Source organism: Haliotis rubra, unplaced genomic scaffold (assembly GCF_003918875.1).
Source record: "Haliotis rubra isolate DU_JTF1 unplaced genomic scaffold, ASM391887v1 Scf337, whole genome shotgun sequence".
Classification (NCBI taxonomy): Eukaryota; Metazoa; Mollusca; class Gastropoda; order Lepetellida; family Haliotidae; genus Haliotis; species Haliotis rubra.
The window spans coordinates 1,066,165-1,138,253 of NW_025767010.1; the positions used below are offsets into that span (position 1 = coordinate 1,066,165).

The 72,089-nt window shown below is 39.6% G+C and overlaps 3 protein-coding genes across 4 annotated transcripts in view; 1 reads left to right on the plus strand and 2 right to left on the minus strand.

The window, feature by feature from the left end:
- The first annotated feature begins 951 nt into the window (after positions 1 to 951).
- LOC124284464 (L-asparaginase-like) lies at positions 952 to 36,598 on the plus strand. Of its 2 annotated transcripts, XM_046720545.1 has the most exons (16): positions 952 to 1,210; positions 2,595 to 2,715; positions 3,181 to 3,228; positions 11,644 to 11,755; positions 13,115 to 13,240; positions 13,647 to 13,730; positions 14,526 to 14,667; positions 15,441 to 15,553; positions 25,571 to 25,756; positions 26,854 to 26,967; positions 27,627 to 27,743; positions 31,299 to 31,394; positions 32,335 to 32,582; positions 32,927 to 33,026; positions 35,230 to 36,373; positions 36,479 to 36,598. In XM_046720545.1, exons 1-15 carry the CDS (start codon positions 1,039 to 1,041, stop codon positions 35,398 to 35,400), a joined length of 1,950 nt encoding a protein of 649 aa, XP_046576501.1. In that variant the 5' UTR covers positions 952 to 1,038; the 3' UTR covers positions 35,401 to 36,373; positions 36,479 to 36,598. The 2 variants fall into 2 exon arrangements, with proteins under 2 accessions (XP_046576501.1, XP_046576503.1); XM_046720547.1 differs by lacking the exon at positions 3,181 to 3,228.
- Positions 36,599 to 43,780: 7,182 nt separating this feature from the next.
- LOC124284473 (uncharacterized protein PB18E9.04c-like) lies at positions 43,781 to 48,223 on the minus strand. The gene is made up of 6 exons (XM_046720555.1): positions 48,212 to 48,223; positions 47,503 to 47,668; positions 46,597 to 46,988; positions 44,591 to 46,564; positions 44,091 to 44,204; positions 43,781 to 43,858 (listed from the first exon to the last, which is right to left on the minus strand). Exons 1-6 carry the CDS (start codon positions 48,221 to 48,223, stop codon positions 43,781 to 43,783), a joined length of 2,736 nt encoding a protein of 911 aa, XP_046576511.1.
- A 19,526-nt stretch (positions 48,224 to 67,749) lies between these two features.
- Positions 67,750 to 72,089, minus strand: part of LOC124284465 (actin-1-like) — a 14,740-nt gene continuing 10,400 nt past the window's right edge. Inside the window, exons 8-12 of the mRNA XM_046720548.1 lie at positions 70,620 to 70,733; positions 70,377 to 70,484; positions 70,042 to 70,233; positions 69,225 to 69,344; positions 67,750 to 68,330 (exon numbers count right to left, since the gene is read on the minus strand). Coding sequence (XP_046576504.1) covers positions 68,128 to 68,330; positions 69,225 to 69,344; positions 70,042 to 70,233; positions 70,377 to 70,484; positions 70,620 to 70,733 — 737 coding nt within the window. The 3' untranslated portion in view covers positions 67,750 to 68,127. The remainder of the gene's footprint in view (positions 68,331 to 69,224; positions 69,345 to 70,041; positions 70,234 to 70,376; positions 70,485 to 70,619; positions 70,734 to 72,089) is intronic.

A 72,089-nucleotide genomic window follows, 5' to 3' on the forward strand; every position in this document is an offset into this window, starting at 1 on the left:
AATGAAACATGATGGTTGCGTTCTACCCAATCAATGTTTTTCAATAATTTTATTAGTTAGAACGCTTATTTGGGATTGCAACAACAATTACACCTGTGTACTTTCTTTTGCTCGTCAGTTTATATATAGGCCTAGAAATTTAGCACCTTTACTGTAGGACAAAATAATTATATGATGAAAAGTGGATTGATCAACGTTATCAAACGTTACAAGGCTGAAACACTACAAACTTTAGGGTTGCAAGCACACCCGCGTTAACCGTATGACATATACCACCACTGAATAACCATGTCTTGTGAGTGAGTTCAGTTTTACGCCGCTTTTAGCAATATACCACCAATATCACGGCGGGGGACACCAGAAATGGGCTTCACACATTATACCCATGTAGGGAATCGGACCCAGGCCTTCGGCGCGACGAACGAAACCACTAGGCTACCCCGTCGCCCCTTAACCACTATCAAACATGGGTGTATACTTTCTCCAACCGGCAGTGTGTTTGGGGCTGCGAGTTTGGGTTAGGTATTGCAGGTGTAAATCGTGTATAGAACATTTATAGTATATTCTTAGCATCAGAAGTAGTCACGTAAAATAGATTTCATATATCAAATTGGCAAATATTTTAGCTACATGTATGTACATATTAGTGGCCAGTGAGTTTCAGAAAGGGAACCCAAGTAGTACCAGCGGAGTATCTACAGTTATGATTTGCAGCTAGGAAAGAATACCCCTCGAATCCCATTGCTAAAATAAATCACCATTTTGATGATTTTTACGAATAAGTGTTTTCATGGGAAAGTAACTTGAATACGATGAACAAAACACAATTTACATTTTAAAAGGGTGTACGTATTTAGGGATTTAGTCAGTTATGAAAAAGAAAATAAGGCACAACCTTGGTAGCCAAAGGGAGATAATAAAGGAAATCTTCTAAGAAAAGAGGACCAAAAAGTACCCTGTTCCGGTTTGGTAGAACTGCTTGACGTTCGTGACGTTTTCTGTCATTACTAAATAACGAAACAAGTGTGACTTAATTCAATGGCACACAATGCTGATCAATGTGAAACCGAACTAGTAAGATCGAAATCAGTGGATGAGAAAGTCGCGGAACTTGAACTGAAGACCCGAGCGCTACACGATGCAGAACCGCTGGCGAGGATCCTCGTGCTGTACACAGGGGGGACGATTGGAATGGTTACCAAAAATGGAGGTTGTGCTGTTTTCTGAAAACGATTTATGTTAAAGCACATATCATTTTGTGTTGGAGTAGCGTCTTATCATAAACGGACTGTTGTCAAGGAAACAGACGTTCAGTTTTTGAAACTGCGACGGAATTGTTGAGACACCTTTAGGTCGTCAATCTTTGATCTTGATTCTCCTTCATGGTCCAGTTGACTTATACGCAATTAATCTTTACGCCACATTAATCAACGCCATGGTTAGGTCATACTATTTAAAACGTTTCATTGAAAAGATACAAGCCAATAATTATTTATTTGGGAGACTTGTACTATTATTGTAAAAAGTATGCACACTATCGGTCTATGAACAGGAACATTTAAGTGACCCAGATATAAGTTTAGTGTACCTGTGAAGGTAGGTAATGTGATGGTCATATGATATTTTTATACAAACTGCCAATCATTGCAGGAAATTGCCAAAATCAAAATACCATGTGACTCTTCTTCTAAGTCATTGTAATATTTCTTTACTGTGCATTTGACATATTTGGATGAGTTAGTTATAGGCCACTTTTAGCAATATTCCAGCAATATGACAGTGCGAGACGCTAGGAAGGGGTTTCACACATTGTACCCATGTGGGGAATTGAACCTGTGTCCTTGGCTTGATGGGCAAACGCTTTAACAACTAGGATACACTAGGTATACATTGTTGAAATAATGTGAGCGCTGATGTACTACTTCGTCATTAAAAGGATTACAACTTCTGTTTATTGTGTGGTCAAGCAAACTACAAACAATGTTCAGTAGAGCAATTTCAAGTGTAAATATGGTCATGTCACTTCTACAATTATATTCTGTGAAATAACTGGTAGTTGTTTGAAATTGTGTACACATTCCTTGATGTATTAAATATGGAACTGAAAAATCATCAGAACTGACATTCACTTTGTGTGTATCATTAGAGCAAGAATCTTCAGTGAGTGAAGGCCAAGCTGTATGAATGTCAGTGACAGTCTTTCTTAATTAAATGTGTAATGTGTAATTAAAGGTGACTGATCAAACAGCATACAATGTAACACAGTATTTTGACTGGCAATTTCCAACAAGGCTTAAAACTCCTTTATATTGAAATGTCTATTTGATATGTATTATAATGGATAACGATTAAATGACAAACTGGAAATAAGAGCATAGGTCACTATGACCTTTCAATGAGAACCATGACAAATATATATCGAAATAGTTTTGACAGTAACGTAACACAGATCATGGTCTTTAATTTTCCACTGTAATATTGACTGACAGTTAAATATTCCTATGGATTCAATATTCAGATTTGTATTGAAACACTTATTATTCATTAAATATAACCGACCATTTACTGTTATTCTAAATGTCTTTGTGATACAGTGTATGAGCCGGAGCCTGACTGCATGGTGCAGAAACTGAGAGCTCTTCCCATCTTCCATGATGCTGAATACGGAGATGCTCATTTTTGTGCTGAAACAGAGGCGAATCATCTCGCTTTGCCGTAAGTATGTCCATTACATTGTGTTATACAACAAAGTTAGGAATAAGGTAATATCAGTGTGAAAAATATACTGGAATATGACGATTACAAGTGTGTCAGACATGACAGATCAGATGTTTGTTACTTGCTATAGATATCAAACATTAATTTGAAACATTCACCAGCACTCATCATTTGGGAAAGTGTTAATTGAGGTTCAAACATTGTTAAAGAAGTCCTTTATCTTCCTACTGAGTAATTTTGACTTAAAATTCAAAGAAACACTGAAAACAGCATGGTTGTTACATGAAATGTAGTTTTATATTCACTTGGAATTTGAAAAATAGATTCTGTGGTTCATATTTCATTTTTATAAGGTAATTACCATGGTTACAGTATTTTCACTCACCACGATGCCATATGATGAGGGTAATAGACCTGATATGTTTCTTATGTGACTATATGTGTATGTATGGTGTAATGCAGGCTGCTCAAATCGAAGCTGAAAACAGATGGCCAACATTCTCCAAATGGGTAACACTAACAATCACTTTGCTTGCCTACTGACTCACTTTACTCATTGTTCATATTGTTTGTATGGGCTGTATGTGGGTGTACTGATGTCATGGATGACGGAGACGACTCTCACTTTGACGTCACTCACCTCTGTTCCTCTAGTAGGACTGAGGGCAGACGACTCTCACTTTGAAGTCACTCGCCTCTGTTCCTCTAGTAGGACTGAGGGAGACGACTCTCACTTTGATCTCACTTTGAGGCAGACGACTCTCACTTTAATTCACTCGCCTCTGTTCCTCTAGTAGGACTGAGGGAGATGACTCTCACTTTGAAGTCACTCACCTCTGTTCCTCTTGTAGAAGGATGTAGAAGGACTAATTGATTAATACTACTACTGGTGTATGGTAGATGAATCCTAGGTAATGTAGATGGTGTCATTTAGACTTGATAGTATTTACAAGATTTCTGAATCATATAGTCTTTAATTTAGACTTATTTCCTTGTCTTCTTTCAGCATGTTTCTAAGTCTGTATTTAATATTTGAAAATAATTTTAAAAATTAACAATTCTGTGTTTGGTTGGTTTGGCATTGAAACTTGAATTTGATTTTGTATCAGTCCCTTTGTGTATTGAAAAAAAAAATCTGTTAAATATAAAAAACTTGCCTGACCTTTCTTATGAATAATTGTATGAATCCTTCAGAGATAAGGAAAACTATTAGACAGGAAAAATCAGAGGGTGTGAAAAACAGTTATTTCTATTTTGTGTGCAGTAGCATGATTACCATTATTCATTTTTATTTGTTGGATCACAGTTATATTTGGGTCGAAGTCAACAGTCGTGGAGGAGGTGACATCACTTTTTTAGAATTAATACTGGATCACAGAATGTTTTCCTCTAATATTACCCATCGGAAATATACATGCATAAGATCAAAATATATTACTCTCTCAAGCATCATCGTGTCAAAGTCAAAGACAAGGGACATAACTCAAGATTTATTGTGCAATGAATTTTGTTATGATTAGCCTCATCAACTGAACGACTTGGCAAAATGATCATGTCAAATTGAAAATCCTACATTTACAAATCAATTTTTTTAAAGCTTGGAATAATTGCAAAATATACAAACTGGTTGTTAACACGATAAACTTGGATATTATATTTCTCCAGTTTTGAAATAAACCACATGAATGCAAGACCAGTGATCCATCAAATTAAAAAATCCTGAAACTCTTTGTGTTGATATATCCATCCTTGGGCTTGAACCAAATGTTTCAGTGGGCCTGTTTCATTGTTGTGGATTTAAGAAATACAGTTCGCTCTACCACCATGAATAGTGTAAAAAAGCGCACTTTCGCCCTGAACTATTATAGTTAAAGCACGAGGATGCTTGCGTCCGAGTGCTTTAACGTTATAATAGTTCAGGGCGAAAGTGTGCTTTATTACACTATACATGGTGGTAGAGCTAACTGTATTTCTTTTCTAACGTGACAAATTTAATACTTTCTAAGGATAATTACAATTAATTTAAGCAGAAAACAAACGACTGTGTCAGTGACCTAAATTAAGAATCCTCGCACAGGGCTAACTGGCGCGCTGTTCTATTGATGTGTCTGTCCCCCTATGTTAAAACGAACGTTACCAGAAAAAAACAAATGATAACAGTTTCATGGCGGTTTACGTACGGATTAAATACCTTCTCTAAATTATTGTAATTACATCTATGATTAACGTAAACCATATGGGGCAATATGAACATCGCATTTCTACTACCAACGTAATTTTAGATCAGTACATCCAGATGAAGCTGAGTAGTCAAGCGACATTCCACGATTGCATTGTGGGAATGTAAACATTGTGAACATTACCGTGTCGCTGAAAACTTGTGAGTTGAATTGAGACATTTTAACCGTTCGGAAAACATAAACGTAATGATTCCACCAGTGATGTTAGCTGCGTGAAACAACTGCAAACCAAGAAACGGGATGCAAAGGAGTAGTTTACTGTAGGAGGCTGTACGAGGCGATGACAACTGACATGCATCGTGATGTTGCTTACATTGTGACTTAACGCAAATTTGCTTGATTATGAGGGGGCAGACAAGAATGGCGCGGTAACGCCAATACATTGTGACGTAATGCAAAAAGTGCACATCTGATAAAGTACTGTCGGCGCCTCTGATCTTTCACCGAAGCATCTTAGAATAAGATATAATATAGTTGGGATCATGATGGATATGGTCATATCCTACCTCCAGGTCATATGTCACTACAGTGGGTCTTTGTTACTGGGAACAGTATCATTGCCAGTGAAAAAGTCCAGGAAACTAATGTTCAGAGAGTTGAGTTAAAGGATTGGAGTATTGTCTCTGGTATACCACTCACAAGACCAGTAGTGTTTTTAGCGCTTTTGGGGTATTAAAATGGACTCCGTCCGTCGCGTCCGATTTGTCATGTCTTTAGCAGAACTCTAAAACCGTTCAATATTTCTTCACCAAACTTGGCACATAGATAGATCTGGTGGTGTACTGATGCCTTTTGGTAGTTTTGGAATTCTGGTTAAAATATTTTTGGCATTTCCGTGGCAACAAGTTTTGACTTAGCCTGAAATTGGTGATAGTGCTATTTTCTGGAGCAGAACTTTAAAAACCTTTCAATGCTCTCTTTCCACTTTTCTATATACACACCTAAATATTTGACATAATCATAACTCGTAGACATAATCATGAAGAGTATTTTGCCATTGCGGGGGATATTGATGACTTTGTCTTCTTGTTCATATTACAATGGTTAATTTGTCATGTTTTAGATATAACTGTACAGTTATTGAAGTATTGACATGACAGACTAACTATAGTAATATGAAACTATTGGGTTTTCTCTATCTTCTTTAACTTTATATGAAATAATGAAATGTCAGCCATTAATCTGTACATGACAAATCACGCATATCAATGCAGATGAGGGTAGCTTGATTCTGTGTGTTAGAAGTAAGGTTATGTTCTCTTCTCAATGCTGATTTTCATCAGGAGAGCTCTGTCACATATTTGAAGTCCATCTGCCTCTAAGATTTTGTTCAGAATTTTAATTTGAAACTCTGGATTTGGTTTTGGTTTTGTGTGATATTATGTAGAGATCTTTAGAAAGTTGATTGGGTCCATTGTCTACCATCCTGGATTAGCCAATGTAATGTATTTTTCTTTAACATTAACAGGGCTGCAGATAAAGGCCGTATCGTGGTATGTACGGATACAAAATAAGCACGATACGACAGGAAATAATTTAGGAAACGTTGCAGATACGCACCATAGCAATGGTGTATGGTCTTAGAATAATTTACAGACATATTTATCTGAAAAATTATTGTTTTATTGTATATTGACCTGTTTACACAAGAGTAGCAATGTTGTGGTGCATATATGAAACGAAACACAAGATTACTGATACACCATTAAATTCCATTCAGTACTCTAAATGTACTATTAAGTTTTTCCAGTACTCATGTATTGAAAAATTAAGGAGTACGTACTCCTGATGTTGAAATCTTATCTGGAGCCCTGCATTAAAAAAAGTAATCATTACCCTTGCCCCATTGTCATCATATATTAATGTCAAAAGAATGCAGATATAATACACTTGATAAATGAGGATTTTCTTGTACGTGTTCAAATAAATCTTGAAAAATACTTGATAAGAGTTTTGATACCTATGCAAAATGACAAAGGTGTAATTGTAAACATCTGACAGTTACTTTTGCCATTACTTATCAACCTCATCTACTACATGTGTACTTAAGTTTGTTAACTGGCAGTGAAACTGTGGATACTGTTGCTGGTGCTATGAATGATACTCAGTGTTGAAGCCCATTTCTGTGTATATCATCTGCTATGAATAGTTGTAGTTAGTTGTTAAGCAAGTATGTGAGTCCTATGAATATTAGATCATGATCTAAATACATGTATTCCGATTGTGGTAACTGATTCCTTTCGCACAACCAGAATCTTTGTAGCCTGTATATCATCTGGAAAATAATAGGATGTGAGAAACATATTTTATTGCAGTTGCATTTCAAGTACATTTATTGTCAATATTTGTGAAACCCTGTTTTATGTGACTTTTAGAAACACCAGTATGAAGGCTGATTTGCTCAATAAATATTATTATAATAAAGTACAGGTGTGGTACTGAAACACTTACTGTCACACTTATGTGTTAAGTTTGAAGCGAGGTGAGATCCAGGAACCAAGTCATAGGAAATATATGATGATACAATTGTCATTCACTGGCTATTAAGAATAAATCTGTTTGTCCTTAAAGTTGCTGAAATTGACTAAGTTGCAATGAAAAGTCATCACTTGCAGCAAGTTGCTGTGTTTCTACATTGGTGACTGGCTGTGCTGTGATGTTGCTAAAATATTGCTAAACATGCTAAAAGCAGTGTCAGATTAAGTTCACCACTTCTTGGTGTCTGGAAGAAAACTGATGGGACAAACACATTTGGATATAAATATCTGCAGCTTATGTCTGTCAGCTATATGTTTGTCATCGTTTGAACCTCCAGAGTCTGCAAGATGATTGCAATACTATTTTGAATATATAGTGTAGTTTGAAGACATCTGGTTATGTGTTGTTGAAGATGGATTTGTATTTCTAACTTTCTGCCTTTATACCTACTAGGGGTGGGTATTGCAGAGAATTTTCATGTTGCGATATATTGCGATGCGAAAGCATGTATTGCAATATATTGCATGAAGTATTTTTAAACAAAAAAACACTTATAATCAAGTTACTTCTTGATTTATAGAGCAAAAACACAACAAAATCACTAGGCTTGATTAAGCTTTAATAACAACTTTTAATCATGATAAAATAAAAATGTGAATAATATTTGGCACAAATGAAACAAGGAGATATCCGAACATTTCTGCGAGTGTTACAAAGTTTTCCGAATGCAAGTCAAAATACCAGTTTTCGATCAGAGTATCGCAATATGTATCGTTTTCATGTCTGAACAGGTAAATACCAGTAAACCGGTTATATTGCGCAGCCCTAATACCTACCCTTCGATCTGCGGAGGCGGATCCAGAACTATGAAATAGTTGCAGCACATATCGATACCAGAGTGTCTTGACTGAGAGTGCAGGTGTAAAGTGTCTCAAAAAAAAGGTCGGCATGTCTGGATCTGCCAGCGAACCACCATCCCTATCCTCCCATTTGTGAATTTGGTGTCAAAACCTAATACTTAGTGCTGCTTTCCATTTCATGTTTGTTTGTTATTTTCTATCTTGTCAATTGTTATCAGGAAGGTTATGGAGAAGGTGTTACTTTCTGGAAATATGTCTGAACTTACAGTAAACATAAGAAATCATGACTGTGTACTTTATGGAATTGTGATATATTTCAATATCGTGGCAGGTATTGGTATATTTGTTAGCTGAGGCCTCACCCCCGATTTCAGACAGCTGATGGAATCTGTCTGTCTATATATTATAGCCTTCCCTAATTTGGTAATGAACTTCCTGTGAAAAGAGATTTGCTGGTACTGTAACCTGTGTGGTAGGTAATTACAAATCACTGATTTCAGAAATTATCCTAAATACACACACTGTTGTCTGTTTCCTTCATCAACTAAGAATAAATCTGTTTTGATAAATGACAAAGCCCATTTATAAAAATATATTGCAACCCAACTCACTGATGTTTGACATTTACTCTTGACCTGAAATGTCAATTTTAGTCATGTTTTTTTATGAGAAAGTTTCATCAAGAATTCTGCCGAGCAGGTGAAAATCGTGGAGGTGAATGTATCTGAAATACAGGAATTATGATGGTGGTGAAAATCTTTCACATCATTTCATCGACCATGCCATCCTGATGTTCATTTTGCACATAAACACCTTGTCAGCATGGTGAATGGAGCTTTCAGTGGAGAACAGTACGTTTATATGGAGTCTTCATGAATGGTTAATGGAATGTGCTATTTGTTGTGATTGTACAATGTCCAAGTTGGTCTGAAATTAATATTATATGAATTTTATATGCATGGACATTTTATATTTTCAAACCTCTTGAAGTCTAATAGGTACAAATCCTTCAGTTTATTTAGGATTCCAAACCAAGTGGGCGACAGTTTGGATAGAGATGGTTATTTAGCATGTCTGTATTCCTGAATTCAAAAGTATGTTAACAAAATTCTTCAAATTCTTTACCGTATTTGACTATACTAAGTACCCTGGTCCAACAAGCCACTTGACCAACGCGTAGACCTGCATGGGCATATATAACTTAAAGTAACATTTGTTGAAAATGTCAACAACAAAAAATATTGTTGAACAAAGTTTGTTGGCTGTTGGTTAACTACTGACAAAACAAACTTGTGTGTAGCGCGCCTGCTATTAATTTTCAGTACTTTCAGTAATTGCAGTCATATAATGAGTTTGGAACATTATACATGTTAAAGACCCTTTCTATATGTTGGTCCTGCTATCACAACAGTATCAGTAAAATATAATAGCCATAACATTAGTTGTATGTATAATAGCATGCAATGTGAAGATTGTATTTTAGGAATTTTAAGTCACATTAGCTGCCGAGTTGTGGCTGAATATGGGCTGAATATTCTTAACACTCTATATACAAGAAGAAGAGTAACATGCAAATATGATATGCATATTCAGAGGATATAACAGTCTAGTTGATAAAGCTACCATGCATGTAATTCACTGTATTGGATGTGAGCTGAATTTAAATACTCTTCTTGTTTCTCACAGCTTGTCATGTCTATGTTGTGTTGGAGTAATTGTCATGTCAGATGTTTTGGTTTATTGGTTTATCAACTTGACAAACATCCCTTCTATCCTCTCATCAGGGTGCTGACATGCTACGCTGATGTGCAAGGGTTGTATAGCTAAGCTAATTAAATATTTACTAAATATATTTATAACATTTATTTATAACATATATTTATAACATTTATTTATAATATATATATATATAATATATAATTAATATCAATCCAGGATCTGCTATATTTTCATATCTTTCACTTTCCCATCTAATTTTGTACAAGGAGAACCTAGGACAGAATGGATCCTTGTACATCATGAGTGAGTGAGTGAGTTGGATTTTACGCTGCTTTTAGCAATATTCCAGCAATATCACGGCAGGGGACACCAGAAATGGGTGTAACACATTGTACCCATGTCGGGAATCGAACCCAGCTCTTCAGTGTGACGAGCGAACGCCTTACTAGGCTACCCCACCGCCCCGTACATCATGATGGTCAAAAGAGTGGTATGTTGATCATGACATCAATCATTTGTTTCCAGGTTCAGATCTGTGTATAAAGGGCCACTGGGGTGTACAGTATCAGGGGTATCATTGTATATCATGATATTGATGTACCAGAAAAACATGTTAATCTTGATGTATAGAATCAAATTTTATCAATATTGATACTGAATTACTGAATCACTGCTGCAGAAACCATAACATTTGATAGAAACAGTGGTTAAGATTGATGATGAATGACAGGAGATTCAGTGTCAAACATCAAATGGATCAGCTACGTTCATTGTTAGCAATAAATCAATTAATTTCAGGTCTACTTTGGTAATTTATAACCATACACTAACAGAACAGTTGTATTTATTATTATCAATTATTATTTATATATATTAGGGTAATTTTGTATCCAGATATCAATTTTGAAAACTTTGCAGAAACGTGTCAAATATTTCAGCAATCTCTTTAAGATCAGATCACTGTGCTCTCAGCATGAGTACTGTAGTGTAGACAGATTGTAACAAGGACTATGTAAGGACTTACTATCATGATAACAGTTGTGTATGGCTGAGGAGCCATTGTGTTATTGTGTTACACGTACTAATGAATGGCAGAAAAGGGAATAGTCATTGACAAGAGCATTTATATGCATGACATTTCTTATATACCCACAGACTGGCAATATAGAGACAAACAACAGACTCATATATTTCCAGGGGTGGAAATAACCCATTGCCCGACATCCGAGTCCAGTGTTTTTTCTGTCGGGCAAGCAATTTTGTATATCATGCTGTACCGGTGTCCAGTTGACTTTCCAATATTAATAATGTTGTTTATTTAAAAAATCAACGAGAAAACGGCCGGTATAGTGGAAAAATGATGGGGCAAGTGATTTTGCATGTGCCACTGTACCGGAGTACACTAGCAATTTTAAAGTTATTTCCACCCCTGATTTCTCTCATTGAATATCATAAGCAGTATTAATAGTGAGGAGTTAACACTAATCGATAGATGGCTTTGTTTCAGTTTATTCCAACAGTATTTTATCATGGGCCCCCCCCCAGTATTGATTCTGATTTGATTGATACACTTGATGATTTTGTTTATCGAAGGTAAGTTGTGTCTATAGGTTTTTGCTTTGTGGCAGGCTTACAAAGGAGGAGGTCCGAGTGCTGTTCACAGTGGAGGAGTTTGAACCTCTCCTAGACTCGTCCAACATGAACATGCAGGACTGGGCCACCATTGCCCACAGGATACAGGTAGTTATCTCCCTTTAACAGTTGGATGATGTGAAGAGAGACTGTGTGTTTTGGAAATTATGTTCAGAAATGTTCAGTGTCACTCATAGGGATAGAATGATCCTGTTTAACAACTTACACATATTAGCATCATAGTGATGTTATTATGCTGATTGGTTAGCAGTTTGATGGTGCTGCAATACTTCATTGTTTAGAGAAATATGATGTCACCCATCAGGGCTCCAGATAAGGGCCGTATCGTCGTATGTATGGATAAAACATATGCACGATACGGTAGGAAATAATTTAGAAAACATAGAAGATACGCACCACGGCAATGGTGTACGGTCTTAGAACCATTTACAGACGTATTTTTCTGAAAAAGCATTGTTTTAGTGTTTATTGACCTGTTTACACAAGAGTAGCAATGTTGTGGTGCATATATGAAATGAAACAAGATTACTGATATTCCATAAATTCCACTCAGTACTCTAAATGTACTCTTAAGGTTTTCCAGTACTCTTGTATTGAAAAAATAAGGAGTACATACTCCTGATGTTGAAAAATTATCTGGAGCCCTGACCCATTGTTCATGATGTCACACGTCACAATGTGGCTGAAATACTGCTGGGGTGACACTAAGTTATAACTCACCCATGGCATCACAAATTTGTTTCATTCCGCCATCTGACCAGTAGGGTGCCTTGGGTGAATTTGGTCTGCAGAGATATTTTTATTTTCACTTTCTGTCATATGATATGAAATGAGGCATAAGTTCTTCACAAGATACTTTGGATTGATACATGTCCTTCACTATGGAGAGATCATCCATAATTCCCAGGAGCTTGTGAGTTATTATCTGAATATTTTCTATGGTTAACCCTACCCGAAAGGTAATACCTACTAACTTAGCCTCTTTATGTATGTGGTTAATTATCATCAGCATTCTGTTATCATCAGCACTCATTTTGTGCATGTTATTATTGGGTATATATTTGTGAAATTTGTATATATTCATTTCGAGGCCGTTTTAGATGCAAAAAGAATTTCCTCCGGGATAATAAAGTTTCATCTTATCTTATCTTATCATCATCATCTTACCCGTGAAGGCCCGGGTTAGAATATTGATCTTCAGTAACCCATGCTTGTCGTATGAGGCGACTAATAGGATCGGGTGGTCAGGCTCGCTGACTTGGTTGACACATGTCATCGATTTCCAATTGTGTTGATCGATGCTCATGCTGTTGATCACTGGATTGTCTGGTCCAGACTTGATTATTGACAGACTGCCGCCATATAGCTGGAATATTGCTGAGTAAAACTAAACTCACTCACTCTGGTTAACCCTGTGGACTGATGGCATGTTATGTTAATTTGCAGGACAACTATGACCGGTTTGATGGTTTTGTTGTTCTGCATGGCACCGACACAATGGCGTACACTGCATCAGCACTCTCCTTTATGTGTGAACACCTGGGCAAGCCAATCATACTCACAGGTTCACAGGTAGGTGGGGAATATACATACAACCATTATCAACTAAACATGAATGCTATAAACAACGAATGCCAAGGACTGCTAAGTTAAATTGTGTTAACATATTTGTCATATACATTTCGACTATAATATTAAGCAAGTGTCTGGGACCAATATACAGTTTGTTATATCCATCAGTTTGTTATTCCCGTGTTCATTATAAAGAGTTCACTGGATTATTTTATTTATAGGGATGAAATTAAAATTGAAAAAAAATGATAAATTACAGAGAATTACAGAAATTGGGAGAATGTAGGTGAAAGTGTGGAACCAAATGGCATTTAATTTATTGGTAACACGTTTACTTTTACTTTTTGTTGAGATGTGTATTTTTGTTCTGATTGTGTTTTACATTGATCACTTATGTCTATGGCAGATCCCTATCTATGAAGTGAGGAGCGATGGACGAGACAACTTTCTGTCCTCTCTCATCATAGCTGGGAACTACTGCATCCCTGAGGTGAGCTGCTACGCCTGATGTAACTGTACCTAATGGGGATTCTGGGTTAGATTAGTTTTTGTTGTTTAATGTAGCACTCATTAATATTCCATCTATATGGCAGCGTTCTGCATATAACTGAGCCTGGACTAGATAATCCAGTTATCAACAGCATTGATCTATGCAATTGGGATACGAGGATATGTCAGCCAAGTCAGCAAGCCTAACCAGCCGATCCTGTTAGTCACCTCTTATGACAAGCATGGGTTAGTGAAGACAGGTTCACGCATTGGGTTAGATTAGTGCCCAGCAACCTACCCATGTCATACGGGACATGTAAGTTGATCTGGGGTTCAGGCTGTTGAGGGATTTGCCTGCTTCGTTAGGAGAGACACTGACTGCTGCACTGATTAATTGCAGTACATTCTGTCCAGTAACAATAATTATCTGTTGCTGTATACCTCTCAAGGAGAAGTAAATGAAAATGTATTTTCAGAGGATGAAAACAATCTGCAAAAATTAAAGCTTAACTAAAAAATTAAAATTAGAAAAATTATTTTCTTACAAAATGCATAATGATGGTAATATTCATAGTATTTTTTATTCATATCAATACAACCACTAAGTATTGCAGCTTGTGCCCAGGTGAGGAATCAAACCCAGGCTTTCAGTTTGATAACAGAATGCTGTAACCACCAGGCTACTTCACGTCGATGTGCATCCAACTCTTGCTCATTTCATTTTGCCTGGCCAAAAAGGTTGTATCTGCTTTATTGCTTGGAGGGTATGGTGATCTCTGGTATTTTAATGTTCCAGGTGCTTGTATGTTTCAACGAGAAGGTGTTCCGAGGTAACCGCACCATCAAGAACCATGGCATTGAGACCGACGCCACAAGCTTCAGTGCTTTCAAATCCCCCAACATGGCCCCCATTGTTACCCTGGAGATTGATATTTCAGGTAGTGACGCGTACAGTCTGTGACATACTGTCTTCATAAACACAACTTACAGCCTTGTACAGTCATCTGTTGAGTTGTATTATTTATCATATTTGAAAACAGTTTCAATTTGTAGTGACTAATTTGGTATGTTGTCATAAATATTTCTCGAAGGTTTAGTGCATGTGTGCAGTTTGGTCTGACAAACAGATTGCAGACATTGCCAAATATTTCTGCAGTGTTTGTCTGTTTCTATTGTATTTCTTTCAGTTGTACTTAATGCCCCAAATTATCGTTATCTTGTTTGAACTGTCTATTTGAACAAGACCCGTGAAGGCGTAAAACTCAACTCACTCACTCACTATTGGAACAATCCCAGCACCGTTTTACTTCACCATTTTGTGGTGTTTCATCGGCTAACCAACACCTTTTTGGGCTTATGTTTCATGAACCAAAATCAATGTAGGGTAGGCCATGCTCACAAACAGATAACTGTTTTCCTATTGGCTGATAATATTGGGGGGGCGGGGCTTGTGATGCATTATTGTGCTGAACGATGTCACTGAACTGGAACTGTTGTCAACAGTTTTGTGTGAGGTAATGATTGAATAAGCAGTCTTATGGTTTATATCTAGACAAGAATTGACATTCAATATGTTTTTGTGGAGTTATGAATGTAGACAGGCACACTTGCATGATGCTGATCTGCATCCAGTTTCCATGATTGCAAACAATATTCTTAACTGAAAACAAATGTTTCTCGATACCATCTACTGTCCTGATTATCTTTGCAGTGGACTGGGCGGAAGTGTTCCGCAGTGGGACCACGGAGAAGTTCAGTGTGGCGACCAACTTCTGCCCCAATGTGGGACTGTTGAGGATCTTTCCTGGCATAACTGCCCAAACAGTGAGTGCAACATGGCTGCAGTATTGCCGAGAGCAACACAAGACTACAAGTAAACTAATAACCAGTGTAATTCCAGACAACATGGCTGAAATCTCATGAAAATACTTTCATGAATTCTACTACTGTATTCAGATCTTAGTGCCTGTTAAGGTCCATGTGTGAAACTGAAGACAGACTTTAGCTATCGAGGACTTTCTGATGCTTATGGTACTGGTTTCAAACTTGTGACCCATTCCAGACATCTCTTTGAAAATATTTTTACAAAGTGTTCGATTAAAAGTTTGGAAAGTGGTCAAAAGCAACTTCGTGAATGTGAAATGGCCAAGATTGTATGTCAGGAGTTCCACTGGTCTTTTCCATGTTTCTCTGTATATAGAATTATGATTTGGGTTACTCTGTCATACTGCCCTTTTCAAGGTTGTGTGTTTGAAAACACTTCTAACTGTCCACCAATCGGGTCAGCGTTGCTGTGATTGGATGGATGAAAGCTAGTTCCTTTTATGGATTGTCCTCAGATCTGATTTTAGAATTGGGTTACTAAATGTATAGTCTGTAAAATGGTTCACTGCACAAAACTCTTATTTTTCCTTATCCTGACTCATGCTCTTTTTGCTTGTCTTCTTCTTCTTGTGAACATAGTGGAACACTTGTATCTCCCTAATTGAAGCTCCCTTCAATGTAAAATCACTAATTAGTACTCACCACGAGTTACCTCCCTTCCACAAGCGCGGGAACGAGAGCGCCACCTCCACCCATGTGCCTCACTCTCTCCTTCTTCGCCCAGTGAGCTGGACGTGAGAGCGCCTGTGTCTCCCGACACACTATATCCTTTGATTATATTTAGTTAGTTACCCTGTTATAGACATCTATAGAGGTTTAGCTAGTATCCTTCAACAATTATATATGGATATTTAGTCGTGTTTCTACTGTTTATTCACGGGGACGTGTTTGTTTCAGTGGATTACGTTGATGAAAATTCTGTACTGTTGCAGATTACGCTTTTATTCTGCTGCTGATCCGCATTTAATATGCCCTAGTTGTACTCGCGCCATGTTCATTTTATTCACGTTGCAGTTGGCGGTACTAATTTATCCAATTCTGCCTTTATAAATATTTACTTTGGCGCTTTTGAGACGCGCAGCAGATAGGTCGGCGTATGCAGAGTCTAGCATGACTGATACACCTGAACCCCTCGCCAGTCTACTGCTGTTGGTCGACCCCCCTCCCGTGGGGTGTTCCGCTAGAGTGGTGGAGAGGCGTGGGACGTAGTCCGCCGCCTCAAAGAAGCGTCCTGCTTCCCCAGACATCCCATCGTCGCAGCCGAAGACTAGAGGGTTTCTACTGCATCTCAACGCAGACTTCGCACCCCCAGGGCAGCATCGACCTCTGAGGGGAAATCAACGAAGTCTACTAGAACTTTCTCAGCCGAGATTGTTCCCATCGCAGATTTGGGCCTGTATACCTGATGTACATCAAAAGAATGACCGATGTCGGCAACAGTGATGTCAGCGCAGATCAACATGCAGCCTGATGTACCAACGCTGATATTCGATGATCTTCCTGAAGGTCCCGTCGCTACCAACACTCAACGCAAACTTCGCACCCCCAGGGCAGCGTCGACCTCTGAGGGGAAATCAACGAAGTCTACTAGGACTTTCTCAACCGAGATTGTTCCAGCCGCTGAACTGGGCCTCTACGATGATCAGCCGATCATCATCCCGACGCACGCCACAAGAAGCGACCGGTGACAGCTACAATGACATCAGCAGAGATCGCCATGCAGCCTGATGTCTCTACCCTGATGTCAGACGACTTCCCTGAGGGCCCCACCGCTAACATCGCAGAGAGGGCACCGACTACTTCGTCGCAGACCATCCCAGATAAACTGTTGCGGCAAATCATGATCATGATGGAGGGCCACTACAGACGGGAGAAGCAGCCAGCCCAGGGCCTGAGCCTTCGCAAAGGTTCCAACGCAGACGACACCCCAGAGGCACCCCCCGTCAGCGTAGCAGCCACGACGAAGCCACCTTCGCGCAAAGGAAGTCGCGAGACCCACTTCGTGAAGGACCCAGATGTACAGCCAGCCAGCGAAGCGGGATAGATCATCACCTTCCTCGGCTACATCCTTAGATGCAGACTCAGACCACCAGACCACACGGAAGCCTTCGCGAAGGTCAAGTCGCCGTTCCCCAGGACCGGACGCAGAGGAAGCTTCGCGAAGGCCTTCGCGAAGGACACCTGACCACAGATCGTCATCGTCCAGAAGGACTTCGAGGGACTACACAAGAGCTTCGCGAAGCTATCAACATTCTCCTCACAGGTCTCCGAGAAGGTCAACCCATAGACGCAGATCACCAAGACGATCGCCTCGCCGTTCACCGCGCCGATCTCCTCGTACATCACCACGTCGATCGCCTCACAGGTCACCACACAAGTCTGCACACAAGTCTACAGTCAGGTCTCCCCGAGCGTCACCCAACATAGAGATAGAAACACACAGTCCACCATCAGAAGAGCAGCAACCTCTCATCAGCTTATGCTGCTGGATAGAAGATGATAGAGGCATCATTTTCTCAGACGCTGAGATACGATATTGGATGGTAAACAACCTAGATCTCTCTTCACCTTCCAAGAGTGGCAACTCGGCGCAGACATACCTGATGAAGGAAGACGATGCAGATACCATCACCTTACCTCCGATCGACCCGATTGCTGCGGTGCCACAGAATGAGGACACAGCCTACCATAAAGCCATGAAAGTTCAAACGCCAGAGGCGTATGTTCTTGGCCTTAATAGATCTAGAACGATCAATAAGATTCTTATCACCAGATTTCGCGGACGCGACTTCTGAAGATGATAGGATGATCTACTCGGCTCTACTTATGCAGAACCAGCAAGAACCACACACCCTGTATGAAGCTAACGCTCATATATTGTTCGGACTATAAACACTTCGCTAAGGAAGTCCCAGGCGCCTCGCCAAGGAGCTAGAGCCTCACCAGTTACAAGGACGCCGCTGAGGAGAAGCTTCACCGACCCCACATCCTGTTAAACACAGAGGCCGTCAGCGAAGCAAGCATATATATATATATATACTAATCAGGCTTTGACTCGATACCTTCGCCTGAAGGCGAAGGCTAAGTGGCTCCAAGTCTACTTCACCCAGAAGATCTAGAAGGATACTTCCGAGAGCTTCGCGAAGTCTCCGGCGCTCACCGAGGAAGTCTCCTCCAAGGTCTCCATATACTAGCCACTGCGTCATATATAGCTACCGTCAGTCCGTTCAAGACATCGCATAAGTTGTCTATCAACTGTATGCCAGATGCCGATCTATAAGCCTACGCGAAGACAATTGCACAGGCTATTTACAACACAGAACGCCGCTGTATTAATTAGTCAACGACGCTTCATAGATCTTCACAGAAATCAACTGTTCCGTGATAGATTGCTAGAATATGCAATCCTGGACGATTTGATACGATTATCTACATGCGTGACCATTACGCATATCTGCAGACAAATCAATATTGAAATTGAACAGCAGCCTTGTTACACAGTATAACTCATAATCGCTAACGCTTCTGAGAAGAAATATGTACAACAAGTTCAGCTTTAATTCTACAATTATGACGATACATTCATGTATACAGTCTACAAGCTGACAACTTGCAAGTTTATTGTACCTTTATATAAGGAAGTCGGAATTATATTCAAAACTGAAGTTACTTTCACGACAGCCAGGAAAATAACCTACCCAGCATTAATATTACAGAGCGAGGTATTTCGCGCCGGAGGTTTCGCGCGTTTACCATTAACCTTCGAAACACGTGGTCACTCGGGTAACTTCGGGAAGCTACGGTGAAGACCGACGATTATGCTAATATCAACGACGGCAAGATTTTATACAAGGTTTTTTCCTGCTACACCGGTGACATCACAGCGCGGGTATTCTACAGAATCAAAATGCCTTGTTAGTTCACAGTTCAAGACTTACGTTACAAGTGACAACTATATATCAGTGAACGAGCAAGCCTCCTTACAGTCCAGTTAATCTGAACCTTCATGATTGGGCTGCTTTCTTCAGGTTAGAGACCTCCCCTGTCAAGTTAGGACGAGGGCACGGCAGTCGAGCGATTTTACATAAAGTTCAACGAGGACAGACACACCTGGTTGTGCACCTACATCGTCAAGGACTTCACAGCGAATTACCTAGGACGACGGGATACAAGTGGATCTAAATCCACAGCGCCTCAGACTACAGCTGAATTTCATCATCAAGCTACTAACACAACTAGATGGTTAGTAAACCTACTTAAGCTTTCTGATTGGAGAATTAAAACGAAGTTTCACGCTCCAACTTGGGGATCTGAATATAGTGTTCCAACACCTCACAAGTGAGGTTTATGAACACGCTTGGATGACATACTTGGACTCCATGATACGATGATTCTATCACGATGGCCAGCAAGAGCACTGTAAATTTATCTCCACTGAACCAAACAGGAAGGAAAAATGCAACAGATTATTTCCTCTATCATCAACTTACGCATGAGAATGAAGTCTCACGTACTATATCTCCGTTTGGATCAGAACTGTCATACCACGCGTGCATACAAGACGGATGGACCCAATCCGACCCTCCATGAGCTTTTAATACTCATGATATTAGAGCGCTAACTTCTACAATTGATCTACACAAATGTTTTGAAATAATGGAGGGTTTATTTCTGGAGATCCGATATGGTGGTTGCCAACCATTATCTGAGAGATATCACCACCGAGGACGTCTCAGGTATCCACCAATTCGATCCCATGGTCCTCGCACAACAGTTGACAGTTCCTCGGAGAAGATAAGTCAATCTTACAGATTTCTACTTATCTTATAACAGTACTAAATAGCTACATGCTATATATAATTTGCTTAAGTTCCTTTTATCATCACAGTACTATGATTATTACATCATACAATATATAAGTTAAAGAACCACTAAACTTTGTTTTTTGTTACTCTTTTAACCATTACATATGAAAGATTTGTAGTTAGTCTTATGCGGAACACCAAATTTATTCTTTAAAAACTTGTGGTTAATTAATACCGAGCGATTAAAAGTGGCCAAAAAGTCGCCTGCTTCCCTCTCGCCCGCCAGCGAAACCACAGACAGGTTACGTAACTCTGTCGCCAGAGCACTGCCGTGACGTCATATGAGGAACGATTTTCAGTTAGTTGTATAGAAAGTGTGTAGCACGCTCATCATTTTGATGATTTCTCGACATCAACGGCGACATTATGCGAATTGTTGCTTTGTCGTCAATTGCCCCTAGGGTCGGGCAATGGTGTCACCATGCACAGATTTCCACAGGACCCTGCAGTTCGTGCTAAATGGGTTATGTTTGTGAGTGCGGCTGGTGGCGTTGTTGAAGCCTGAAACGATATCTTACTTGTGTTCAGATCGCTTCACGGAAGTTACAGAATCAAAACTACCTACTAGTTGTAGTAAAATATGTATATGATTGATGACCATAAAGATTTTCCATGACACAACTTGTAACATAACGATTTCTGCCTCAGAAGCGAGGTTGTGGTCGCAGTAACAATAATATTGTAAGTAGTATTATATTGACACCCACCTCGCTTCCACGAGAAATTGTTATGTTATACTATATGTCATGCAAAATCCTATTGGCCATCAATAAAATACATATTTTACTACCAGTAGAAAGTAGTTTTGATTTTGTAACTCGGTGAAAACAAACCTAAATAGCATTTATCCTCAGACTGGCGGATGTTCCCGACAGGGCACCGCCATTTTTGAAAATCGTAAAGTCTGTTAGAATTAATGAGATTATAGTTTGTTTTCATCAAGTTAGAAAATCAAAACTACTTTCTACTCAGAAGTTAAATATGTATTGGAATCATAACCAAACGGATTTTGCATGACACAACTTATAACATAACGATTTCTTCCACGGAAGCGAGGTGGGGGTCAAGTCACAATACTGCCGATAAATTTCTTGCTACGCTCACATGGTTAATGTCCACTCACCAGTATGTAGATACTAGTCAATAATGCGCCTTTACATTTGGTCTTATAATCCTAATTAGTTTATTATCATACTTGTATGCATTTTGAAACTAAACAAAAGCAGACGATCTGCTGATACTTATAGTGAATTTATAACAGAACTGTAATATCTAGACATTTTATAGTTTGCCAATGTGAATCATAATTCGCACACACACACCCTAGTGTTGTCTGTCTCATTACACTTCACGGCTAAAAACAATGATTCTGTTGAATGCTACGACAAATGAATAAAAACAAATTGCAAATATTAAAATTAAAACAGATTAAAGTTATAGGAACAATATCAGGCCATTACCTTGTTCGAGGAAAGTATCCATCAATATCCACAAAACTGTTCCAAATGATGTGTATTTTAACAGTTTAATATACGAAAAAGTGATAAATCTTTTCAGGTATTGGTGTATAGTCTCATTGGTCACCCAAGATAGCACACCTGGCAACTAATTGCATAATGTCCGCCTTTCTTTAAAAACAGTAATTTAGTTAGCCAATAATGGGCAATCAATCAAAGTATTGCCGGTTAATCCTTTGAAAGAAGGACGTTGTTTTTACGCAAACACCGACACGACAGAGTGTATTCAGTATAGATTAGTAAATCTACATACCCGGTACATAAACACTACCTTTTGACAATTCCGCTGTGTAAGATAAAAGTAATTAATCAATCAGCGTGTTATCGGTTAATCCTTTGATCGATGTTTATAATGTTGAATATTTACTCCAGACACAAGAAATGCCAAATGGGAACCTTTGTCGGGTAATCTAAGTGTGTTACCACTAATTATACCTGTTATAAATTCATTAACTGACCATCAAGTGAATGATGACAAATAACATGTGTAGGTTTATACCACCTAACACGGGTTACAACAAGGGAGTATTAATTGCTGTATTGCATGTGAAAACTTATGGGCGACACTGTTTTGAGAATACAAACAGATTTTTTACATGACATGATTAAATATCGAGGTAAAAACACAGAAATGGGATCAATTTGGATCAGTCATTATACAAATAGGGCCTAACGACTTCAATCGATTTTGACAGAATCGCCTATGAAAACAAGTTTTAACTCGGAAACTAGGCAAAGCAGGAGACAAAATTAAATGACAGTAGATTGTGAGAACATATAGCTTTCATTTTCCACAACAATTGTCACGATTTCAGGTTTATACAAGCCTGTAAACAAGATAATTTACCCCCTAAAATGTAGATGAATTCTGCATCGGCCCTCAAAGCTATTCCTCATATGACGTCACAGAGACGCGCCGCTCTGATTGGTTGAAATTTCGTTCGCGGGTGAGAATTGTGCACTGTTGTCAAAAAGGTCGATTTAAGTCAATTAAAGGTCGAAATGAGTAGTTTTAATGACGGGGTTTCATTTATAACGATGCCAGTTAGTGATTTATGTATTTGTACCCCCTAGGGTTTATGTGATCTTTAACAACTCTACAGAGTCTGTTATTATATATTTACCTTAAGTTAATCATATCTTAAGAGTAGTACTATGGTTACATGATAAATGCATTAGCTAAACAAACTCTACAGAGTTTTTGGCTATTATATACGTAGCTTAAGTTAATTATATCTTAAGCATAGTACTATACTCATATTGTATAAATATATTAGCTAACAAACTCTACGGAGTTTTGCTATTATATAGGTAGCTTAAGCTTATTCATATCTTAAGCTCAGTACTATGTTTATATCATATAAGTATATTAGCTAACAAACTCTAAAGAGTTTTTTGCTATTTGGCTTAAGTGTCATCATATCTTAAGCAATATGGTTACATTATAACATGTATTAGCTAACAAACTCTCCACGGAGTTTTGCTATTATATATGTAACTTAAGCTTATTCATATCTTAAGCGCCAGTACTATGTTTATATCATATAGGTATATTAGCTATCAAAAATCTAAAAGAGGTTTTTGCTATTATATATTTGGCTTAAGTTTCATCATATTTTAAGCTTTATGGTTACATTATAACATGTATTAGCTAACAAACTCTACAGAGTTTTTGCTATTATATATGTAGCTTAAGGTTTCCTTCATAAGCTCAATACTAGGATTATATCATATAAGTATTTTAGCTAACAAACTCTAAAGGGTTTTTTGCTATTATACAATTAGCTTAAGTTTCATCATATCTTAAGCAGTATGGTTACATTATAAAATGTATTAGCTAATAAAACTCTATGGAGTTTTGCTATTATATACATAGCTTAAGTTTAATCATATCTTAAGCTCAGTACTATGTTTATAACATAAAAGTATATTAGTTAATAAACTCTAAGGAGTTTTTGCTATATACATTTAGCTTAAGTCTAATCTTATCTTAAGCTTAGTACTATGGTTACATTATAAATCTATTAGCTAATAAACTCTACAGAGTTTTTGGCTATTGTATATGTAGTTTAAGTTAATTATATCTTAAGCACAGTACTATACTCATATTGTAAAATATATTAGCTAACAAACTCTACAGAGTTTTGCTATTATATATGTAGCTAAAGCTTATTCATATCTTAAGCTCAGCATTATATCTATATCATATAAGTATATTAACTAACAAACTCTAAAAAGTTTTGCTATTATATAATTAGCTTAAGTTTAATCATATCTTAAGCTTAGTACTATGTTTATATCTTAAAGTATTTTAGCTAACAAACTCTAAGGAGTTTATACTAGCATATTAACAAGCTTAAGTCTATTAGTCTTAAGCATTGTATTAATGTTATATATACTTTATCATAATAAGTACATTGTAATAACCTTTATATGGCAGCTGATAAGTTAGCAGCAGGAATTCAGTGCCTTTATGAAGTTCCCATAGGGTTATTACAATCATCACAGTTCAAATCACTAATTATTAAAATCCAAAGTATTATATATTCCCACCTCCTTTTCCGTCGGATTCTACAAGCAAAAAGAGCATGAGTCAGGATAAGGAAAAATATGTAATTTTTAGAGTAAAATTGATATTTTATAGTTATCCTGACTCATGAGGTAAGCCCTCCCATCCTCCCCAGATTACACTTTGGATTTCCCTGTAAATTCAAATGTTGGGCTCAGTATATGAGGAGAGAGTGAGGCACATGGGTGGAGGTGGCGCCCTCGTTCCCGCGCTTGTGGAAGGGAGGTAACTCGTGGTGAGTACTAATTAGTGATTTTACATTGAAGGGAGCTTCAATTAGGGAGATACAAGTGTTCCACTATGTTCGCAAGAAGAAGAAGACAAGCAAAAAGAGCATGAGTCAGGATAAGTATAAAATATCAATTTTACTCTAAAAATTACATTTTGTACCCCGCCGCAACGCGGAACGGGGGACTATGTATTCAGCAGCGTCCGTACCGATTCTTGTTAATGCAATATCTCATGAACTGTTGTACCTAATGTCTTCACATTTGGTGACAGCCTACACTGGGGGATTACGCAGACAACTGTCGATTTTGGTGACCTTGACCTCATTTTCAAGGTCACCACGCCACTTTGACAACTTTTCAAACTCTTGTTATCGGATATGTCATAAAACATTGCACCCAATGTCTTCAATTATGTCGACAGCCTACATTGGGTACATACAGACACCACTCATTTCAGGCATCTTTTATCTGAGAAAAATATAAAAAGTAGTAAATATGTTATAAATATTTCGTTCTTCTTTAGCGTCAGGGGACATTGCCATATAAGTGGCAAACACTTGTTATATTTAAATGCTGATGTAGGGACAACATGTGTATTTTTTATCATCTAGACTGGTTTTGATGTAATTCAATACACTTATTCCTTGGTCGTGGTGCAGGACTGTAGAGGCTGTATTCATGGAAATGGTGGTGTCACTATACTTGGAGTGTAATGTGGAGGTGACATTGTCCAGTACAAGTTCATGGACTGTCATGTGAGTCTGTGTGTTCTGCAGGTGCGAGCGTTCATGCAGCCACCGATGCAGGGAGTAGTTCTTCAGACATATGGTGCCGGCAATGCCCCTGACAATCGAGACGACCTGCTGCAACTGTTCCGAGAAGCCACCAACTGGGGCATCATCATCATCAACATCACCCAGTGTACTCACGGCAGAGTTTCCACATCCTATGCAACAGGGAAGGTAAGGAAATACACACACACAACAGACATACATACAATAAAAGGCTTGTGGAGTATTGGAAGTCAAGTCCTTAGACCTTCAGAACTTTCAGCTTGCCTCACAAATTATAACTGATATGATGAAAATCATGGTCAATGTGTAAAACCAAATCAAATCACCAACACCAGATGACCCACTTCCATACATCATACAACATCTCTTGTGAGGATTCAGACTATAGTCTGTTTGCAGTGAAAATGTACCGATGAATTTCACTTTAAAAAAAAAGTAAATCAAATAAAGTGAAATTAAGACTGTGAATCCTCATAATTTTGCCTTGCCAACTGAACATTTAAATCTCAGAATTTTATTCATTGTAGGACAAAAGTTGTTTAACAAATGATCATACATTCAAATCGCTATTATTGGTTTGTATTACAAGGGGGCAAGAGCAGTAGTTGGAACAGTGAAACAAATGCACGTGCGGTTCGTGATGAGTGTTAACTTAGACAACTCTACATGTACCGGTGTTTCATTTAATGTGCATACACCCTTCTAATACAAACCAATAATAGCGATTAGAAACTATGATCGTTTGCTAAACAACTTTTATCCTAAGTTGAATAAAATTCTGAGATTTAAATGTTCAGTTGGCAAGGTAAAATTATGAGGATTCGCAATCTTAATTTTATCTTATTCGATTTACTTTTTTGTTTAAATTGACATTCAGCGGTACGTTTTCAATGCAAACAGACTATAGTTCTTTAGAAACCAATGCTGTTGGTAAGGGGTGAACTGATGGACTCAGTGCCTTGGTTGACAGTGTGTCACTGAACCACGAGGTGGATTGATGTTAAAAAATATCACATAATTTGTCTGGTTGACTGAATTATTTTCAGTCTTCCGTTTTGTAGCTTTATTTCTTGAGTGTAGTATTTCACAATGAATGAATGAAGGAACCAAAAAATGAACAAAATAACAAAACACTGCTAAACCGTTCCATCTGTAATCCTCCAGGTACAATCAGTGGTGTTTACATCCCACCAAATGATATCAATTGTTATCTTTAAACGTAATTCCTGTCTACTGTCTGATCTGTGAATGTGTCGTGTCTCCAGGCCTTGCGTGAGACAGGGGTGATACCAGGGGGGGACATGACCCCTGAGGCAGCCCTCACCAAACTTGGATACGTTCTCAGCAAAGATAGCTGGTCACTGGACAAGAAACGGAAGGTGAGGCCGGTGACCCTCAGGGCGGCTACTTCTGTGTGTATTTGTTCTTGCTATGATTTATAATTCCCCAACTGTATCAAGTTTAAATTGTCAGATTAGTTGGACTTCCTGATCAAGGAATCATACTCTTGTGTACATTTTCTCTGTACATATATATGCTTGTTGTTACCTATCCTGGTGCTGAGCATTAAGGAATACAAGGAGGACCAGTTGACTTGGAGTCAGTATACAGCATCAGAGTGGGGTATCCATGTTAAACATCTCATTGGGTAGCACTGTAAATCTTACACAGGTCTACAATTGTATGGGCGGTGGGGTAGCCCAATGGTTAAAGCATTCTCTTGTCACGCCGAAGGCCCGGGTTCGATTCCCCACATGGGCACATTGTGGAAGCCCATTTCTGGTGTCCCCCGACGTGATATTGCTGGAATATTGCTAAAAGTGTTGTAAAACCCAACTCACTCACTCACTACAATTGTACAAGCAGCCACATGCTTGTGCATGCACATCGCCATATGAGTGCAGGAAATGAAACTCATCTGAATTTGCAAGAATGAATGTTTAGGTTGAAGATGACATGCTATTTGCCTGTCAATGCATATAAAACTTCACTTTGCCATGTGGGAGGTTTCCTTACTGTTCCACGTTGATCTATGCAGATGATGAGTCGCAACCTGCGTGGAGAGATGACCACATCCATCCAGGAAGAAATCTCCATCATGGACCATGAGCTGATTGAGAGCGTAGCCAGGACCCTGAGCCTCAGCAGCAAGGATGTGAGTGACAGGATGTAGTCTGTAGTTGGGGAGGAACTTGTATACCCTGAGCCTCAGCAGCAAGGATGTGAGTGACAGGATGTAGTTTGTAGTTGGGGAGGAACTTGTATACCCTGAGCCTCAGCAGCAAGGATGTGAGTGACAGGATGTAGTTTGTAGCTGGGGAGGACCCGTGATACCCTGAGCCAGGATGTAGTTTTGTAGTTGGGGAGGAACTCTGTATACACTGAACCTCAGCAGCAAGGATGTAGTAGTTGGGGAGGAACTCATATACCCTGAGCCTCAGCACAGGATGTTTGTAGTTGGGGAGGAACTGTATAGCCAGCAAGGATGGAGTGACAGGATGTAGTTTGTAGTTGGGGAGGAACTCTTGTATACCCCCTGAGCCTCAGCAGCAGGGAGGATGTACACTGAGCCCCAGCAAATGACAGGATGTAGTTTGTAGTTGGGGAGGAACCCAGATACCCTGAGCCTCAGCAGCAAGGATGTGGGTGACAGGATGTAGTTTGTAGTTGGGGAGGAACTCAGATACCCTGAGCCTCAGCAGCAAGGATGTGCGTGACAGGATGTAGTTTGTAGTTGGGGAGGAACTCAGCAGCAAGGATATACCCTGAGCCTCAGCAGCAAGGATGTGAGTGACAGGATGTAGTTTTGTAGTTGGGGAGGAACTCAGTTATACCCTGAGCCTCAGCAGCAAGGATGTGAGTGACAGGATGTAGTTTGTAGTTGGGGAGGAACTCGTATACCCTGAGCCTCAGCAGCAAGGATGTGAGTGACAGGATGTAGTTTGTAGTTGGGGAGGAACTCGTATACCCTGAGCCTCAGCAGCAAGGATGTGAGTGACAGGATGATGTAGTTTGTAGTTGTAGGGGAGGAACCTCCGTATACCCTGAGCCTCAGCAGCAAGGATGTGAGTGACAGGATGTAGTTTGTAGTTGGGGAGGAACTCGTATACCCTGAGCCTCAGCAGCAAGGATGTGAGTGACAGGATGTAGTTTGTAGTTGGGGAGGAACTCGTATACCCTGAGCCTCAGCAGCAAGGATGTGCGTGACAGGATGTAGTTTGTAGTTGGGGAGGAACTCGTATACCCTAAAGGGATGTCAGTATACCCTGAGCCTCAGCAGCAAGGATGTGAGTGACAGGATGTAGTTTGTAGTTGGGGAGGAACTCGTATACCCTGAGCCTCAGCAGCAAGGATGTGGGTTGTTTGTACTCTGTAGTTGGGGAGCAACTCGTATACTGGTACACTTTACATGTAACATTAAGTTGGAGTGTTTACTCATGACACTAGCCTGTAGGCATGCTGAGTTTGTCCCTTGGAAAGATAAGAGAGGGAAGGACTTGGTTGATTGTGCCTATTACTCATAATTTCATTCAATAGGTCATGTTGTCCAAATTCTGTCTTCCACAGGTCCTTTGTCATACAGCTGACATATTACTGACAAAGAAACATGCGATATTCACGCTTAACTTAAATTATTAAGATGGGAAGACATTTACACTTTACACACGTCATTTAGATGGAAAAACTTTACTTTACTTGAATAATTAAGAAGAGAAAGTAATTTATACTTGTGTATAAATATGAAGTAATGTGTATAACATGAGTAATGAGTGAAGATTGTTGCTTTTCAATCTTACCATAAAGAAATGCTATCATATTTAATTCAAAGAAAAACAGGAAATGCCAAATACATTTGGCTAACCATGAACATTTTCTTACAGTTATTTCATCAAGATGTACAGGTTCTGTACCGGCCATGTTATAGCCCTGATAACTTCCTGATATGTATAACTATCACTAAAACAGCATGTCAGCTATTACATAGAAAATGGCACCAAAGAGTCATTTGATATGAAACATATTAACCTAAGGAAAGCTTAACTCCAGTGCTTGCCAAGGGTTTTAACATAACAATAAGTGTATATGTATTTGATAACAAAGGACTGGAGGTTGAGATTCTGTTTATCATCCTTAATCATTATTCCAATTTTTTTCAGTTTGTAGATTAATTTTTATAGCTATTTATCAGTTTCACTGGCAAAGAGGTTAGTGATGTCATTTGAGTGAGTGAGTGAGTGAACTAGTGAGTGAGTATGGCCTAGTGGTTAAAGCGTTCGCTTGTCAAGCTGTAAGATCCGGGTTTGATTCCCCACATGGGTACAATGTGTGAAGCCAATTTCTGGTGGCCCCAGCCGTGATAGTGCTGGAATATTGCTTAAGGGGCGAACAAGCAAACTCTCTCACTCACTGGGTACAGTAAACCCATGTCCTGTGTCCCCTATCTTTGAAGGCATGATACCAACACTGTTGGAAACAGCATTTCAGTGTTTGGTCATGCACATCTCTTTATTAGAAAATATTTTGATGGTAATGTGGAAGCATAATTTCCATGATAACTTTTATATATGAATAACTTCAAACATAATTTCCTTTATTCAAAATATAATCTCACTAAACCACATATCTGTTGTCTTGGATGTGTTGAATCCCTGGTTCTGTCAAACTCACAGTCCTCTCCTGCCAACTCTGTCTGTATTTATCACTATGTAACCAGAATGTTTGAAATGTAAGTGTCAAATTACTGATTATCTCAAACTCACAGTCCAGTCACTACAAATGCTCTCTATATTTATCACCATTTAACCCAAATGTGCGAAACTGGTTCATATTCGCGATTATTTCGAAGTTACAGTCCAGTCCCAGCAAACCTTTACTATATTTAACACTCTTTTAACCAGGATGTGAAGCACAGCATGTGCAAAAGTCTCATTTGTTTTATGATCAAGTTGTTATCCCAAAGGTTAGAAATAACTTTAAAATGTTTTAAAGCACAATTTAGCACAAGTCCTGTACAAAATGCATTTACCTGTTTAAATGTAGGTATGAAACATACTTCTGGTATATTTCTGATTATATAAGTGTTATTTGTATAACATGTACAATGCGGTATACTAGTATGCCTTTTCTGTAGTCTGACAGTTGAACCTTGTGTCAAGGGGATCGACTGTATGTTGGGAATATACAAAATAGGAGACAGGCAGCTGTTGATTAATAAATCACTCATCAACTCCTTCTAGTTATACATAATGTAATCTGAATAAGTGGTATATTGTTTAACATCATTATTTGAAACATTTTGTAAGTTTGGGAATCTTGTAATTGAATATTGTACATGTCATTGTGTAAGATCTTTGTACCTTTTTTACATTACTCATGTGTCAGAAAATAAATTTAATTTATTATGTGGTGAGTAAAATTGTAAGGCTCGGCGGGAATATTTAGGGTCGGTCGGGAAATCGGAACCACAAGCCTTTTTTTTTTAGGCCTCAGGCTCACTGACGCATGTCATTGTATTGATGCTCATAATACTGATCACTGTGTTGTCTGGTCCAGAGTCGATTATTTACAGACGCTGCCATATGGCTGAGTGCTGCAAACAAATCTTGATACTTCGTAGTTACAGTACATTCTTTGATACGAAATATTATGAAACTTGCACAAACACTATACTGGCCTGGTCTTGATGGACTGTCACATCTCTGGCTTCCAGGAGATTGTGAAGCTGCGTGATGCTCTGTACCCCAACTTGATGTGTGCTGCAGCCAACACCGGAGACATACCGGCTCTGGAGAAGTTACGCCAGACTGTGAGTGACAATGGTGCATGCTGGGTAGATGTTGTAAAATCATAATGAAACTTATTGAATCTGAATTCAACAGAATATAGTGGTTTAACAGTTTTTAAAAATACTGTAATCGTATATATTTTCACGGGGTGCTATTTTTGCGAAAGTTCACAAAAGACCTCTTAGCACAGTTGTTTTTTTCGTGCATTTCAAACACCTGAGTGATGGTATCCATCACAAAGTTTTCACAACCGATAGACATGCAATGATCAAAGCTAGCCGCCATGATTGAATCGTGTTTACTAAAACAATCAGAGAGAGAGAGGTGGGATTATACTTGTGTCAACATGACAACATCTGTCCCATATGCGAGACATTGCTGATTGTGATCGCTATTACAAGTATATATGCCTCTATTCCTTTATATATTGTTTTGATGTTGTGATCTGAGAAAATAAACAAATTGCATGTTGTTCCTTCTTGAGTATTTGTCATGACTTGACCATGTATATTTCGCTTGGTATGATTATTGACGCACAATATATTTGAGCTTAAAGCTACGAAAATTAATCCCACGCGAAAATAACTACGATTACAGTATTTAACAACTTTGACAGAATATATATGATATAAAAAATAAAGCCAATTTTCAGGCACAAATCTAATACATTTGTGTGGGTATTTTGCCAGTTAGCAAACTAATACAACGGCCATGACAAAGTTATCCTGTGTGAAATACATATCACGAACATGGAGGGGCATTTAATTGATGGAGGAGAGGAAACTGACAACAGACAATATGGAAGTAGACTTAAGTTCCTTTGTGCACTTTATATGAATTTTTGCCATTTTGGTACAATGTGTAAAGCCCATTCTGGTGTCTTCCGCCCCTGATATTGCTGGAATATTGCTAAAAGCAGAGTAAAAGCCTACTCACTCATATTGTATTCCTCTTATTCAGGGGGGTCATATATCTGCCGCCAACCAAGATGGCCGCACGGCGTTACACATGGCCTGTCAGGGTGGTCACTTCTCCACCGTGCAGTACCTGCTCCACCATGGGGCATCGGTCCACATCAAGGATTACCATGGCGACACCCCATTGATTAATGCCATCAGTGGGAAGCACATGTCCATTATCACGCTGCTGGTCCAGACTGGTGCTGTCATTCCCCTGAAACCTGAGAAGATGGCGGTGGAACTGTGCAGGTGAGTAGCTGGACACTGTTTAGCCTGGTCTTTGATCGATATTTCAGGGTCGATCTCACAAACCATACACACAGGCAATTGTCCCAAGATTATGATCAGTGCTGCTGTCCACTTTATGTTCATGTTTGCTATTTAACTTTGAACACTCATTAAATTTTGCTGTTGCAATATGGGGTGGTGGAATAGCCTAGTGGTTAAAGCATTCGCTAGTCACGCAAAGACCTGGGTTTGATTCCCCACATGGATACAATGTGTGAAGCCCATTTCCAGGTGTCCCCCGCCGTCGCTACAAGCGGCGTAAAACTAAACTCACTGTCGCGACATCTTTCTAACCCTTATTTCAGTGCTGCCTCTCAAAACGATGTAGATACAATCAAAGCATGGCATGAGGCTGGAGCTGACCTCAACGCCTGTGACTACAACTACCGAACTGCACTACATGTGGTGAGTTGACGCTGACTGAAGAAGTAGAAAAATCCACAGATGGCATTGAAACAGTGGTGGTTCATATAAAGTATAATACGTATTGTCAAACAGGTGGCGGTGGGAACCAACTGCTGTTGAATGACACATGAAACAAATGTTAAATGTTATGCACAGGTTTTTTCTATTTACCATACTTATGTGTCATATGCTGTGTGTATGTACAGTACAACCAGAAATTATTGAGAATTTAAAGATTGTAAATTTTTTATTTTTTTCACTCATTACTCACGTATTAAATGTGAATATTAGCAGAACATAACTCCAGATTCAAAGACAGGTGAACACTTAGTATTTTGTCAAGGCACCATGGGCAGCAATGCAGGCTTCAATGCAGCGGGGCATACTACTGATCAAAGAAGTTAGAAAGTCGTGGTCCATGCTGTCCCAATATCGGACCACCTCTTCTTTCATTTCAGCAATATTTGTCAGATTTGTCTTATTGACATTTTCCTTCATAAGTCCCGAAACATTTTCTATTGGATTTATGTCAGGGCTATAGCAGCCAATCTAATAATGTCATATTTTGGGTCCGAAACCAGGCCTGTGAATGCTTTGAACGATGTTTTGGGTCATTGTCCTGCTGGAAAATCCAAAACTTTCCATAGAACACGTGAGCAGATGGAAGTAAATGTCCCTCGAGAATATCTGTGTACCGCTCACTGTTCATATTCCTTCAAATACACAGAGGGCGCTTGCCCCTAACACAGATATACCCACCCACACGCTAAATTTCGGACTGTACTTTGGGCTGATACAAAGGTTTTCAGTTTGTTTGGTCCAGAATTTCAGTGTATTAGGAAACAGCCACACAGAACTTTCTCGGCCTGAGAAAATCACATTGTCCCAGTTAAAATTTCTATGCTGTAAGCACCAGTTCAACCTTCGCTCCTTTTGTTCAGGTTTCATGATCGGTGATGGAATTCTCGACTTTTCTGCCAACCCATTGCATGCAGCTCAGTTCTAATTGTCTCCTTACAGACAGCCACAGCTCCTATATCAATCATATCCAGCCTTAAGTTTTCTAAACGCCTTCGTTTGTTTTTAGAAACAAGAATACCAAGCCACCTCCTGTCACCGACAGTCAATTTTCTGGGCCTACCTGCGCCTCCCTGGTTCTCAATGCCATATCCATTTGCAATATTTTTCAAAACACGATAAACAGTGGACAAAGGGATGCCTGTTCTACTTGAAATCACTTTAGCTGATCTGATGTCCTTGTTATAATACTCTAAAATCAACTTCCTCTTCCCTTAATCATCCATACTGAGGATCACTGAAAATGTCGTCTGCTAGCAAGTAAACAAAGGGGGATAACTCTTCACAAACTAATGAAAAAGGATTAACGTTGTCTCTCTTGAATGAAACCAAGAACTTGATAGCTGGTCAAGGTTGTTTATACTAGAAATCCAATTAAACATATTCCCAAAATTCTCAATAATTTCTGGTCATACTATACAATACCTGTGTGTTTTATAGTGTGTGAATGTACAATGCCTGTGTTTTATAGTGTGTGTGTGTGTGTGTACAATACCTGTGTTTTATAGTGTGTGTGTACAATACCTGTGTGTTTTATGTAAGTGTGTATGTATAATACCTGTGTATTTTATGGTGTGTGTATTTGTAATACCTGTGTGTGTTTTATAGTGTGTGTATGTTGAATACCTGTGTGTTTTATAGTGTGTGTATGTACAATACCTGTGTGTTTTATGTGTGTATGTACAATACCGCAGTTTTTATGTGTGAATGTACAATGCCGTGTGTTTTATAGTGTGTGTGTAGTGTGTACAATACCTGTGTATGTATTTACAATACCTGTGTGTATTTACAATACCTGTGTGTGTGTATGTTTAATACCTGTGTGTTTTATAGTGTGTGTATGTACAATACCAATAGTGTTTTATAGTGTGTGAATGTACAATACCTGTGTGTTTTATAGTGTGTGTGTGTACAATATCTGTGTGTTTATAGTGCAATACCTGTGTGTTTTAATGTGTGTGTGTTTATAGTTCAATACATGTGTGTTTTATAGTGTGTGTATGTACAATATGTGTGTGTGTTTATAGTGTGTAGTGTATGTGTACAATATCTGTGTGTTTTATAGTGTGTGTATGTTCAATAGCTCTGTTTCATGCTCTGTGTATGTACAATACCTCTGTTTCAGGCCGTGTGTACCTATAACACTGAAGTCGTACAGTACCTCCTCAACAACGGTGCCAAAACAGATATACAAGATATATTTGGTAACACACCCCAGTCACATGCAGAGAAGCTATGCTATCCTGACATCTTGAAGATGATGGGTCAAGAGCCAGCTGTCAATCACTCTGAGTGACAGTTGAACAGACAATCAGATCAAATATGGGTGTAAGCTGTGTACAACTGTATCCCTTGGGTATGATGGTGATGACAGAGGATGTGAGAGTGAGATTATCCCAACATAGCCAGTAAATATGGTGTGTTCATTCTAAAGTAGTGCTCAGTGTTCTGTGAACATGTGTAACAGTTCATTTCATTGTTTGTGTGAAAACATGAACATTTACTTGAGCAAGCACAGTTACTTTGTTATTTGAAATTGCAGATAATTGTAGGATGGATGACATCATCTTTACTGTCTGGTTTCAAGTATTCCACAATATGTGAATGGTCACATTACCTTGCAAAATACAAAGTCAGATATTGTGAAAAATATTTTGGAGCCAGACACTTATAGGATATTGAACTAGACATTTGACTTCTGATATACAGGTAAAACCTGTCGAGGATATATTGTTATGTATTTAGAAAGAAATTATTGTGAATGTGTTTAAAGTATGATGTTAGTGTAAATTATCATGATGAGTGTGGAGATGATGATGTGGTTGTTTTATCTTCTGATGATAATGTGTTCATTTTGCCAAAACTACTTTAAGATCTTTCAAGTTCTGTCAGTGATTTGTCCATTGTAAATCCCTGTTAACACAAATATTCCACATGAAAATAAGCAAAGATTTGCTTCACAAAGACTATAGAGGACTGAACAAGGACCACATAGGACTTAACTAAGATCAGAGATTACTTAACAAAGTCCACTTAGGACTTAATGAAGACTACAGGGGACTTAACATTGTCCAGTTAGGACCTAATGGAGACAACAGAGGACTGAACATGGACCATGGAGGACTTAACAAAGGCCACAGAGGACTTAACTAAGATCAGAGATTACTTAACAAAGTCCACTTAGGACTTAATGAAGACTACAGGGGACTTAACAAAGTCCAGTTAGGAGCTGATTGGAGACAACAGAGGACTGAAAAAAGACCATAGAGGTCTTAACTAAGATCAGAGATTACTTAACAAAGTCCACCTAGGACTTAATGAAGACTACAGGGGACTTAACATTGTCCAGTTAGGACCTAATGGAGACAACAGAGGACTGAACATGGACCATAGAGGACTTAACAAAGGCCACAGAGGACTTAACTAAGATCAGAGATTACTTAACAAAGTCCACTTAGGACTTAATGAAGACTACAGGGGACTTAACAAAGTCCAGTTAGTTAGGAGACTGAGAGGAGACAACAGAGGACTAGGACCTGATGGAGACAACAGAGGACTGAACAAAAACCACAGATGACTGATCAAGGACCACAGAAGTCTGAACAAAGATTGCAGAGGACTTAAAAAAGAATGCTTTCAAATACTTGTAGATTTCATGACATGGAAAATTACTCATTTTACTTAGCATCTCCCAATTATTGCACTCATCATCTATTTATTGGAATGATCCCTCCATTGTGGGGACTAATGTTTTCTGTATGTGGGCAAGTGACCAAAGTTTCACTCAGGTTAGGTCTGCTATTGTTTGTACTTGTGTGTTCATTTGTTGTTTAGCACCCCATCTTGCAGTATTCCAGCTGTTCTGGCCATGTGTAAATAATATTGAGGCTGAACCAAACAATCCAGTGATTACTACCATCAGTGTATAGTACTGAGATACAGTGACATGCACCAACCAAGATCTTTGGACGTTTGTATCTGTACTGTTGTGCCAAGTTGGACAATGTTAGAGACCCAGCCTGTATTACTTAAATCCCATCAAAAATATATTGTTCCTCTGTGTGAAGATCTGTGGACACTTCCTCAGAAAGTCGTACCACTTGTCCACTTTGCAAAATGATTCAGCTTGGGTTTTTACATCAATTTGGAAATTTGATTTGTACAAATTAAAACCAGCACAGGACACAAGTGCTACATATTGGTACTCTCTTGTGGATGGAAATGCCATTTCACTTTGAAGAGATTACAGGGTGAGTGTGATATGTTGACTATAATATAATGGCACCACTTCTTTGGAAGCTGGGGTGGTGGGGTAGCCTAGTGGTTAAAGTCACGCCAAAGACCCGGGTTCGATTCCCCACATGGGTACAGTGTGTGAAGCCCATTTCTGGTGTCCTCTGCCGGGATATTGCTGGAATATTGCTAAAAGCGGCGTAAAACCTTACTCACTCACTCTTTGGAAGCTGTTTCAAGAAACAGAAATTTGATTGAATGCTTGGCCCACTGATCCCAATATTGTTACAAGCCGTCATATTGATTAGCTGATCAGAAAATGGACATGACATGACCTGATATACAAGTGTCCCGAGATCTTCCCGATTTAATTGTATCAGCTTAAAAAGATGATATATATATGTATATATAAAATGGGTGTCATATCAAACTCAAATTCAAATTCAAATGATATCTTACCAGTGAAATGGCTTGTATTCTAATGACATTAGTATAATTTGGAAGATGATATTTTTATGAGAATGATGTCGTTATTGTGGAAAAGATCTGATTTTCATTAGATTTGGTATGGTATTAGTGAGAATGATCTGATTTTCATAAGGCTGGTTATCCTTCAATGTAACTTAAGAACTATTACAGATTCCTGATGAGAACATACCGTTATTGTTGTACAACAGCCTGTACTCTCAAAATTTGATTTACACATAGCAGATGGGAGGTGTCTGTCATCTATTGCCACTCCAATGGAAATATGGTTGTTACCAAAATCAAAGTTGGGCGAGTAACATATGGATACGCTTGAATGAATGGGAAAGGTGTTCAGTTGTTTGTGAAAAGGGTAAGCATGTCCTTAAGAATTGGGAGGACTGCAGAAAGGATAAACCACTGAGAAAATGAAGTTTATGTAACAGTTTCACTTGAATATATTTATGTATTATATAGCCCCTGATTTCAACTTGGATAGGTACTTTCTGCTGCTATAGAAATATATTGTACATGCCAGTACTAATCAGGGTATGTAACTCTTCTCTAGTCCCAGTTATTACACTATAGTCTTCAGCATAGAGTTACTATGTGTAACTTTGTATGTTTGTAAATGTTGAAGGACTTTCTATTTTTCTTGGTTTACAGATTGTTTTGTGAAATTACTGGTTATTAGGTGGTTAAAACCCCAGAGACATTTAAAATTTGTTTTCTTTGAAAAGCTATATGTAAATTGATGTTTCAGAACAAAAACTCTTTGTAGAACTTTTTTTTTTGCACAACTGTTTTGGTGAACAGTATCTTGTTTTAGATTTCTTTTTCCTCATTTAATTTATTATGTAGGTCTGTAAACCAATTATAATATTAACTGTATTCATAACCTACTTATACCCAAATGAATGCTCATTTGACACAAGTATATAATGTTTGTTATGCCTTTGTACCAAGAGATTTTGTACAGTTTTTCTGTTTTTTGTTCTGAGATCTGGTTTATTGTGTTTACAAATGATTCCTATCACATGTGGATGTAATAATGAGGCTGAGATTTAGACAGACACTTAACTATGAATGTAACAATGATGCTGAGATTTAGATAGCCATGTAACTGTTATTTGTTGAATTGTTTTACAAAAATGTTTTCATCAAGTGCTATTTTATGTTGTTGTCAGTGTTGTTTTTATTGATTGGGTATTTCACCAGAATCTCACCAAAGTGTGATGTATTTGTTGTTGTTTACATCAAGTCGCTTGCCAAAGGTTATGAATACGGGTTTAGTATATGTCAGCCTTCCGGTGCTTTGTTGTGTACATGGTCTATGGCTTCTGGGGGGAAGAATATGGAGAGAGCTCCATCATGGCATTTTTTTCTTCAAGGGGTTTGGCAAAGGTTATGATGATGGGTTTACTATCAGCTTTCCGGTGTTTTGTTGTTGTGTAGATGGTCCATCGTGAACAAGATGGAGTGTGAGCCCTCTGCCTACTTAACGAAGGTTTGTCTAACAAAAGAGACGGAATTTTCATCATTAGTTAAAGGCATTTTAACTTTTGTAGTACATGTTGCTTTCTACAACATAGATTTGCTTGACTTAAGTCTGTCGTGCACCATGCCCTGTATGTAGTAGATTCCTTGAGTTAGGATACAATTTTTAGAATATGGAAGGAAAATTTGTAGGTTTAATCTGTAACATGTTTGACTTGGTGATTTTAATTTAGGGACTGGTCATTTATTATGGGTGGGTTGGCTGGTGAGATTAAAGGATTGTAATGGAAGAGGGACATAGGAAAAGAGTTGGGGTACCCAAAATATATCACAACAATAGAGGGGTGAGGGTGAGGGTGAGAAAGTGACATGTTTCGGTTTTACCAGATAAAAAGTAAACATTTGAACATTAATTTTATACTTTCTAAAAATGAAGATATTGTGTGGGGTTGGCTGACTGGCTGAGTATGGTTTTACGCCGTTTTTAGCAATATTCTAGCAATATCACGGCGGGCGACACCAGAAATGGGCTTCACAAGTTGTACCCATGTGGGGAATCGGACCATGGCCTTCGGGCGTGACGAGCTAACGCTTTAACCACTGGGCTACCCCACCGCCCCGTGTTGGGGTTATGTGGGTTGTGCCATGAAGAAATGTGACAGTGGTGCTGTACGGCCACAATGTTCTACAAATACGATACAGCCTTGAGAACAATCCCACCAGCCCAGCCTCTCTTATAATACATGACCAGTTCCTATAAGATTGGCAGTTACTGTTAAAAGGTAAAGCTTTAGCAAATATTTTAGTCATTGTTATTGCAGGGATTAAGGTGCAAATTTGTATTTACATTTATTGTATTATAATTGTTATGCTCTCAGCTCTAAAAGCCATAAAAGGAGCTGGGCTGTTTCCCTATCCAGTCCCTAAGTATTTATAACTGAATTTTATTTCATATCCTGGAGTACATAAAAACCATTTATTAATACAGTATATAATATGTAGTGTGAAATCCATACCATGCTTATTGGACAGCTGTACGTAACATATGCATATCAGCGTATTTTGTAGCATTTTTTTGTTCTCATTTGTAAGACAATATTTATTTTTCATTGACATAAATCTGCTTAGTGCATTTCTACCACAGATGGTGCCAGATATATACTCAAACAATTTTTAAAACTTACGTTTTAGACCAGGATGTTTTTTGCGATAGCTTTTAGGATGTTTTTCTTCAAATGTTAAAGCCATATTTTTGTGCTGTTTGTAGCTTTTCTTTTATATTATTTCATGTAATTCCGACTTGTGTTTATGTAGTATTGTGTTGACAGACAAACAACTGTCAACGCCAGTGGACTCACGGGTAAGCAACTAAGAAATGGTTATACTTAATTCCAGAAAGATTAAAAGTTTATTGCACCATATTTTACCGTTTTGTTTCTTTTTTGAGATTTTATATCAAGAAATGTACTCAAAAGTAATACAAAGTAATACAAAGAAATACAATTGAAAGAAGTGTCAAACTTGTTGATCACCGACTCCTGTTGTCAATGTGTTGTGTCTGGTTCACCTCTGAGAGTGGGACACACTTGCTTAAGACACCACCTCCTATCCTGTCATCCTGCAATGGATGAAGTTTGTTCATATCTCCAGACAACAGACAGAATATCAGTTGCATGTGTCAGCAGAGAACAGGGTGCAAGAGCTAATTTGACACAACACACATGTAACAAGTATGTCATTATGATTTCTAAGACAAAGACTGTGCTGGTATATATCTGTGACATTGACATCAATCATATGACTGCCATATGGTGACCATTATGGCATGACATTGACAAACAAGTAATGTCGCATCATGTTGTGAATGTTGGACAGTCCATGTGAAGTACTGTAAGGCCAGACCAATTTTATTTCTTGTTTTACAGATCCGCCGGTCGTAATTTTTCAAGAGTTAGAAAACAATAGAAATATACTACCGACAAAAAATAAGGGAACTGATGAAATGACAGTGAATGTGAAATTGCTCTGAATGTCCACTAAATCCAATGTGGGCGTAAAGTTCAATATCTGGTGTGTCCACCATGTTGGGCAACACATTCACGACACCTTGATGGCATACTGTTGATTAATTTCCGGATGGTTGCCCGTGGTATTGCCCGCCATTCCTCCTGAAGAGCTGCACCAAGCTGGGCCAGGTTGACGGATGCGTGGGTCCCTGGCGTACACCCTTCGACCGAGAATGTCCCATAGATGTTCAATTGGGGACAGGTCTGGGGACTTTGATGGCCAGTCCAATGTCGGTAAAATGAATCTGAGGCAAAACCTTGACTCATCTGAGAACATGGTTTAACGCCAATGGCGCAAAGCCCGTCCCTGATGCTGCCTAGCCCATGCCAATCTTTGGCGCCTATGGTGAGCTGTAAGGTTAACACCCTTGAACGGCCGCCTTGCTTTCAGACGTGCTTGATAGAGCCGGTTTTTAACGTTGAGTGTGAAATTCGCCGCCCAGTGAGTGTACGGAATTCCCTATTGATGGCAGGCGTTAATTTGAACCTATTGCGTACGGCCATTAATGTAATGAGCCGATCCTGTCATGGTGTCGTTGATTTTGGTCTACCGCCCAGGTCTCATTGCAACCCCACCCGTTTGACGGTACTTGTCCAACAGGCGTGAAACTACACTTTTTGATTTACCCAACATTCGGGCAACTTGACACAATGATGTCCCCCCCTCTATCATCCCCACAATTCTCCATTTTGTTTGTTCATTGAGATACTGCCTCGGGGGCATTTTTCAGCATATGTTCAACTCACTTACATTAGTGATTGTGAGTTCTCCAATACGTTTACAGAGGTTGACTTCTGTGTGCACGTGCATCACGTGTGTTTTATGCATCATGTGGAATTTCATTGTCATTGGATGTTGCGTTCGGGTGCAACGCTACGGTAACGCACCCTTTCACCTCTACGTTTGCTGCATTCAATTTCTTCATTCCCTTATTTTTTGTCGATAGTATATATATTTGTATTGGCCAAAAATGTAAATGTGCAAGATAATGCATTTAGATTGTTTTTTGCCCCACATACACTTCATAAATTGCCAAAAGTAAAATACTTTTAGTATTAAAAAGGATTACTTTGACTGGTGATTTTTATTTATTTATTTTTTCCTCCTGCCTGTAGTAGGTTTTTTAAGGACAAAAATCTGTAAAACAAGAAATAAAATTGGTCTGGTCTAAAGTAAAAATAAAACATCCTCCTTTGATGATGCTATATTGGCAATACTTGCAGCTTGCTGACATGCCTTGTCAGTTGACATCTGTATCAACTTGCACATATCCACATCAGATGAGATGGTATGTAGTTCACACACAAGCACTCAATACATAAAAGAGACAATTACTTTGTTCATTTCTTTTATTGTAAAAAGCACTAGAAACAGCTAAGTGTAAATTCATCTGAAGAACATAAAAACATGTGGCAAGGAGGACGGATTTATAACATGCTTGTTTTCCAGTAACCAACCTATCAAAGTACATTGGCTACCACATTGTGAACACATCTGTAACATGTTGGCCAAGAAACTTTTCATTGATAGAACATGCTACCTGAAAGTTCTTGGGGATACTTGTTTGTACTGTTAGAGGAAGAAACAGGTAACTGTTTCTCATCACATAATGGATATTGTGTTAATATCATGGCACTATTTTGGAACTGAACATAATGACAGGTAAATTCTGTAATGTGACACATGTCAGTATCAGTTCCTGGGAATGTTTCCTGGATAAGTGAGCATTCTACTATTAAGCACTAATTTTTCAATCCTTGTTAACAATAAGCACTACATCATGTCTGATGTTGCTGACAAGTGTTCTGGTAGACAGTGCTTTATAACAATGTAGCTGCAGTTCCTGCTGCTTCTAGCCAGCAACAATTGTCTGTGGTGACCTGCTGCCAGGACGATGTGTAGTTTCATATGTTGCTAGGACAACATCCACTCTCTGTCCAGGGAAATGGGGGCTCGACTTGCACTGAAACAAATATTCCAGATGTTAACAAACAGATCTGTGACCTGAATGAGGTGCTCTTTTATTGTATTGGTACTGATGACATAGATAACAAATGTCAATAAAAAAGTTCACTTCAGGTTATGAAAGCAGCTTCCATCAGGGAATAGAAGGCATTTATGGAAAATCTTTCCGATTACCTGTTCCGAACAGAAACTAACTCATGTACTGAAATGTCATATTCATTACGCCTTCAGAAATGACACCTAAAGATAACATTAATTGTATTGGCTGTGCCTGTATTGTCAGTATGTGAGTACCTTGTTTTCCTCAGCCGTACCCCTCCAGTCGTCTTCACAGCTGATATATAGCAGAGACTGGCAAACTCAATCAGCTGAAATAAGACACCACATGTTAGAATGTCTCTTGTGACAGGCTGTACACTTAGATCTGGCCTTACGGATGGATAAGTCTTCTACAAGGAGATGGACAAGTCGTCTAGACACAGACTATAATAAGAGGTCACAATTTGTTTTGCATGTTCATCCCTTAGCTGTTGTCGAAAGCAAACATGGTTGCTTCGAATCCCTGATTGTCTTTGTCAGTTGCATACTGGTGTTTTTTATTTCACAAACCAAATTGGTAAAGTTGCAATTCCGATGTATGGTGCTGATTTTAAAACACAATGTAATTATATAGTCTTGTAGTTCTTATACAAGCAATAAAATTGTTAAGAGGAACTGGACCCATGAAGATCCGGGGTAGAATAGGTGTTCTGAACCTACCTGGTTCTGTTTATCAGGGGGCAGCATCTTCGTGGTGGCCTGCTTTCTTCCTGCCATGAAGGCTGTGAGGATCTCCTCCAGTTGCTGCACCAACTCCTCCTCCATACTGGCACTCTGGGGAATCACAAGACAATGTCACACAAAACATATTTAACACTAACTTCACATTAGCCCTACAGACTGCCAAGTATCAATAGATAGGGTGATAGCTCTATTTTGTATTATTCTGTTTCCGTTAATCTTTGTATTTCTTTCAACAGGTCTATACCAATGCATATTAATATCAAATAATTAGTTCCTGATGACGTTTGAAGGAATTGTCAAAAACAGCCAGCTCATGACATTGCAAATGCATAAACAAAAATATCAAAAGTCACAGGCAAATCTAATTTCTTCAGGTTGAAGGTTGAATATGGAAATATTATCTGGACTCATTTATAATACAAATTAATGAATTTTGGAGAACTTTAAATCAATGAATAATGTATGGTAAGACACACCTGCATTGGCTGCCGTGCCCTTGATGTCCGTGAAGTCTCTTCAATGTATGATTTTCTCTCCTTTAGGCTCCTTCTGTGAGGGGTGACCTGCTGCTTCCCATGGGCTCTAAGTTTTGTTTTTGGAGTGTACGGCTTCCCCTTGACTATAGGTTTTGTTTTTGGAGTGTACGCCTTCCCATGGACTATAGGTTTTGTTTTTTGAGTGTATAGCTCTCCATTGGCTCTAGATTTCTGTTTGGGGGTGATCTGCTTCTCATTTGGAGTGCCTGGCTTCCCATGGAACACAGAGCTCTTGTATGGACTATCATGTTTTGATGTTTCGCTGAAATTTGGGTTGAAGCGTTTTTTCAGGGGAACATTTTTGTTTTCGTTGTAAAAAAGTTTTCCTTTAGCACTCTCAAAAGATGGTGATGCATGCGACACCAAATGTTCTGACTGAGGAAGATTCAGCTTGGCTGGAAGTACATCAGGCTTGGTATTTCCTTCCCCGATGTATGTCACAATATCCTCGTTGTGTGACTCTGACATGGCTGTCCGTAAGTCCCAGAACTCGCTGCCAAAACTGTCCTCTCCCTCCTCTGATTCATTCATCATAAAAATGTTAGCATTTCTTGTTCTTTCCTGTATGCCCTCTGGATCCCTACATGACCCTGGGTGTGCAACCGCTCGTGACAATAGGAGAGAGCATAAAGCTGGCGGAGACTGAGATAGAGGTAAGGTCATGAAGGGTTGCAGAAGTGACTTGGATTTGCTTGACGACCTCCAAGGTTGTAAGGAAGATGTGCTTCTTGTCTTGGACAATTCTTCAATTGACCTGTTGCTGAGTCTGTCCCTGTCTTTCACCTGTGGGACAGTCTTCTCATTAGATTTGATTACCTTCTGCACAGGAGCAGGTTCTGTTTCTGGCAGTTTCCTCCATGAATCTGTTCTTGTGTCTGGGGTCAGCTGGAAGGGTTTTACCTTCTTCAACATCTTTGGCTTTGGTGAGTGTGTCTTCAAAAAGGATGCCTTCCATGTTAGCAATGTTTGTGACTGATGTGTTTCTGGATTGTGACTGGATTTCAGAACACCTCTTTTGACGGACGTCTGTTGCGAGATTTCAGTCACTGGGGCTTTGTTTGGAGTGAAGCTACTTGCACAGAGAAAAGGTTTGCAGGTCAGGACAGAAGGTGGTGGAGTTGACGGCTGCATGGTCACCTCATCTGTTGTCTGCCTTGGAGGAAGAGTCACCCGTTCGTTCATGGGAATCTGTTTCGCAGTGTTGTCTGTTGGGTTATCTGTTCTGTTCTGATGGGTAAGTTGAAACTTAAAGCCTTTTTGTCTATGAGCGTGATATGCACATGTGTTCTTGCATGGTGAAGATCTCTGATTCAGACTAGCGATTTTCTGACCAGCAAGCTTGAAGAATGGCAGAATCCCAGTAGTAGGTGTCAATGGAGTTGAAGTAGATGCCGTGTGGTTAGATACTGGTGTCAGTGGGGCTGTATTGACAAGTGTGGCATGGTCTCCTTTGGATGTTGATGGTGGTGAGCTGACTGATGGTTCCAGGTCAGAATCCAGTGATGGACACAGGGATGAAATCCTGTTGGCTGGTGATGGTAGTGATGTCCTTGTTGCAACTTCTGGTGATAGTAGTGACGTGTCTGTTGCAGCTTGTTGTGACGTAAGCGATGTGTCTGTTGCAGCTTCTGGTGATGGTAGCGATGTGTCTGTTGCAGCTTCTGATGATGGTAGCGAGGTGTCTGTTGCAGCTTCTGATGATGGTAGCGAGGTGTCTGGTGCAGCTTCTGACGTAAGTGATGTGTCTGTTGCAGCTTCTGGTGATGGTAGCGAGGTGTCTGTTGCAGCTTCTGATGATGGTAGCGAGGTGTCTGTTGCAGCTTGTGACGTAAGTGATGTGTCAGTTGCAGCTTCTGGTGACGGTAGTGACGTGGCTGTTGCAGCTTCTGGAGACGGTGTCTGTGTCAGTTGCAGCTTCTGGTAGACGGTAGTGACGTGTCTGTTGCAGCTTCTGGTGACGGTAGTGACGTGTCTGTTGCAGCTTCTGGTGACGGTAGTGACGTGTCTGTTGCAGCTTCTGGTGACGGTAGTGACGTGTCTGTTGCAGCTTCTGGAGACGGTAGTGACGTGTCTGTTGCAGCTTCTGGTGACGGTAGTGACGTGTCTGTTGCAGCTTCTGGTGACGCGAGTGACGTGTCTGTTGCAGTTTCTGGTGACGGTAGTGACGTGTCTGTTGCAGCTTCTGGTGACGCAAGCGATGTGTCTGTTGCAGCTTCTGGTGAAGGTAGCGACACAATTATAGTCGGTCGTTGTGATGGTATTAACGTATGTTCTGTAGGCTCACATGAGATGTTCATGATTGCGTCTGTTGATGGTGATGCCAAGACAGAGAGTGAATCTGAAATTGTGGGGAAACATCATATTAATGGATTAATTTACAGATAACCTTTTGAATAGGGAAGACCTTCAAGTTTCTTGTTCTTCTTGGACTAATAAACCACCATAACTGAAGAATGTTCTAGATAATCACACATTTAGTGCCATATATATTGTTTTTTACAACAAAAGTACATCATAATTACAAAAGGAAAATTGAATTAAAAGATGGATTGATCATAATTCTATGTAATCAGATTTGGTCAACCATTTTGTACATAAAAAATATGCTTACAAATTATGAAAGGGAGGGGGGACTATAATTGATTTTGGACAATGCAGGGGTGGGTCACTTACTATGTACCTCACTTGGGGATGGGGTGGGGGGACATTCACATTGTACATGCTTGTCCAAAAACATCAATCATCACTCACCCTAGCAAAAAATTATGATCTGTCCCTTAATTCATATATCGGTCAGAACTTGACATCATGGAATATTATTTGTCCATTAACAACATAACAATGTTGAGTACCTTCAATGATGGACTCTCTGATCCCTTGAACTGTCCATACCAGGGCCAGCACCTGTTGCGTGATTACCTCCCTTTGTTCCAGCTCACATACACTGAGAACAGTGTGTATGTTTTGAAGACTGTTGTCCAGTGCCTCGTACTTGATGCAGTGTCTGTCTGTTTGGCCCTGAGAATAATAAAAATATGGTTATTAAGTTACAATTAATACTGCCTGAAATTTAATAGGCATTTGGTCACATTTAATTATTAAAAGCAAGTGCATTTCTCTATTGTCATTGAACTGGTTATATAGAGAACTACTATAAAACAATGTTCACCCTGATTGATTTTTGTTTCATAGTAACTCCTGATACATTGCTTTCCTGTCTCCTTTAGACCATTACAACATCCTCATTTCTGGAAAAAAAATCAATTTATTGAAATTTTATGGCTTTCGTTTGTGGGACATGTGAGTTAACACATGAAGTATTGCACAGAATCCCAATAGGCCATTGCGCAGGTCTTTACGATTGACAACCTTGCAAGACAGCTTCAAAAACTCGTAGTAGAAGATATATTTGCCAGTGTATTCATAGTCCATTTTGTTTTACGGAAAATTACATCAACGATAAAGTAAACGTATTCCCCATTCCACAGACTCGGTTAGACGATCACGATAAACAGAGTTCCGTGTCGATAGGAGATGGGTCCAACAGACAGCCGTACTTACTTTTCGTGGCATGGCTGCTCACTAGAAGGTAGTCAAAAATAGGCATTGGGTCTGAACACGAAAAAACCTTCCAAATATTGTATCTAATACTTGAGGGTATGTGTGAATTAATCAGTACGTATATCTACCTCGGAATGCAACTATGAATTTCCCAACACATTTGTCGTCTGAGAACACAGATGACTTGGGGATTACGCCAAGCACCGTCTGACGAGTTGACAGCGCGAAGTTAGGATCATGCATGTAAAGAAGGGTACACTCACGTCGATCCATGTTCCAATAAGGTCTTCACTTTTCTACAGATGTTGCAACTCTCACATGCGTGGGCCGTTTTGAACACACCACAGGTTCCCGCAAGTAGCTGGAACCGTGACCACGTGATCGGATGTTGACACTTGTCTGGTAGCCAATCACTGATTAGAATGGAAGGGGCGGGACTAATTAAGCCATTCCCACCGTCGAAAACGGTCAGTGTTATGGCTCTCTAAAATTCCTTGTGATCAACGAATTGTGACTTTCAGCTGCACCCGCACTTTTCAGTTTTCATATTTAGTGTAAACATATTTTATTCAAAATAAATTGAACTAGGATTGGTAAACAAGCCGTAATGGCTTATTTGAATAGGCTACTTCTCCATTTCATTGATACATGAATAAAACAAATATTTAAAAATATGCAGCATGATAGGAAAGCAAGCAACCTGCGTATTAAACATTATTAATCATTTATCAAACCTATGCGATTTTATTATAGTTATTATATATGTAGTATGAAAGAATTGACAAGTTCATTTTTGTTTGGATTTCCATTTAGGACAGAATTTAAATTATATCCATGTTCGTGAAAATACATGCGATGTCTGATGTTAGAATAATTAGGACAAGTAAAGAAGTAATGTAAAGTATCCTCATAGGGGTGACCACAGGAACAGCCTGTGACATATTTTATCATGGGAAACATTTGATGTTATAGTTTTAACGTTTCCATGGTCCACACTGCTGTATGATTATGTATACTTCAGAACTGAAGCATGCAAAATTATTTATTTAATTGTTTGTTTCAACACAACAGAAACATCATTAATCGCAATCGCAAACCATACACTATACCCTCCCCGACCCTTTCTCCCCACTAATGGAGTGCCAAGAGCGGTGAACCAGAGACGGGCGTGGGGTAAGAGTGAGAAAAGGCAATCATCGCTGGTCATGTGATGTGTTTATTCTCTAGCTAGCAACCTGTCAACACACATTCAACAAGGGTAAAGGGAACCGCCATTGACACGCCGTCTCCAATACCCAAGCTGCCTGCAACCCCATCTCTACCCCACAGGTGCTCAACGTTTCTCATGATTGGTCTGCCCGTGCCGCTTGACAGTGATGGGCAGAGGCCATTTAATTTGACGCGAAGTTTCACCTACAAACATTATACGATACACAATACTACACTGCATGTTGTGTAATACATATGTTCTTAGACGATAGTGGCAGTCTCCAAGCAAACAAAATAAATACCCCGTAGTTCAGTTCTCCATTCCACCTCTGACAAATTTCCATATTCAAATTTAATTATGTTATTTCAGGTTGTCTTATCGTTCGGTCAAATCACCCCTCTTTCGATCAAGCAAGTAATGGCCCGTGTGTGAAACACACATTATGTCGGAAAGCCCCAAATCATCATCACCATCATCATCATGATCATCCACCCCCTAGAACCACTGTCCTGCAGAGTGCAGTGATAGGGTGACTGTCCGCCTGCGTTTGCAGTGATGGCGTGCTTGTTTTGGCGGTGAATGTAAGTTCTCTGTTTAAAATCTAGTCACCATTTGTGAAAGACGAACCATATCAATAATATTTTCATTTTTTCAATATTTTTCATGTGGACAAATACTAAGTTTAATACCAAATGGTTTGATTTTACAGTATTTCTATGTGCAGACATTGTTAATGATACACATTTCCACATATATGTGAAGTCTTTGCTCAGTTGAATGCACGGTATTCATATAATCTGTCTAAATGTAATCGTGAAATGATCGGGGTCCAATGACTGTACACCCACTGTGCATGCTTGCAGTGATCGTATTTTGTTCTTGCAGTGATCGGTATAGTACAGTCGTTTCAAACATGAGCATGGACCTGTAGAAGAGAAGATGACTGGAACAGACCGTTTGGATCTAAGCTTTATTAGCATAGGATCAGAAATTGCTCCGTTTAAAGCACTTCAAGCGCAACTTACCGTGAAGATCCGGGTTAGAATTGGTCTTCAGTAACACATGCTTGTCGTAAGAGGCGACTAACGGGATCGGGTGGTCAGGCTCGCTGACTTGGTTGACACATGTCATCGAATCCCAATTGCGTAGATCGATACTTATGCTGTTGATCACTGGATTGTCTGGCCCAGACTCGATTATTTACAAACCGCCGCCATATAGCTGGAAAACTGCTGAGTACGGTGTCAAACAAGCCAATCAAACGCAACTTTTGATTCGGCTTCTCTGCCTTCATCAAGCACAACTTCTTATTGCAGTATTCGTACATACAGTACCAAACGTTCTTCATCCATGCAACGGCATATCAGGTGTCACAAAACATCATCTAAATGTGAGTTATATGACAGGGCGTACACCGACAAAGATAAACTCAAATCACACAAGCAAAAGCATGAACGGAAAACTTTACTTTGTGAAGTGTGCGAAAGTGTACTTGTCGCGCGATTCCCTTCGAGCCCATTTGAAAAAAGGCTCATACCAATTCTTGCACAGCAGGATTCATTTCACTTCGGTGATCATTGCGTAACATTTAAACATGGTGAGGGTACATAAGATTCATAGCGGCTTTCTGCAATACAAGGTTTTTTCTTCATTTACCTCCGAGTGATGTATTATGTGAGTAATACACTTGTTCTAATACACTTGTTCATCGTGCCACTGTACGTTTTACTGAAGTCATATTCACCTCGAATTGATTTGAAAAGGTTAATGTTCTGAATGAACCATTGTATGAACAATAAGGCAAAAGTATACACCCATGTTTGATGTCCAAAATGAAACAAACAAAATTTTATTCAGTACTGATGCATTGGATGTGCGTATCATTTTCCTCTTGTAGACAGTGAGTTTGCAGTGTTTCGGCGAATGTTTTCTGTCAGATAACGTGTTGATAATGTTTGTAATTTCTTGTAAGATTTTATTTTCAAGTGTTTACTTTCTTTGCCCAGTTATGTATTTGAAGCTCATTGTGGTACATGGATGTACACGCTTACCTCTGAACGTAAACCAGAGCTAGTTAGTTCGCATTTGTGTATACTTAGGGGTGTGTTTAGCCTTCCTTCAACACCGGTACTGGGGCGATAGGTAGCCTGGCGGTTACAGCGGTTACAGCGGTTCGCTCATCACGCCGAGGACAAGGGTTCGATTCCCCACATGGGTACAGCGTGTGGAGCCCATTTCTGGTGTACCCCGATTAGTTGGTCAACTACAAATATCTATGAGTGATCGGAAAAAAAAAGTAACAGGAAAAAAAGAAACGGAAAAAAGTAACAGTTTTTCAGTTGTTTGTTTTTCATTTATGAACAAAGTATAACAAAACAATTACAAGCACATGTTTTGCATCCATAAGCAATGTTCTCAGTTCTTATTGAGTCTAATGTTCTGGCCAACCCCAATCAGAATAGTTTACTTAACAAAGTTGTTTATCAAGTAAGCTGAGTAGGTGAGAAGGACAATCAAGGAAATTGGTCAGTAGACATGTGTTTTTACAGATGAATAGTTTAGTTTACTTAACAAAAGTGTTTATACTATCAAGTAAGCTGAGTAGGTGAGAAGTTGCTCAGTAAAAACAAGTAACAACAACAACAACGTAAATAAGACGATCAAAGCTCATCCTCATCCTAATTAAGTGTTTATATAAGTATTCATATAAAAACTGTTACTTTTTATCCTGTTACTTTTTTTCCGTTACTTTTTTTCCGTTACTTTTTTTCCTGTTACTTTTTTTCCTAATTCGTGTCGGGGGGTCTCATACCTATATATCAAAATATTTGGTATGCTTTACTAAATTCAGTCACAAAACTAAACACGTTTGACAAAGGAAATATAACCCGAAACTATATATATCTGTTTTCATTTTGCCGCAGTTTCCGTTTATACGGCGGCAAGTCTTTACAAACTCGGTAGTCATATCGACGGAGAATAAAAGCACAAGTGCTTCGTACAAAATGCTAAAATAGATGTACAAGTATCTGGCTTACTCCATGGGACGCAAAAATATCACATGAAATAAGAACAATCCAATTTGTCAAAAGTGCTTTGTTTGAGGGAGAAATATCTCATTAGCGATGTATTTGAACAGTGCCTTTAATATTCAGAAAGCTAACGAAGTCTGTGATATGATCAGCACGATGAAGTTCTTTCAGCACGTCGATGAAATTCTTTTTCACGGACACGCGTCAGACTTCCCATCAACATCCTCACAACTTTCACATTTGGTGATACGGATATCCCGCGTCACATTTGGTGATATATCCCGACTTGCTTCATCATATATCCCTGCCCCTGTGCTTCACATTTGGTGATATATCTGCCCCTCTGCTTCACATTTGGTGATATATCCCTGCCCCTCTGCTTCACATTTGGTGATATATCCCGGCCCCTCTGTTTCACATTTGGTGATATATCCCGGCCCTCTGCTTCACATTTTTGCACAGAGGACTCTGGTCTGAAAGTACTATATAGATCGAGATTTTATGTTTTTGCAGATGTGTAATGTCTTTTTTCGTACCCTCAAGTTCGCTTAGTACAATGTCATAAATACTGATTCTTTGTTTATATAAATGTTTTGGTCATTGTCTTTATTTTCAAATCTAAGTGTTTTTGCACACAGTGATTCACAACTGTAGAAAAGTCCTCCATATAAGGGCAATATCCACACCTGACCTTCTCATCCATATAAGGACAATATCCACACCTAACCTTCTCATCCATATAAGGGCAATATCCACACCTAACCTTCTCATCCATATAAGGGCAATATCCACACCTAACCTTCTCATCCATATAAGGACAATATCCACACCTGACCTTCTCATCCATATAAGGGCAATATCCACACCTAACCTTCTCATCCATATAAGGGCAATATCCACACCTAACCTTCTCATCCATATAAGGGCAATATCCACACCTAACCTTCTCATCCATATAAGGGCAATATCCACACCTAACCTTCTCATCCATATAAGGGCAATATCCACACCTAACCTTCTCATCCATATAAGGGCAATATCCACACCTGACCTTCTCATCCATATAAGGGCAATATCCACACCTAACCTTCTCATCCATATAAGGGGGCAATATCCACACCTGACCTTCTCATCCATATAAGGGCAATATCCACACCTAACCTTCTCATCCATATAACGGGCAATATCCACACCTAAACTTCTCATCCATATAAGGGCAATATCCACACCCAACCTTCTCATCCATATAAGGGCAATATCCACACCTAAACTTCTCATCCATATAAGGGCAATATCCACACCTAACCTTCTCATCCATATAAGGGCAATATCCACACCTAAACTTCTCATCCATATAAGGGCAATATCCACACCAAACCTTCTCATCCATATAAGGGCAATATCCACACCTAAACTTCTCATCCATATAAGGGCAATATCCACACCCAACCTTCTCATCCATATAAGGGCAATATCCACACCTAACCTTCTCATCAATATAAGGGCGATATCCACACCTAACCTTCTCATCCATATCAGGGCAATATTCACACCTAACCACACCATATAAGGGCAATATCCACACCTAACCTTCTCATCCATATAAGGGCAATATCCACACCTAACCTTCTCATCCATATAAGTGCAATATCCACACCTAACCTTCTCATCCATATAAGGGCAATATCCACACCTAACCTTCTCATCCATATAAGGGCACTATCCACACCTAACCTTCTCATCCATATAAGGGCAATATCCACACCTAACCTTCTCATCCATATAAGGGCAATATCCACACCTAACCACACCATATAAGGGCAATATCCACACCTAACCTTCTCATCTATATATGGGCAATATCCACACCTAACCACACCATATAAGGGCAATATCCACACCTAACCTTCTCATCCATATAAGGGCAATATCCACACCTGACCTTCTCATCTTTATAAGGGCAATATCCACACCTAACCTTCTCATCCATATAAGGGCAATATCCACACCTAACTTTCTCATCCATATAAGGGCAATATCCACACCTAACCTTCTCATCCATATAAGGGCAATATCCACACCTGACCTTCTCATCTTTATAAGGGCAATATCCACACCTAACCTTCTCATCCATATAAGGGCAATATCCACACCTAACCTTCTCATCCATATAAGGGCAATATCCACACCTAACCTTCTCATCCATATAAGGGCAATATCCACACCTAACCTTCTCATCCATATAACGGCAATATCCACACCTAACCTTCTCATCCATATAACGGCAATATCCACACCTAACCTTCTCATCAATATAAGGGCAATATCCACACCTAACCACACCATATAAGGGCAATATCCACACCTAACCTTCTCATCCATATAAGGGCAATATCCACACCTGACCTTCTCATCTTTATAAGGGCAATATCCACACCTAACCTTCTCATCCATATAAGGGCAATATCCACACCTAACCTTCTCATCCATATAAGGGCAATATCCACACCTAACCTTCTCATCCATATAAGGGCAATATCCACACCTAACCTTCTCATCCATATAAGGGCAATATCCACACCTAACCTTCTCATCCATATAAGGGCAATATCCACACCTAACCTTCTCATCAATATAAGGGCGATATCCACACCTGACCTTCTCATCCATATAAGGGCAATATCCACACCTTACCACACCATATAAGGGCAATATCCACACCTAACCTTCTCATCCATATAAGGGCAATATCCACACCTAACCTTCTCATCCATATCAGGGCAATATCCACACCTAACCTTCTCATCCATATAAGGACAATATCAACACCTAACCTTCTCATCCATATAAGGGCAATATCGACACCTGACCTCACCATATAAGGGCAATATCCACACCTAACCTTCTCATCCATATAACGGCAATATCCACACCAAACCTTCTCATCCATATAAGGGCAATATCCACACCTAACCTTCTCATCCATATTAGGGCAATATCCACACCTAACCACACCATATAAGGGCAATACCCACACCTAACCTTCTCATCCATATAAGGGCAATATCCACACCTAACCTTCTCATCCATATAAGGGCAATATTCACACCTAATCACACCATATAAGGGCAATATCCACACCTGACCTTCTCATCCATATAAGGGCAATATCCAATATCAACACCTGATCTTCTCATCTTTATAAGGGCAATATCCACACCCACCTTCTCATCCATATAAGGACAATATCCACACCTAACTTTCTCATCCATATAAGGGCAATATCCACACCTAACCTTCTCATCCATATAAGGGCAATATCGACACCTGACCTTCTCATCCATATAAGGGCAATATCCACACCCAACCTTCTCATCCATATAAGGGCAATATCCACACCTGACCTTCTCATCTTTATAAGGACAATATCCACACCTAACCTTCTCATCCATATAAGGGGCAATATCCACACCTAACCTTCTCATCCATATAAGGGCAATATCCACACCTAACCTTCTCATCCATATATAGGACAATATCCACACCTAACCTTCTCATCCATATAAGGGCAATATCCACACTAACCTTCTCATCAATATAAGGGGCGATATCCACACCTTGACCTTCTCATATATAAGGGCAATATCCACACCTTACCACACCATATAAGGGCAATATCCACACCTAACCTTCTCATCCATATATAAGGGCAATATCCACACCTAACCTTCTCTCATCCATATCAGGTCAATATCCACACCTAACCTTCTCATCCATATAAGGACAATATCCACACCTAACCTTCTCATCAATATAAGGGCAATATCCTGACCTCACCATATATCTTTATAAGGGCAATATTCACACCTAACCTTCTCATCCATATAACGGCAATATCCACACCTAACCTTCTCTCATCCATATAAGGGCAATATCCACACCTAACCTTCTCATCCATATTAGGGGCAATATCCACACCTAACCACACCATATAAGGGCAATATCCACACCTAACCTTCTCATCCATATTAGGGCACATCCACACCTATCCACACCATATATAAGGGCAATATCCACACCTAACTTCTTTCTATAATATCCATATATAAGGGCAATATCCACACCTTTAACTTCTCATCCATATAAGGGCAATATTCACCTCTAACCTAACCACCCATATAAGGGGCAATATCACACCTGACCTTCTCATCCATATAAGGGCAATATCCACACCTTCTCATCTTTATATGGGGCAATATCCACACCTTCTTCTCATCCATATAAGGACAATATCCACACCTAACTTTCTCATCCATATAAGGACAATATCCACACCTAACCTTCTCATCCATATAAGGGCAATATCGATATATGGGCAATATCACACCTAACTCATCCATATAAGGGCAATATCCACACCTAACCTTCTCATCCATATAAGGGCAATATCCACACCTAACCTTCTCATCCATATAAGGACAATATCCACAGACTTAACCTTCTCATCCATATAAGGGGACAATATCCACACCTAACTTCTCATCCATATAAGGGCAATATCCACACCTAACCTTCTCATCCATATAGGAATCAATATCTACACCTTCTCATCCATTATCCATCCATATATAAGCAATATCCACACCTAACCTTCTCTCATCCATATATAAGGGCAATATCCACACCTAACCTTCTCATCCATATAAGAACAATATCCACCTGACCTTCTCTATCCATATATCCACCTTCCAACCTTCTCATCCATATAAGGGCAATATCCACTAAACTTCTCATCCATATAAGGGGCAATATCCACACCTTAACTTCTCTCATCCATATAGGACATATCCACCTTCTCATCTCTCATCCATATGGGGCAATATCCATATAAGAACATGTCCACCTTCTCATCCATATAAGGGCACATTCCACACCTAACCTTCTATCCATATATGGGACAATATCCACCTAACTCTTCTCATCCATAAGGGCGATATCCACACCTAACCTTCTCATCCATATAAGGGCAATATCCACACCTAACCTTCTCATCCATATAAGGGCAATATCCACACCTAACCAATCCATATAAGGGCAATGTCCACTATCATGTCATATATCCAGTATCCACCCTAACCTTCTCATCCATATAAGGGCAATATTCCACCTTTACCTTCTCTCATCCATATAAAGGGATGATATCCACACTTTCTAACCTTCTCCATCCATATATCTCATCCATATCCACACCTGAACCTTCTCATCCATATCAAGGGCAATATCCACACCTAACCTTCTCGTCCATATAAGGGCAATATCCACACCTAATCCATGTGTCCTTCTCATCCATATACCATGGGCAATATCCACACCTAACCTTCTCATCCATCCATATATAGGGCAATATCCACACCTAATGGGTCTCATCCTTATAAGGGCGATATCCACACCTAACCTTCTCATCCATATAAGGGCAATATCCACACCTGTCCAGTATCATATAAGGGCAATGTCCACCTAACCTTCTCATCCATATAAGGGCAATATCCACCTGACCTTCTCTATCCATATAAGGGACAATATCCACACCTAACCTTCTCTCATCCATATGGGGTGATATCCACCTGTATCCATATAAGGGCAATATCCACACTCTCTCTCTTTCATCCATATAAGGATGTATCCACACTCTGACTTCTCACCATCCATATGGGACAATATCCACACCTAACCTTTCCATCCATGTCAACGGCAATATCCACAATTTCTATATCAATATAAGGCCTTCACATGTCTTATCCATATATATAGGATGATATCCACACTAACCTTCTCATCCATATATTAGGACAATATCCACACCTTCCACACCATATAAGGGCCATATCCACACCTATACCTTCTATTCTATCCATTATAAGGGCAATATTCATATTTCTCATCCATATAGGGGCAATATCCACCAACTTCCATCTCACATATATATATGGGAGCAATATCCACACCTGACCTTCTCATCTTTATAGGCAATATCCACACCCACCTTCTCATCCATATAAGGACAATATCCACACCTAACCTCATCCATCAATATGGACAATATCCACACCTAACCTTCTCATCCATATATGGGCAATATCCACACCTGACCTTCTCATCCATATAAGGGCAATATCCACACCTAACCTTTCTATCCATATAAGGGCAATATCCACACCCAACCTTCTCATCTTCTATCAGGGGTTCAATATCCACACCTAGCCTTCTCATCCATATAAGGACAATATCCACACCTAACCTTCTCATCCATATAAGGGCAATATCGGGACACCTCCTTTCTCATCCATATAAGGGCCACTCTAACCTTCTCATCCATATAAGGGCAATATATCCACCTTAACCTTTCTCATCCATATATAGGGCAATATCCACACCTAACCTTCTCATCCATATAAGGGCAATATCCACACCCTAACCTTCTCGATCCAATATAAGGGCACATTCACACCTAACTCTTTCTATCCATATATAAGATATCCACACCTAACCTTCTCATCCATATAAGGGCAATATCCACACCTAATAAGCCACTCATATATATATATGACGGGTCCAATATCCACCTTAACCTTCTCACACTCCATATAGGGACAATATCCACCTTTCATCCATATAAGGGGTCCACACCCAACCTTTCTCATATCCATATCAGGGCAATATCCACACCTATCTCCAACCTTCCACTCTTCTCCATATAAGGACAATATCCACACCTAACCTTCTCATCCATATAAGGGCAATATCGACCTAACCTTCTCATCCATATAAGGGGCAATATCCATCACTACCTAACCTTCCTCATCCATATAGGGCAATATCCACACCTTTTAACCTTCTCTCTCATCCATATATGCAATATCCACACAACCTTCTCATCCATATGGGGACAATATCCACACCTAACCACACCATGTAAGGGCATGATATCCACCCTAACCTTTCTCATCCATATAAGGGCAATATCCACACCTTAACCTTCTCTGTCCATATATATCCATATAAGGGCAATATTCACACCTAACCACACCATATAAGGGCAATATCCACACCTGACCTTCTCATCCATATATGGGCAATATCCACACCTGATCTTTCTGTCTTTATAAGGGCAATATCCACACCCACCTTCTCATCCATATATAGGGACAATATCCACACCTAACTTTCTCATCCATATAAGGGCAATATCCACACCTAACCTTCTCATCCATATAAAGGGCAATATCGACACCTGGTGACCTTCTCTCGTCTTTATAAGGGCAATATCCACACCTAACCTTCTCATCCATATAAGGGCAATATCATACCTAACACTCATCCATATAGGGACCACTCAGGCCTCTCATCCATATATGGGACAATATCCACACCTAGGCCTTCTCATCCATATAAGGGACAATATCCACACCTAACCTTCTCATCCATATAGGGCAATATCCACACCTAACCTTCTCCATCCATATAAGGGCAATATCCACACCTAACCTTCTCATCCATATATGGGACAATATCCACACCAAACCTTCTCATCCATATGGGGACAGTATCCACACCTAACCTTTCTCATCCATATATGGGACAATATCCACCTAACTTCTCATCCATATAAGGACAATATCCACACCTAACCTTCACATCCATATAGGGACAATATCCACACCTAACCTTCTCATCCATATAAGGGCAATATCCACACCTAACCTTCTCATCCATATAAGGGCAATATCCACACCTAACCTTCTCATCCATATAAGGGCACTATCCACACCTAACCTTCTCATCAATATAAGGGCAATATCCACACCTAACCTTCTCATCCATATAAGGGCAATATCCACACCTAACCACACCATATAAGGGCAATATCCACACCTAACCTTCTCATCTATATATGGGCAATATCCACACCTAACCACACCATATAAGGGCGATATCCACACCTGACCTTCTCATCCATATAAGGGCAATATCCACACCTGACCTTCTCATCTTTATAAGGGCAATGATCCACACCTAACCTTCTCTATCCATATGAGGGCACGATATCCACACCTAACTTTCTCATCCATATAAGGGCACATATCCACACCTAACCTTCTCTCCATCCATATAGGGCAATATCCACACCTGACCTTCTCATCTTTATAAGGGCAATATCACACCTAACCTTCTCATCCATATAAGGGCAATATTCACACCTAACCACACCATATAAGGGCAATATCCACACCTAACCTTCTCATCCATATAAGGGCAATATCCACACCTAACCTTCTCATCCACATAAGGGCAATATCCACACCTAACCTTCTCTATCCATATAACGGCAATATCCACACTTAACCTTCTATCAATATAAGGGCAATATCCACACCCTAACCACACCATAAAGGGCAATATCCACACCTAACCTTCTTCTCATCCATATAAGGGCAATATCCACACCTGACCTTCTCATCTTTATAAGGGCAATATCCACACCTAACCTTCTCATCCATCCATATGAGGGCAATATCCACACCTAACCTTCTCATCCATATAAGGGCAATATCCACACCTAACCTTCTCATCCATATAAGGGCAATATCCACACCTAACCTTCTCATCCATATAAGGGCAATATCCACACCTAACCTTCTCATCCATATAAGGGCAATATCCACACCTAACCTTCTCATCAATATATAAGGGGGCTTATATCCACACCTGACCTTCTCATCCATATAAGTGCACATCCACACCTACCACACACCATATAAGGGCAATATCCACACCTAACCTTCTCATCCATATAGGGCAATATCCACACCTAACCTTCTCATCCATATCAGGGCAATATCCACACCTAACCTTCTCATCCATATAAGGACAATATCCACACCTAACCTTCTCATCCATATAAGGGCAATATCGACACCTGACCTCACCATATAAGGGCAATATCCACACCTAACCTTCTCATCCATATAACGGCAATATCCACACCAAACCTTCTCATCCATATAAGGGCAATATCCACACCTAACCTTCTCATCCATATTAGGGCAATATCCACACCTAACCACACCATATAAGGGCAATATCCACACCTAACCTTCTCATCCATATAAGGGCAATATCCACACCTAACCTTCTCATCCATATAAGGGCAATATTCACACCTAACCACACCATATAAGGGCAATATCCACACCTGACCTTCTCATCCATATAAGGGCAATATCCACACCTGATCTTCTCATCTTTATAAGGGCAATATCCACACCCACCTTCTCATCCATATAAGGACAATATCCACACCTAACCTTCTCATCCATATAAGGGCAATATCCACACCTAACCTTCTCATCCATATAAGGGCAATATCGACACCTGACCTTCTCATCTTTATAAGGGCAATATCCACACCTAACCTTCTCATCCATATAAGGGCAATATCCACACCTAACCTTCTCATCCATATAAGGGGCAATATCCACACCTAACCTTCTCATCCATATAAGGGCAATATCCACACCTAACCTTCTCATCCATATAAGGACAATATCCACACCTAGCCTTCTCATCCATATAAGGACAATATCCACACCTGACCTTCTCATCCATATAAGGGCAATATCCACACCTAACCTTCTCATCCATATAAGGGCAATATCCACACCTAACCTTCTCATCCATATAAGGGCAATATCCACAGGGCAACCTTCTCATCCATATAAGGGCAATATCCACACCTAACCTTCTCATCCATATAAGGGCAATATCCACACCTAACCTTCTCATCCATATAAGGACAATATCCACACCTAACCTTCTCATCCATATAAGGAGAATATCCACACCTAACCTTCTCATCCATATAAGGGCAATATCCACACCTAACCTTCTCATCCATATAAGGGCAATATCCACACCTAACCTTCTCATCCATATAAGGGCAATATCCACACCTAACCTTCTCATACATGTTGCTCAGTCTGAAATCGATCGAAAATATACTTTGTTACATCGAAACACCCGCCTATTCCATATTTTCTATAAAATTTAAGAAAAGGTGTACAGAAAATTCCGACCCTGCATATTCCAAATTTCCGATCACTGAATTCTGTTTTCACTGTACTCCCGGGATCACTTCACTGAATATATTTTCTTTTACATTTTGTACATTAACTTCTGCAATTTTAACCTGAATGACTTCCTCTTTTCACAGAAGCTACTGCTGGTGATAATCTTTAACTGTGTATATCATTCATAAGAAAAATGAAATTATATTTCAAATAAACTATTATTGTCTACGTGAAAATGTATGTTCTGCCGATAATCGCTGATTGCTTTTTTCATGTTTAACCTAGCAACTTAAAACTTTCTACAAAAAACCATCAAAACCTTTGCATTCGTGAAATGTTAATATTTAAATGATATTGTTCGTCTTTCACAAATGATATTGTTCGTCTTTCAGAAATGGTGACTAGATTTTTAACAGAGAACTTACATTCACTGCCAAGACAAGCACGCGATCACTGCAAGCGCAGGCGGACAGTCACCCTATCACTGCACTCTGCAGGACAGTGGTTCCAGGGGGTGATCCATCATCATCATCATCATCGGTATACCCTGTATGCCACTAGATCCACTATGATCCCAGTTAAAACGTTTTTTTAGCCACTCGTGCTTGTCGAACAGGCGACTAACTATATAGGGTGCATGGCTTGGCACGCTGACTTGGTTGATACATGTCATCCTAGACCAATCACGTAGAGAATGAAGAAAGTCTCAGGGCTCCTTTTCATTATATTTTTTTTTTACTATGAACTTTTTTCAGTAAAATATGTTCATTTCAGAGACTAGTTGTTAGTCTATAAGCACAGTACACCCACTGTCACCCAGCAAGCGCAAAAAAGCACCGGGCCTCTAATAAGCGCCGGGTCTGGAAGTCCGTTGAAAAAAACAAAGAGGTAATACGGTATTATTGGTGCCATGCGCCAGCGATCCCACTCAGTCACAGCGGCATCCGTAATTTCGTCAGAATATTGCACAAAGTACCTGCCCCAGACCACTAATTGTCAGACTTCTGTACTTTACTGAGAAAGTGTAATCCCAATTACAGAACCGTAACCTAAATTCGTGGATAACCTTGATTCATGGATAGCGGAAATTATCATACTAGCTCGTAAATTAAGTCTCGACTGACGTCACGAAGCGGTACTTTTGATGTACATACAATGCCACGCCTCGCTGACAAAAAAGTTCCGAATCTCTGCATTACACGCAAGTACACTAGATATAATTGTCCAGCACTGAGGTAAATAGCCCCAGATCACTAATTCTACCATTACCAAATTTTATTTTTACAAAATGTCAAGTAAAAATATACCGTTTGCTCCATCCTTCTCACTTCTCGTGGTCTGCTTTCCTTGGTGTCAATACCTACTGCAGTGGGATGTCGTACCAGGGACCTTACAGAGTCTCCTGGTCGTACATAGAGAATACTATACGAGGTCTCATTACATAGGAATTATACGAAACGAGTGTCCTTCCTATGGTATCTGACCGAGCGAAAGCGAAAACATGGGAAAACATTCCCACAATGCATTTAAGTTGTAGAATGAATGAATTCAAGTGTTTGTTATGAATGAAAAAAATAGTTACGTCAGAATGTGACCTAATTGAGAGGTCATCGGTTATCCAATCAAATCGTTAGAATCTCAAGTCAAGTCGTTACGACACAGGTCACCGCGATACGACACTCGTGTGACGTACGAGATTAGTATGCAACTACCCATACGTTGATCACGTGGGTAATAAATAGTGGTATAAAGTAACCGACTATGTAATCCTGGAAACAAGGTGACGTCACATTTTATGGGCACACGAATGGGTGATGATTGTAAATGGCTTCCGTAAACAAACGTTTTATTCACGAGTGGAATATTAGGCATTTTCAATTTGCTGAATCAATGAATAAAATAATCAGTGCGTATACAAAATGAAATCATGCAATTAATATATGAATTTCGCCGCACTTCCCTTATATCCACGAATCAAGGTTACGCGAGTGTATAACATATGTTACATTTGACCACTTTGTAAAAGTTACAGAGTCGTGCAAAAAGTATTCGGACACTTGACGTAATTTCCATAGACTAACATGTTAATTTAGTGTAGCAAAAGTCATTTTCATGAATTTAATTTTCGTAAGATCCAAGTCAAATTTTGCACATTTGTGAGGAATCATCTCACCTACAATTGCATAATTTCTATTTAATTTTCCGTTGCTTATTTATCGAATGGCAACAATTTATTCATCATGTGTACAGTGCCGTGAACGCCTTGAACATGGCGGCCTACGGGATAGGGCATTGTGGAACAATACGTAAGTTGATAAATGTGATGTCATTAGTTAAATAATGGGCGGAAAATTGAACTGAAACTATGTGCGCAGAGCAGAGATGATTTCAAAGTTGCCTATCAAACTTTACAAAGATCTATCTTAAACTCACTTCATGAAAATTATTTATGCTACACTGAAATAACATGTAAGTCTATGGAAATTACGTCATGTGTCCGAATACTTTTTGCGCGGGTCTGTATATATAGTGACGTGTCCCGTGGATATCCGGGTTAGTACTGCTCTTCAGTAACCCATGCTTGTCGTAAGAGGCGACTTGTTTGATACATGTCATCGCATCCCAATTGCGTAGATCGATGCTCATGCTGTTGATCACTGGATTGTCTGGTCCAGATTATTTACAGAGCGCCGCAATATAGCTGGAATATTGTTGAGTCCGGTGTAAAACTAATCTCGCTCACTCATATAGTGACAGACATATTTCTCGGATCCCTGGTTATAATTTTTCTGACTTGGTGGTTAATTGTCTGATAGGTAGCATCTTAATGGGTTTGCTAATGGGGCCATATCTGTCTGACTCTCCCAGGACATAAGCAGGGATCGCTTTGACAAGGCAACGTGCCCCCAATTTTTGTACAGTTTTGAAACACGTCCTTTAAACGGCCAAGAAGAATGCATATTCGCCATAGAGTGGAAAATTGGTTCCCGGCTCCCTTTGACTCTTGAATATACGTCTTTGGCCACGTCAACTTGTGCCAAAGCGACAAGAGCGACTGGACTTAGTCTATCATACAGACCCTGAAACAAACATACCCAATGTAGCCCATGCAAGTCTTGATTATGCGGCAAGTCTAGATTTCCATAGTTTCTGAAAATGAAGAAAGTCTCATTTCATTATAATTTATGGGTTTTTTTTATATTATGAACTGTTTTTATTCTGTAAAATATGTTTATTTCAGAGACTAGTTGATACTCTAGACTGGGCTCTGCTCATGGGGAGTCGATGTCGCCAAGTAGAAATCTATGACGTCAACACAAATGCTACGTCATCATTTTGTGTCTCTCTAAGCACTGACGTCATAGACAAATTACGTCAACAATCATCTGACGTTTAAGAGAATCAGCCCATCCGCTGTATTCGCGGTCGTCGCACATGTTGCCTATGGACTGTTACACAAACAGGGTTTTGGAGCGACAGGGACAGAGTTTGACACTTTTACGCGCCTTTACGTTTGATGTGAAATCATCTGCACTTATTATTCAGTGAAGGGCTTGGTTACACGTTTTGAAAATCAGTGAGTGAGTCAGTTACGTTTTAAGCCGCGTTTAGCAATATTCCTGCAATATCACGGCAGGAAAAACCGGAAATGGGCTTCACACATTGTACCCTTGTGGGGAATCGAACCCAGGTCTTCAGCGAGACGAGCTAACGCTTAAAGCACTTGCCTACCCCACCGCCCGTTTGAAAAACAACGTGCTTTTAGTTTGTTCATACATCATTAAGTTGGAATCGATTATATTCCTGGTATGATTCTTGCCTTACACGTTTCTGTTTTCACTTTCAAGCTTGATGACAGGACACTGAACAGTATTATCCTCAAAGATATAAGGTTCTTTTTCAAATAATAACATAACAAGAATTCAGAGCGTGTCCAAACTGTGCCATGACAAATATTTGTTTAAGGCTAGCCGATGTCCCTACATTGCAACATTTTGTATTATATTTAAATAATTCTGAGAATTGTTTTTTTGGCAAATTAAAAAAGTATGGATTATGTCATATTGTGATTTGTTTGCTATTTCTTACATTTTAGAATAACAGTTACTTGGAGAGTGAAATCACGATGGCCTTAAAGAGAGAGTGTTACAAGGACAGCATCCTCGATAATCTCCAGGGTATATGTTACGATCACTCTCCACTATATCCTGGATGCATCCACGGCTTGGCCCGATACTTATATTACCTCCCTTTGCTGGCTCCACATTCTCACAGTAGCCAATCAGCTAAGCCGCCGTTACAGCCGAGCTTGCCAGTGTCAACAAAGATAGAGGTCGCAGTCGTGAAGGTTTGTTCGCAGTGCCACTCATATTTTTTTGGGAAATCATACAGACAAATTGACAGATCTGAAACTTTAAAAAAATATATGAAAGAACTCCTTCTACCTCTTTCAGAGTACCTCTGCATCAATTGTGTTGCCAAGTTTAAACGGTTAGATAATTTAAGAAGCGAAAGTGAGTTGTCATTGGTTCGCTCAACTTCCCATCGTAGACACCTGATTGGATAAAAAGCCAGCAAAGGGAGGTAATAAAATCATCGGGCCTAGCCGTGGATGCATCCAAGGTATAGTGGAGAGTGATCGTAACGTATACCCTGGAGATTATCGAGGATGCAAGGACAGGGACTGACTTTAATATTGTGGGCGTGGCATAACCGGATAAGTGTTCCAATCATGGTGACACCGGGTGTTTGATGTCAAGAGGAAATGATTTACTAAAAAAAGAATTGAGATATAAAAAGGCAAAAGGACAAAACAAATCCGACTGAAACATTTATTCAAGTCACAAAACCTATAAACATTGTTGATAGATGAGTGATATGTACAGGTGATTCATAACATGTGATATGTATATATATGTATATGTGATATGTTGTACAGATGGATCGATAAATATAATTATGGTATATGCAGATTATATACATCAGTGCCCTTTCATAATTATGTAAGGTATGGCGCCTTTTATACGGCATAGTAATGTTTATAGTCTGTTTGAAGTGAAAATGTACCGACAAGTTTCACTTTCAACAAAAAAGTAACTTACAAAAAGTGAAATTGTAATACAAACCAATAATAACGATTTGAAACTATGATCGTTTGTTAAACAACTTTTATCCTACGTTGAATAAAATTGTGAAATTTAAATGTTCAATTGTCAAGGTAAAATTATGAGGATTCGCAATCTTAATTTCACTTTATGTGATTTACTTTTTTGTTTAAAGTGAAACTCATCGATACGTTTCCACTGCAAATAGACTATAGGGTTCATTATAGTGCACGATGTTCTCTACCAACAGAACAAACATGTAATCCAATCCACCAATATCGCAGTCCGAGAATTTCGAGTCCGAATAAACACTTATGTATGTAGTATTCTCTGTTGACTCGTGGTTTAAGATTTCATTTGCAACGTGAATTGCAATGTGCTTATGCTGTGAAAATGCCTCCCGTTTAAGTTCCATTGCCAACTGCCTGTCACAACGTGGCGCTCAGAAACACTTCCTGTGAACAAGGACAGGTCCACGTTCATCATACTCCTCCTTGGATATCCACAACTGTTTAAAGGTTGAAAGCGAGGCCAAGATGGAGCCTCCGATCCACACCGAGTCCTTCCGCTCAGGTGGAGAAATAACCTTGACCTTGATTGCAGACGGTATGGCACACAGTTCCTTTACCATTCGTTCTGGCAGACCTGTGGAGATGGAATATGGACGTTGTCATTTGCACAAAATCTGACACTCATAAACAAGAACAATATACAGTAAGAAGATGTGAAATACATTTACTGATACTGATCGGTAATGGGGTTAAAGAATGTTCAGGCGATTCCTGCCTGCAAAGAAGCATGCTGGTCAGCAGTCAATTTCTAAAGACAATTGTACAAACATGTGTCCAGTCAGTGATGACATGTCACTATGAATGTTTAACTTTATGTACAACGCTGTGAGATTGCTGATTCGATTGATGCATGCCATCTGATTTGAACGATGGGCATGATGTCAACCACTGGATTGTGTGCTCAAGGTCAAGTAATGAACAGACCGCCGACATATAGCTAGAACATTGCGTTAACAAACAAACTAAGTCAAGAACAAGGGACATGCAGTGCCAAGAGAGTGAATAAACAGAAAATAACACAGTCAATAACCATGGCTAATCCTAGACACGGCTATTGCCTTGGCAGCTACAGCTGCAGGGGCGGATACAGCTTTTTGAGAAAGGAGGGGTGCAAAGTTCAGAAAGGGGAAGGGTGTGTGTGTGTGTGTACACAGTTTTCATGAGAGTTTCAATGGTCATTTCATAAACTTTCAGAAAAAAGGGATGGGGTGGGGGGGGTTGCGCCCCTGTTACAACACCAACACCCCCCTCCTCCACCCGCCTATGAGCTGTCAGTCACTGGATTGTCTGGTTTAGATTCAATTACGAACAGACCACCGTCATGTTGAACAACAAACAACAACCGAACAACAAGGGTCAAAGAAAGAGCAAGGAGCACATTACATATGGGGTAAAAATAGCGAAGGCGTGAAAATGAGACATTTATGAAACCATGGCTGATGTCTTGGCAGCTGGAGCAACAGCTCACCTGGATACATTGTTGACCCCCCTGACAGAATCACGTTGTTGTACAGATCATCCCAGATGTCAATGTCACAGTTTTCCACCGAGCTTTTGACCATCTCGTGGACGCCTGAACTCTCCATACCTGGAGAGAGAAAGGATGTACGAGTGAAGGGGTTGTAATCATATATTACAGTTCATTATATATCATGGTTCAACATCAAGTCTACATGTAGCAGGGGGCGGAGTCATCCCACAGATGACATCCTCACCTTGTTAGCGTGCTGTCGCGGTTAACATCTTTGGTCATGTGGACAAGGCGTCCGACTGCGGATCAGAAGGTCCGTGGTCCAAATCCCAGCACGCTTCTCGGACATTTTTTTACCTCTACATACATATGCATCAGTGAGTGAGTTTTTTTTTACGTCGCACTCAGCAATATTCCAGCTATATGGCGGCGGTCTGTAAATAATCGAGTCTTGACCAGACAATCCAGTGATGAACAGCATGAGTATCTATCTACGCAATTGGGATACGATGACATGTGTCAACCAAGTCAGCCACCCTGACCACCCGAACCCGTTAGTCGCCCCTTACGATAAGCATGGGTTACTGACGATCAATTCTAACCCGGATTTTTCACGGGTCACACATATGTATCATGTAGTGAACACAATCAGCATTACCACTGGTAATGTCCTTCAACACTTTACAATATCGATCATCGCCTGAATTCATAAGGGTTCTATCACTATGTATTTTTATTGATAAAATACAAGATTACAACAGTTTCATAAGATTTGAATTATCCGTTATTTTAGAAAGTGTCCTGTAACACTTACCCATAAAGCTCGGCTGGAACAGACACTCCGGAGCTCGGAACCTCTCATTGCCGATAGTTATCACAGACCCGTCCGGCAACTCGTATCCTTTCTCAATGGCGCTGGACTGTGCATTTGACACCATCTCTGACTCGAAGTTCTGAGCAACATAGCAGAGCTTCTCCTTGATGTCTCGCACTATCTCGATCTCAGCTGCAACCACGACATTTCAATTTATATGGTGTTCAGTAAAACCTGTCGTAGATATCAGTATATGAAATGGGAACTTGATGAGTGGAATGTGGGTAATACTCAGACAAGTGTGGACTGTTTCGAGATGAAGAGCGACCACTCACAAGGTGTAGTAAAGTTGTATCCTCTCTCGTGTAGAATCCTGTTGAGGTAGGAGGTCAGGTGACGACCAGCCAGGTCCATTCTCTGAACAGCGTGGGGCAGGGCGTAGCCTGAGATGATCAGAAATCAGGTTATACAATAAGTATCGTGTCACTGACAGAAGAACGTGTTATGTGGAACTTCAAACCTTGAGAATATGAAATAACACTTTGAAGTCTATTTTGAAATACACGGTTTTGTCTCACCTTCATATATGGGCACGACGTGCGAGACGCCATCTCCCGAGTCGAGGACGACGCCAGTGGTTCTCCCCGAGGCGTACAGCGACAACACCGCCTGGATGCTGACATAGAAGGCGGGAGTGTTGAATGTCTCAAACATGATCTGTAGTGAGGAAACAAGCATGAGTTACACAATCGAGATATCACTTAGTAATGGGGGCGCTGGGGTAGCCCAGTGGTTAAAGCGTTCGCTCGCCACGCTGAAGACCCGGGTTTGATTCCTTCACAATGTGTGAAGCCCATTTCTGGTGTTCCTTGTGATATTGCTGCAATATTGCTAAAAGCGGCGTAAAACCTTACTTACTTAATGTGAAAACATGGTTCTATATCTGATATACCTACATTTATCTTACCTTCATGTAAAATACTTTGGTCAATGACGCTTTATCAAGTTTCAGTGTCACCCCTCCCAGGAGGGTGACAATTGGAAAAAAATATTACCCCTGCCACGGTAACCGCCAAACTCTCCACCGAGAAGCTGTATCGCTAACAATCGTATGACGTAATAATATGACGCATGCAGTGCCCGGAGTTCGAAAACCGTTCCATTAGCTGTTTTTGAGTTCACTATGTACAGATTTATTTCACCGACTTTCACTGCTTTATTTAAACTATTTTATACATTGAATCGTTTGCACACTCAACTTAAACATAATTAAGCATTGTTATAGCAGTTTAAACTTGTCAGAATATGTTTCACTGATTTTTAATATACAGTCGAGAGGCAGACGCCATTTTGTTTACATGTCATATAGTCGGTAGCAATCTTCAAAATAAAATAAAATGATATTTTGTACATATAACATGGCTGTATAATAAATACGTTGTATGCTTCTCCCTCGGAAAATGCGATCTGATGTACGCCTTTTTGTAGCAGTGTCATCCCTCGACAGAAGCATACATCTTATAGTATATGATTATTTCTTCCTTAAAACGGGATACGTCGACAACATTGTGTTACAAGTAGCCATTTTCACGATCCTGAAATGCCGTGAATGTTGAATATTCCAGCTGCATCGAGGAGTACTGTGAAAACTCCGGTCACTGCAGACCCGTGATTGACATCATGAACACCATTTCATGCAGTCGGTGAAAGAAATGTCTTGTAACTACACGAACTGCATTTATAAGAAGATTTAATCTTAGGGTACTGGGGTCCATTCTGCCTCGACATCACCAGGTGTTTGTGGGCGTAACTCGGAAGGGTGTGCGGTGTTGTTGTTTGGTAGAGGTAAACCCTTGAATCTCAATAATGGTAACTGTATTTACCTGTTTGATGCCAGTGTACACCACTGTATATGATGCATCTGACGCATATGGTTGAAACAATGCCTCCCCCTTGTGAAGTCTTTGATGTTTAGTAACCAATGTCGTCAGAGGCGACTAACGGGATCGGGTGGTGAGGCTCGCTGACTTGGTTGACACATGTCATCG

What these genes read in the sequence shown, in the direction of transcription:
- LOC124284473 (XM_046720555.1), bottom strand. An exon ending in CACTACCGTCACCAGAAGCT is followed by an intron (nt 46,565 to 46,596) that starts GCAACAGACACG and finishes GTCTACCAGAAG; the next exon opens with CTGCAACTGACACAGACACC. An exon ending in CCCCTGATAAACAGAACCAG is followed by an intron (nt 43,859 to 44,090) that starts GTAGGTTCAGAA and finishes TTTCGACAACAG; the next exon opens with CTAAGGGATGAACATGCAAA.
- LOC124284464 (XM_046720545.1), top strand. Translation starts at nt 1,039, where the DNA reads ATGGCACACAATGCTGATCAATGTGAAACCGAACTAGTAAGATCGAAA. An exon ending in CCATTGCCCACAGGATACAG is followed by an intron (nt 11,756 to 13,114) that starts GTAGTTATCTCC and finishes GTTAATTTGCAG; the next exon opens with GACAACTATGACCGGTTTGA. An exon ending in TCATACTCACAGGTTCACAG is followed by an intron (nt 13,241 to 13,646) that starts GTAGGTGGGGAA and finishes TGTCTATGGCAG; the next exon opens with ATCCCTATCTATGAAGTGAG.